This window comes from Oncorhynchus tshawytscha, linkage group LG06, assembly GCF_018296145.1.
Source record: "Oncorhynchus tshawytscha isolate Ot180627B linkage group LG06, Otsh_v2.0, whole genome shotgun sequence".
Taxonomy (NCBI): Eukaryota; Metazoa; Chordata; class Actinopteri; order Salmoniformes; family Salmonidae; genus Oncorhynchus; species Oncorhynchus tshawytscha.
In genome coordinates, this window is record NC_056434.1 from 23,616,933 (window position 1) to 23,688,674 (window position 71,742).

The following is a 71,742-nucleotide window of genomic DNA, read 5'->3' on the forward strand; positions in this document are numbered from 1 at the left end:
CAGTGTTTGACATGACAACGAATGGAAATGCCATGGACGAGTAATTGTGGCAGGGTAGGAACCAAAGTGATGCTCAGTGTTTCCTAGGGGACCCTATAATCTTTGGCTACATTCAATCTTTATTCATGTAGCCAACATATTCATTCTTTGATTTAGAAGATACTTTTGCATAAACAACATGCTGGTTTAGGCCTCCACCTTGACTGGTATCAGGCTGTATTAGCTGGCTACGTTAGCACTGACGTAGTACTTTTATAAACTAGCGAATAGCATTAGTGGCTAACACAATTTAGCTTAACCTGCTCAGAAAATACAAACTAGCTGTTTGCAGATGTAAGAAACACAAACTAATATTGTAATCATAGAACGCTTGTGGATTTATATTAAGATCAAAGTGTAAACAACATCGTTGTCATCAACATTGTTGCATGAGCTGCATTGACCATGCAGACTGAACAAAAGTGTCTCGTGGTAAAGCAAGAACACATTGAGTGACGGGGTGGGACTAGGTCTGTGTATAAAGTGACATGGAGTTACACACGGCGTAACACATTTAACAAACCAAACATTAAAATACCAGTATAGAAGGTAAAGTAAAAACCCAAACCGGTCCGTGCATCAATACCGGTATATAGTAAAATACAGTATACTGCCCAGCCCTAATTCTCAGCCCTCACTAGCATAAAAACTAAATACAGGCACAGACTGTGTGTGGAAAATGATGGCAGACTCTCCAATACAACCCAACATTGCAGAGTTATGTGCATCCTTTCAAGCACACCCTTCTAATTAACCTGTGGTGAGTTATTCACAATTTTTGATTAAAAAAATCAAGTTTATATGTAAGATGGCTAAATAAAGAGCTAAATTATTGGTGAGTGTTGCAACCGAGGACAGACGATTGTATGCACTCGGCGGTCCCGTTCTTCGAGCTTGTGTGGTCTACCACTTCGTGGCTGAGCCGTTGTTGCTCCTAGATATTTCCACTTCACAATAACACTTACAGTTGACCGGGGCAGCTCTAGCAGGGCAGACATTTGACGAACTGACTTGTTGGCGAACTGACATCCTATGAGGGTGCAACATTGAAAGTTACTGAGTTCTTCAGTAAGGCCATTCTGCTGCCAATATGTGTCCACATATTTTTGTATATCTAGTGTAGTCCGCTACCATCCTCAGTTGCTTTAAGTTGTGTTATGGGATTTTTATGAATAATTACTAAATTATGTATACATTTAACTTAGAACTATAACTAAACAGAATACTACTATGTTACTGTATGAATGTATGAATCTTATTATAATCATAATACTGAATATAATATGTGTAGTTTTAGTCAAGAATTAGAACAAGGACTTTTTGTTCCTTGTTAGAAATTAATGGAGCTATCGTCAGACCGGCTGGAATACTGTGTTCCTTACAGGACATTCTGTCCCTACCCAGGGAGGGGAGAGACCTTGGGCTTGTAGTAGATTGTTTAACAGGTGGCAGACAATGTGAGAAGGCTTGTGAACTATATTGCCATTGTATCTGAGAGGAGGAGGGACATTTATGATGAAATGTGAGGTATATAAAACAATGTACATGGTATTATGACCAGAGCTTATGACCAATTTGCATATATCAAGTCACAGGTGAAGGATCCAGCTTTCTGTGATGGGTTTCACAGCCATGGATGCTATCAATAAATTAGATTACCAAATGAACAGACAATTAGACAGAATAAACAAATAGGAAGAGGTCATACCTGCAACTCCTGCAGACACTCTTTGCGAATGTGTTCCGTGCAGTCACCAACACACCAGGTCAGACTTACATGGAAGGAAGGATTCTAGAAGAAAAGTTAAAGTTCAGTATTCACTCTTCATCTCATACAACAGTGTAACGGTTTATTAACCATTCTTTGCTAAACAGTAGTGTTGTCACGATACCAGAAGTTTTACTTTGACACCAGGTTTAGTATCACGATACTGAATACTATCACAATACTCGATACCAACGATACCACAGCAAAAAACATAGACATAATAGCCAAAGTCATAGAATGGCATTTGATCCAGACAGAAAAACTCAGCTATCACTCTGTTCAATCGTTTGGGCATCTTTTGATTTCATTATCATTACATTTTACATGTTTTACGTCAGAATTTTCCTGAGACAGCCATGTATGCATTAATGAACCAATTATACAATCGACCAACATAATGGTAATCATTTATTTGAATAGTAAATCTCTATTGATAAACTGGGTAAATCAAGATGTACCCTAGGTCTATTCACAATACAAGTTAATGCATATTTAATAGGAGTGTGTGCATGCATTGACATATTGAGCTTCTTTTGGCTAATTTCATGGGGCTACAGATGACAATCTGTTTCCCTTCCATGTGAAACTTATTTTATTGTACTGATCAATAACATTTGTATAGAAGTTGCTTATTTTATTAAAGTGGGCTGTCGCTTTAACCAGTAATGACGTCATTCACAGAGGGGTTCGGCATGTCGGAGCCAATGATGTATATAAACCCTCAATTGCTGATGCTACTATGTATTGGTCATTGAGGTGCTTTGACGCCACCGGTTGGCAATATTGGCAGTCCTCCATAGGAATGAATGGCATTCTACAGTACTTCAATAAAATGTTTCAAGGAAAAAATGACATGTATTTAAGTATCGTGTTGTCGTGGGGACAGTAACATTAGTAATATAAAACAAATACACTAAGAAATGTTTTTATATAATTTTTATTTGTATAGTACGCATAATAATTTAAAAGTATGCATTAAGGTGTCTGTAATAGAATAAACATCGCAGAAACAAATGAATAAATGCATTTCTATAGCTTTTACAATGGTGAGAGAGTGCCAGGATGAAGGAACGGTGGCTCCAACATCTAGTGTATATATAAATTATTGGTCGGAGCTGATGGGGTCACCTTAGGGTCATGATAGGGGCTGCACCAAATGATTGACGTATTATAATAATTGATTATGCTTATGTTGTATTAATAGAAGGGGAAGGGCTATAAGACCCCCCCATCCCCCCACTACATTTTATAGGGTCCTGGACCACAGATTAGCAATATGCATTATAAGCTTTAATACTGTTCCAGTTCTTTTCTAGTCTCTGCCTCTTTTAAGAAACGGTCTGAGAGATGTGTGAGTTATTGCAGTCAAAACAGGGTGTCTGTGAGAAAGCACCTCAAGGCTAAAAGAGATTCATAGACACAGAACCCAGCAGGGGAGTGGAATAGATAAGAGTCAAGTCAGAAATACCACTGTAAGCCACACGGGAGTGGAAAATTACTGCTGAGCCCTTAGAACACAATATACTATTGTTCTCTCCTGCACGTTTGTATAACTGTATATACATGGGCTTCGTCTCATGAGTAGAAGGTGTTGACGTAGGCAGTTACATCACTAGGGGTTGACTGCAAGCATATTAAAGCAACTTGGACTTTTTTTATTTTGAAGAACTTACTCGGAAACATGCGTGCTATGTTTCCGTTGTCAACTTCTGTCTGCAATTGCATTAATAAAGGTTTGATTGATTTACTTAAAGATATTGTCTGATTGCTGATTTCACCAATAAGCCAATGATTGACAAAGAACAAGGAACCTACCGCAACAGAGCCCTCAGTTCGCTGAGGTAATAGAAACTTTGGCTGAGGGAAAGATCAATTAAGTGAATGAATAGCGTTTTTGGTGGCAACAAGCTTTGATATTAGCATGCTTTGCATCACAAACAAAGTACTTGGGTTGTGCATTGATGTTAGTTGCAGCTGAAAACTAGCAAGGAAGTTAGCCTACAAACCTGGAAGCTACCGGTAACTTATTGCATTGTAAAGTTATTGTAGCCTGTATGGACATTGTTTTGCGAACATTAAGTTACAGTTTCAACATTTCTACATGCCGTGTCGCATTATTCAAGTGTGTTAACTTCTTCGCAGCATGATGGGGAGATAAACATGATCCATCCCAGACTCCCAGTGCAGGTTAGCAATGAGTATGTGGAGCAGGCACGGTGCACTCAGTGGGGGACATCGGCTGTGCTGATGGACAGACTTGTTCTGTGAGACACAATTGACATAAGTACCGAAAGTAACAAATTCTAGGACAGAACCGTTTTCATGCGCTACTAGCGTCTGAAACATGCTCCTGCAGCGACATAAAACCAGTGCACCTAACAAAAGAGAGGGCTATAAGATAAGAACAAAGATGTTTGGGAGATGTCATTTATATTTATTATTACCTTTATTTAACTAGGTAAGTCAGTTAAGAACAAATTTGTATTTACAATGACAGCCTACATGAGGTGTCAGAAGAAATTGGTGAAAGAGAACAGTGATGGGTTGAAATTGAATAGTGTATTTGTAATACGCTATATGGTTTTGTGTTCAGACCTTGTAAAAAGTGTCAAGGGTGAACTCCTCCATGGTGCCGTCCACTGCTTTCATAAGCTCTAGTAGCTGAGCCTGTCCTGTGGCGACTTCCATAGCCAGTACATGTCCTGTAGGAGAGAGCAGAATACTAGATCGTAAGACTATGATCTTGTACATGATCATGCTGTCAAATCAAGAAAATAAAAATAGGTGTTGACTACCGTGAAATGCTTACTGACAAGCCCCTTCCCAACAATGCAGAGTTAAAGTAACCTAAATTTGCTAAGTATAAAAGGAAATAGTGACAAAATAACAAGGCTGTATACAAGGAGTACCAGTACTGAGTCAATGTGCAGGGGTATGAGGTAGTTGAGGTAATATTTACATGTAGGTAGGGGTAAAAGTGACTGGGCAATCAGGATAGATAATAAACAGAGTACCAACTGCGTATGTGAAGATTGTGAAAGTGTGTCTGTGTGAGTGGCGTCAATATGCATGTCTGTGTGAGTGTATGTAGTGTGTGTTGGAATGTCAGTGTAGTATGTGTGAGTAGAGTCCAGTGAGTATGCATAGAGCCAGTGAAATGCAAATAGTCCAGGTAGCCATTTGATGAACTGTTCAGCAGTCTTATGGCTTTGGGCTAGAAACTGATCAGGAGCCTCTTGGACCCAGATTTGGCGCTCCGGTACTGCTTGCCGAGAGGTAGCAGAGAAAACAGTCTATGACGGGTGGCTGGAGTCTGACAATGTTTAGGGCCTTCCTCTGACACAGCCTGGTATAGAGGTCCTGTATGGTAGGGAGCACAGCCCCAGTGATGTACTAGACCATACGCGCTTCGGATGCCAAGCAGTTGCCATAACAAGTGGTGGTGCAGCCAGTCATGATGCTCTCAATGGTGCAGCTGTAGAACTTTATGAGGATCTGAGAGCCCATGCTAAATTTTTCCAGCTTCCTGAGGAGAAAGAGAAGTTGTCATGCCCTCTTCACGACTGTGTTGGTGTGTTTGGCCCATGATAGATCCTTAATGATGTGGACACTGAGGAACTTGAAGCTCTTGAACCGCTCCACTACAGCCGCGTCGATGTGAATGGGAGCATGCTCGGAACAGGCTTGGCACATGGCAGGAGGCCTGTCTCACTCATCGTGATAAGAGATCCTACTATACCTGGTTGTATCATCATTAGAGTAGACCTTCAGCTTCTCAGCCAAAGAAATTAACCTATAAAAAAGATTGCAATCACTTTACCTCATTCAGACTATTTAGCAGAGTATTTGTTTCCTGCCAGTATACCTCTGGTGACATGCATCCTCTTACCAAAATATAACAGAGAATAGTAACACCAATTCCACAAACAAAAGGGACAAAACATAAATGTTGGTTGTACTATAGCAGACATCCTGCCATGTGCCAAGTCTGTTCTGAGGGACTGTATGAAAGGCTGGATCCAGTGATGCCTCAGAACCACTGTCTTAGACTGAGGTGAAACTCGTCTGTATGAGTGAGGGAGATGTCATGGGATCCTGCTACTTTAGTCATCTCATCAAGCAGCTCCAAGAACCCTTCCTCTGGGATGTCTAAGGAGGGACATAAGAAGTAGTGGGATGTTAAGACAGAGAGCAAACAACTCTTCAAGACAAAAACATTGTGCATGTGATGTGAGTGTATGCAGCTCTGAAGATAAGGCATTTATGTGGAAAGTACACATAAGTGGTCCAGTTTCCCCTCTCCTCTCATGTTTGAAAGAGCAAATCCGTCCACCATGTTGTATGTTGTCCAGTCTGTGGGTCATCATCTTCCTCTGTAAACATGTCCAGCACACTGCCAGGAAGAGGCAGTCTGGACTTGGAGTCATCTTCCCCCCTATGCACACAGACACTTGCTGAGATGGGATTGTGATCACAGATACACATGTATGAAATAATTTAGGACAATGCAAGTTAAATCAATGAGACAGCCTACTATGAAATTGCTCAAACTAGTATATCTAATTGATAACAAAGAATAGTTTAAACAATGTTCGGGAAAGGATGCTACCTTGTTTTGGTGGTGTGTTCCTCTGATTTGTGCTTCTTCCTTAATGAGTTGTCATCTCTGTGCCAGTATCGTAGCCTTTTTGTTACATCCTCTAATAGCACATTTTCTATTTCCTCTTCAGAGCTGTTACTGTAACTGACTAACATTCTAATATGTAAACCTTTCAATTACAAATTCATAAATAAACTTTCTTGATTTCTGTCATAAAAATAAGAAATGGGAACATTTACATTTTTATTTTTTTGAGAGAACACAAATATACATAGATTATATACAATGGACAATCGAGCTTGGGTGTACAATATCACATTACAATTACACAAGGACCTTAAGGGACATACATACACTTACAATTCTAACGGCTTTTTTGTTAGTAGAACATTGAAGTTATAGAAGCACGGACCAATGAACGGATTGCGCAGGCTTGCGATATACTTCCGATAAAAACAAAACGTTGCTGTGGTCATTTATGTCCCCCTGAAACAAAGTACCGTTCAAATTGGTTCCATATTCAGTGACGTTCTGAAAACATTTTCACAGTAGACTATATTTAATCATAATTTACATAATGGTAGTATACTTTAAGTAGCTGCTTGTGTGGTATATTTTTATTTAAACGTGATTATCAGAACACAAGTGATTATCTGAAACAACCTCTTCATATCAGCATCTTCATGGGTTACAAAACATAGCAAGGCACCACACATTTATATCGCTTTCCCTTACTTACAATCAATAACATTATTTGCGAAAATACACAACAATATAACTGTAATGCATAGCTAGAAAAAGATATTCATTGATGAAAGATAAAAGCTATTCGTTGCAGGTTCCGGGTGTATGTGAGCGTGCCAATTAAACCTTGATTATTCATGTTCCCGTGCCTGGGAAGGAACTCTGAGGCTAGTCAGTTAGCTAGCTAGCGTTTTATTTAAAAACATAAATCTCATTTTTAAGCGGGAGGAGTATGGCCTAGTGATCACATTCTCTGGGCGTTGACAAAGTTAACCATTCTGGGCAAAATAGAACATTACACATTTAGTTGGGTCATTTAGAACGACACAAAAGCTCTGAATTTTTCGGCCCTGGTGCCAAACCCGCTTGACAAGAGAGCGGACAGATATTCGACTGACCGAGGCTGAATGCGGATATGAAAGGAGGTATTATTGGGCCTACGAATACTTTTTCTGTCAAAATCGTCAGACGCTACAAAAAACTCCGCAAAACGTTAAAGGTATGTTACCAGCAATAATGTCCCTAATATGTTACTCATTTATTTACTGCATCAATAGATCAGTTTAATACAATAGCTGAATATTTTCCAATCGCAACATTACAAGCAAACGCAACGTTAGCTAGCTCGCCATACAGATGTATGCAGCTATGCTTCTGCAAAATGAGACAGCGACTGCCGCCCGGCTCCGTTAACAAATTATGGGCCGTTTGCTTTTCTCTCTCGTGTGGAAAATGCAATGGCGTAACTAGCTAGGTAAATCGAGTTGTTTTTCTTCGGTTTACATTCGTGCGCAAACACCGACCAAATGGATGCTTATTGATTGCGCACGCTGTGGATGATTTGAATATGCATGTCACCAATAGTGTAATCTTGGGGAACACCGATCGTAAATCAACCCAAACCAATATGATTGACATATTCTGAAAGGAGTAACGTTAAGAGCATTACTTGACATTAGTGCTCATCCGATAGAATGTTTTGAAAAATAGCCTGATGTACTCGGACGCACCAGTTTAAATATTGTCTGTCTCCCTATAATACATATAAATAACAACCTGGACTCAGTGGAAGACGGAATATAGTACATTTAACGTGTTTGCCTCCATTTAGTATGATATGTTTCGTATGGTATGTATTAATTTGTGGATGTCCAAGTATGATGTTACAAAATAACAATTCATATGTTACGAATTCCAATTTGTAAAATATGTTACGAATTTGTAAATAGGTATGATACGTTAGCTAGGTGGCTAATTTTAGCTAGGCTAGGGGTTAGGTTTTTTATTTTTTTACATTTATTTAACTATGCAATGCAAGTCGGTGAAGAACTTAAGAACAAGTTCTTATTTACAATGATGGCATACCGGGTAACAGTGGGTAAACTGTCTTGTTAAGGGGCAGAACATCAGCTCGGGGTTTCAATCCTGCAACCTTTCAGTTACTGGCCCAACGCTCTAACCACTAGGCTACCTGCCGGGTTAAGGTTAGATGAAGGGTTAACAAACATGCTAAGTAGTTGCAAAATAGCAACCCAGCTAGCAATGAGGAATCAGCCCAGAAGCGCCCTCTTCCGGGGAGCTGGAACTGATTGCATCGACCCGGAATTGGGTGTCGGACTCTGTCCAGAATCAAAATGAATGACTGCCCAGAATCGGATCAAGTACATTGAGCCATTTCCGTCTACCAACTTTGCCGGCATCTTACCAGAATCGCCCCAATGCAAATTTAAATTAATGTATACAAAATTACCCAATTTAGTAATTTTAAATATTACTATTATATATTTTATACATACAAATTATACCCATCCACAAAAAAAAAACAATTTTGTCTCGGTGGAAACACCACACACCTGGTGACGCTGCCACAGGAGTCGCTACAGCACAATGGGACAAGGCCATCCCTCCCCTACCTCGTGCCGACGCTGGGACAATTGTGCGCCCCCTCATGGGTCTAATGGTCACGGCCGGGAAGGGTCTCGAACCAGCGTCTGTAGAAACGCAGTTTGCACTATGATGCAGTGTCTTAGACCGCTGCGCCACTCGGGAAGTTCCAGCCACAAAGTTTTTAATGCTTATCAATTGCCTTGCAAAAAGTATCAAAATGCTACACAGGACTCCTAAAGAATTTAATTTAAATGTTAATTGTATTTTTTAAATCACAGAAACAATGAGGGGGGAAATTAAATAAATAATGAAATGTTAATTATGTATAGCAGCCTGTGTAATCATCTGCCAGGGAGCAGCCCCGATCGGCCGAGCCCCAAGTAAAACATTTGGGCCAGATAACTCACACCGGAATCAGCCCAAGCTCAATGCCCGCATCCTAGCCATAAGTAATACTGCTGAAGGCGGCCCAGACTCTGACTCTCAGCTGAGTGCCCCGACTCTCATCTGGAATTGGCCCATATCCACTGTGCTAGCTGAGTACAAAGTAGTAAGTAAAGTTGTCCGAGATGAGATTCGAACATGCCGCCTTTGGGTTGCCAGACGTTTGCATTTTATATGCCCACCCATCCTCCCAGACCAATCATCCTCCTTTTAGTTTTTGCCTGAAGTAACCTAACATATCATAGTAATTTGAGTGTAGCGGATTTACATTTTACTATGTTATGTCTAGTCTATGAGACCAGGTTGAAAATAAGGGGTTTTGATTGTTTGGATATGGCTTGTTTGGATATGGCTATCTTGTTGTGTGTTTGTGATGATGGATCATTAGACAAGTAAGCAGGAATGAAGTAGCCCTCTACAGCTGCTTTTAATCTGATGGAAGGATATAGTAGTAGCAGTGTTTTCTGACCTGCTTCCTCTGAAGTCTGGGGCGGCAGCTAGGCTAGTGGTTAGAGTGTTGGACTAGTAAACTGAAAGGTTGCTCGATCGAATCATCGAGCTGACAAGGTAAAAGTCTGTCATTCTGCCCCTGAACAAGGCAGTTAACCCACTTTTCCTAGGCCGTCATTGTAAAAAATAATTTGTTCTTAACTGACTTGCCTAGTTAAATACAATTTTTTTAATTTAAAGTCTATCCTTTTGGGCTCTGATAATTATTCTGTTGTCTCAGGGAAAGTCTCTGAAACTGAGATATTGCACTTCTTTTAGGATGCCATACCGCACACAGTACTAGTGAATAGTTTAATAATAATTGTTCCCTTTTTCTGCAGTCATCAGAAGAGGACTGAAGACTCATGGAGACAGTGGGTTAAATTTTTCTACATTTAAATGTCTTTGCAGCAGGTGTTCTTCCTCTGCATATAATTTTCAGACACCCAATCTATGGCATCCTAAAAACAAGCCCTTTTTTTTTATATGTATATATTTTTATATTTAGTGATGTTCTCCACCGAAATGGCAGACTAAATTACTGACTTTCCACCCTACCCACCCGTCCACCAATCAATGTACCTTTGATTTTTCTTCATAAAAGCCCCCACTACGATACAAAACTGAATCCCTACACAAGAGCCAGGATGAGTGAGGCGTGGCAGCAGCATGCTGTTGCTCCCCCTCCAGTGGTGCACACCATACCACCGGGGGCGGAGAATGCGTTGGGCTGCGCCGTCTATGGTATTGTCCTGCAGCCTGACCCCGCTCTGCAGCAGTCGCAGCAGCAGCACCAGCATGGCCAGCAGCACAGCCAGCAGCACAGCCAGCAGCAACACCCTACCCAGGTACAGCAGCCCTCTCTGCAGGTAGGGGGCGAGGGCGGTCACAAGTGTGGAGCATGCGGCCACGACATCTCCCACCTGGCCAACCCACATGAGCACCAGTGTATGGTGAGCCAGGACCGCTCCTTCCAATGCACCCAGTGCATGAAGATCTTCCACCAGGCCACTGATCTGCTGGAGCACCAGTGTGTGCAGGTGGAGCAGAAGCCCTTTGTGTGTGGTGTGTGTAAGATGGGCTTCTCCCTGCTCACCTCGCTGGCACAGCACCACACCTCGCACAACAGCACCAACCCCATGAAATGCTCCATCTGTGAGAAGACCTACCGACCGGGTTCCTCTGGGAACACCACACCTTCCTCCTCTGCCACCAACCCTCAGCAGCCGTCTGCTGATGGAGCCTCTTCCAGTGGGAGTGTGGCAGTGGGATCCTCTTCCTCAATTACATTTCCATCGGCCCGTGACAGGCCCTACAAGTGTTCCGTCTGTCAGAAGGGTTTCAGGCACCTGTCAGAGCTGGCCCGCCACGAGCGTGTGCACACTGGAGAGAAGCCCTTCAAGTGTGACACGTGTGACAAGAGCTTCAGCCAGTCCTCTCACCTGGCCCATCACCAGCGCACCCACAGCTCTGAGCGCCCATACAAATGTGCTGTGTGTGACAAGAGCTTCAAGCACCGCTCCCACCTGGTGCGCCACATGTACGCCCATTCCGGAGAGCACCTGTTTAAGTGCAACCTGTGTGAACTGCACTTCAAGGAGTCTTCGGAGCTGCTGCATCATCCATGCCACCCACAAGGGGCACGCCCCTTCCGCTGTGCAACCTGTGGAAAGGGCTTCAAGCGTCCATCAGACCTGCGGCAGCATGAGCGCACTCACTCTGAGGAGCGTCCCTTCCACTGTGAGGAGTGCCAGATGAGTTTCAAACAGCAGTATGCGCTGGTGCGCCACAGGCGCACGCACAAAAACCCATCTGACCGCCCCTTCAAGTGCAACCTTTGTGACAAAGGCTTCTTGCAGCCATCCCATCTGCTGTACCACCAGCACGTCCACGGCATGGAGAACCTGTTCAAGTGTGCTTCCTGCCAGAAGGAATTCAGTCAGTCAGGAGAGCTGCTGCGCCACAAATGCGGTGAGTCGTCCTCTTCATCTAGGGAGACAGACAAGCCTTACAAATGTGACGTGTGCGGCAAGGGATACAAGAAGAGTTCGACACTGCAGCGACATCAGAACTCGCACTGTCAAGAGAAGCCCCTAAAGTGCTCCCTATGTGACCGCCGCTTCCTGTCATCCTCAGAGTTTGTGCAGCACCGCTGCGACCCGTCCCGAGAGAAGCCCTTAAAGTGTCCCGATTGTGAGAAGCGCTTCAAGTACTCGTCTGACCTGAATAGGCACAAGCGTGTCCACACCGGGGAGAAGCCCTATAAGTGTGCTAGCTGTGATAAAGGCTTCAAGCAACGGGAGCACCTGGCCAAGCATCAGAGTGTGCATTCCAGAGATGCCCAGTTCAAGTGTGTTTGGTGTGGAGAGCGCTTTGGAGACCTGGGAGCTTTGCAGGAGCACACAGTCCAGCACACAGCTGAAGGAGGGGGTTACCCTGTGCCACCTTGCATATAGTCACGCCCCTCCGCTCTGTACAAGTTCATAGCAAACGTCCCTGTCTACCATTAATTTGCAGCACCCAGCTTAACACACTTGAACTGGGCATCTCTGGAGTGCACACTCTGGTGCTTTCCAGAGATACCCAGTTCAAATGCTTTGGAGACCTGGGAGCCTTGCAGGAGCACACAGTCCAGCACAAATCTAAAGGGAGTGTTACCCGATGGTAGGTTACTCTGTGCCACTTCTTATCGAGTCCATAGCAACTCCCTGCCTACTCTTAATTTGCCCCCAGCATATACAATCCATACCCTCACTTCCCATCTGAAAACTGATACCAGTCCACTTCCCCATCCTAAGAAACCCATACAATTTATAATTGTTCAAAACAAAAAATAGAAGTCACTGCCAAGTGTCACTGCTTTAGGGCTACTGTCTGAAGGACAGAGGAGACACCAACAAGGATATGTCTTTCACTTCAAACACTAGGGTGGATGTTCTAGCCCAGGTCATTTACTATTATCTATCCTTACCTTCTTGAATCAACTTCCTTGCAAGTGGGGGAAAAAATAAATGTAAATCACCATATTCGCCTACATTTCTGTCTATGAAAAGCTTTGCATTTGTACATAAATTACCTTGTAGATTAAAAAGAAAAAAAGGCGATGTGGACCAGTTCCCCTTGTGATGACCTGCTTGACTGGTGTGTTGCACCATGACCCAGAACTATTCTCTTGCCAACAGTGGTTGTCACTCTAGAATGCATCTACAGAGATCCTGCATGCATTAATGTTCCATTCTCTTACCCAGGATACTCAAGACTTTTATGATTGCTAAGTTTCAGCAGCTGCTACAGTCTACTGATGGCCTCTTGCTTTTTTTTTATTTTGGAATCAATGACGCTGTATCAACTCTGATATAAAATGTTTTGTTTGGTGGGTGGAGGGTTGAAATGATTGTGTATTGGTTACTTTTCCACAACCTAATCACTGTAGTAGCAGTGTATGCATATCAGGAAATGGAACCGGTTCAGGGAACAGAACCAGAAATATCACTAAAACAAAAATGATCAGAACCAGGAACGGAAGTGATCTATACTGTTCTGGAACAGAACCGTTATTTTAAAAGCACGGGAACCGGGTAATAATGTTATTTTACATTCCAGGTATTTTTTTTACAGTCCGACAAACGCAACAATGCGCCTATGCAAAGCCCTCACTCTGTCACTCAGAAAATCTTTGTGTGTGTGTGTGTAGTTTACCTGTCCCTCCCCCTCCGAAGCACTGTAGCCTACTGATGTTACATGCGTGATTCAGAAATGTAGAGATTTTTTATTAGAGAAGAATGGATTAACTTTATCAATGCTGGTTAACTATGGTATCCTTATCACGTTTCTCATTGGATTTATTAACTACAAAAAGGTAAGATGTGTTTTTTATTTTAATTGTGATGCCGCTCTGCACAAACAAGTTTGTTAGCTAGCTCTCGTCCAACTTTAAGCCAACTCTTTTCAAGTTCAAAGACATTCAAAGTTCCTTCATATAAGCCGCTCCTCCGTAGGTATAATTCTGTGGGCCTAGTTCAGATAATGCATGTCATCACAAGATGCCCAGCACTTCAAGCCTCCTCCTCCAACCTCTCTCGATCTTTCCCCACCTGGAAAATTTCAATCGCATCTCGCGCCCTACACTTGTTTACACATGCAGTAGATGTCAGACAACTATTGCTTGCCCGTGCCATAGCAAGCTGCTCTATCCTCACTGATTGGTGAAGTAATTTGAGCTAAATGTAGCGGTTTAAAAAGGACTGATATAAATCATTACTTTCTTGGGTCGAACCGGTTCAGAACATTAATTTGGCTGGTGGGAACAGTGCAACATAATGTCAAAAATAATGGTTCTGTTCTTCAGAATGAAACAATTGGAAAATAATTTTGGTTCCAACCTCTGACGCATATACAATAAAATCATACACCTCTACTCTTTGCTTAAGTATTTTTATGATTTTTTTTGTATGTACACGAATCAACTCCAACTAAAAGTGGTTTATTTTTAAAATTGTTTTTGTGCTATTGTGAAATATTACAAAAGTTTGACTGTATGTGGATGTATATGTGGCCATCATTGTGGCAACTATAGTTTGTACCAAAACACCATTGTACTGCAGCAAATCCCAAAGGTGTGGAGATTAAAGAGCTGAAGTATCAAGACATCTCACTGGTATATAGAAATATATATTTCACACATACAGTTCATATTCCTACAGAGATCAGTGAAGAGTATCTGTGCTGAAAATATCTAAAACTTGATCAAGCTTCCTCTTACAGTACAATATGTATGTGAGTATGTTTACCAGTTTGGTTACAGAAGTTGCATAACTATTGCTTCTAAAACTGCATTGGCTGTTTTGTATGTTACAACTTTTTATCATATGAGGACTTTAATTGTTTTTCATATTTTCAAGTCATAGTTATGATAGTGGTATATGTTGCAAGTTTCCAAGGAGAACATTCTGTCTCTAAGCCCTACAAGGATTCTGACCCCTGGTGCTCCTTTGTGTTTATTTGATGAATGATTGTTGAATCATGTCTGTGAAAATGGAATCCTGGCTGTGAAGTGGATTGTATAAAACATACATCTGGTGTAGAATTTTGTCAGGTCTGTATAGTTTAACCCCAGTTATGTCAAACTTATCTGCAGTAGATTTGTGCAGATCATTTTAACTTCTGGATTTTATAGCATTGTTTTTTTTATAGCATCCTTACCAAAATGGGCTGCTTAAGCTTGATTGCAAAAGTTATGGATTGACTCTTTATAGTCTGTAAGTTGTAAGACAACTAATAAGGCAAAAATCTGTCAACTTTGAGGGCAAATCAATGTGGCTCAAAGTGTTTTTTTTGTGTGTGGGGGGGGGGTCTTTTTTTCAAAGGAACTATTTCAAGGGGATGTGTTTGGTTGTGGTTTGAGTGCAGTATTGAAAAACTATTTTATGATAAGGTAATGCTAACTTTGAGGAAGGTTATTTTTTTATAATCAGTTTCAGTAGACTGTTAAACTGGGGTCAGGGTTATTTAGAAACCCATTCTACTCCAGAACTGACTGCCTCAATGTTGTTGCTCTGTTTCTTGTACTGTGCTGTGTTTTTTGTTTCCTCCATCGTCACCTGAGGTGGGCTAACCGTTTGTCATTCGTCTTTCATCTGGCATTAAGACCACATCAAAAAGCAGTTGTGACTTGAATTAAAAAGAAAAGTACTGTATATGTTTAGTTTATATACATTTTTAAAAATTATTTTAATCTATATGAATATTTCCATTCTTGGGAGAAGGTAACAGGGCCTTTTAGGATGTAATGGGAGGAGATGTTTGATTGATGGAAGGGTCATTAGGACTGTGATTGACATGACTTTTCATCTGGTGTAGTGTATAACAGTTAGCCCCAATTGACCCTGCTTTCTCTGTTCTGTGCATGCCTGCTGTGTTAGTTCCTGTAATCTTTCCTAGGTATTAGTGCTTCAGATGGCACTTATTCCACATAGCTTTTTTCAAATTGTTATGTGAAAAAATATTTGTGACAATGTACAGTGTGTACATTCATGCTAAAATATCTGTATGTAGCATTCATTACACACAGCACTAACAAATAAACTTTTTATAAAGGGGGGGGGTGTCATGTATGTTTTAATTGCAGAGGGGACTGGCATGTATTCTTTCAGGGTTTTTAAGTTTGTAGATTAGGTAGTTAAACAATATGACAAGATGTGTACATTCACTAAAATCAAATTTTCTAATTTGTAATAGGGTGTGTAATGCTTGCTTAAATATAGACTGTAACATGTCCTTTATGCCGCCCAGAAGAAATACACTGCACTTACCATTGATGTAATGTACAAATATAACACTCATGTAGTTAATTGTAATCTCTGTTAACCCAGAACCAAAATCTTGCATAATTTGGTCAGATGCTATTTGTTTATATAGTCTGTCAACAGTAGAGTGGTTATGCTGCAAAATGTTACTCAAGCGTTCACTAAAAGCAACAAGTTTGGTACAGCTGTATATTTTTCAAAGTGGCCTCTGACTGTAATACTTAATATACAATTTATATAGAGGACTGCTTTGTGGTAAAGGAACCAAATTAGTCAGAGCTGAAAAGATTTAGATATTAAGTCACCCCAGATTTGGGCCATCTCACAACATGGCTGCCGACTAACTATTTTACAGTTCAGAAGGACTATTTGAGAACTGCATTTGGTAGAGAAGTAGATTTACGTAGCCTGAAAATATTTTGATGCGGAGCCACCACAGATTTGGCCCCTGGGGGCTGTGGCAGCCAGCTTTGAAAATTACTGCCTAACAGTACCAATATTTTACAATGACTATTTCAAGAGAAAGGCTCCAAATTTAAGACTTCGGCTTAGATATGGAGCCACTACAGATTTGGCCCCTGGGGCTGTGATGGCATCTCACAAAATGGCCACTATCGGTAATACTTTACAGTTTTGATGGCTTTTTTGTTAAACACAACAAATTTAGTACAGAGATGAATGTATGTACAATGAAAAGATCTGGCAGCATTCTTAAATTCATTTTACCCCAATTAGGCAAGATGTACTGTATGTTTTAGTTTAGAGATTCTTGTGTACATCTCCCAATGTTTTGGTAACATACCTGCTATTGGTTTATACATGGCATTGGTTGATGTACATTGTACAGCATACAATTGAATACAAGCTGTCTGGTCGGGTCCAAAGCCACAAGATTTTGTTTAGTAGACAATAGTAAGTTAGCTGCTTAGTTACAGTGCTTTTGATTCTGTGCTGATCTCTTTTGATATTCTGTTTTGCTCCACTGATCCAATAATACAGTGTATTCAGGAAAGTATTCAGACCCCTTGACTTTTTCCACATTTTGTTACTTTACAGCCTTTTTCTAAAATTGATTAAATAGTTTTTTCCCCTCGTCAATACCACACAATACCCCATAATGACAAAGCAAAAACAGGTTTTTAGAAACTTTGGTTGTCCTTCTGGAAGGTTCTCCCATCTCCACAGAGGAACTCTGGAGCTCTATCAGAGTAACCATTGGGTTCTTGGTCACCTGCCTGACCAAGGCCCTTCTCCCCCGATTGCTCAGCTCTAGGAAGAGTCTTGGTGGTTCCAAACTTCCATTCAAGAATGATGAAGGCCACTATTTTCTTTGACTTTCAATTCTGCATAAATGTTTTGGTGTCCTTCCCCAGATCTGTGCCTCAACACAATCCTGTCTCTGAGCTCTATGGACAATTTCTTCGACCTCGTGGCTTGGTTTTTGCTCTGATGTGCACTGTCAACTGTGGAACCTTATATAGTCCAGGTTGTAATTTTTATTAGGATCCCCATTAGCTAACGCCGTGACGCTAGCTAATCTTCCTGGGGTCCAACACCAATTAACAAGACATTACAAACAACCACAAATCAAGACTTCACAAACATTCAACAAGTAGACAATACAATTAAAATACCTGACATTTAACATTCAGTTGGATGTTTTCTATTGCTGTGTGCCTTTTCAAAACATGTCCAATCAATTGAATTTACTAAAGGAGTCCAATCAAGTTGTAAAAACATCTTAAGGATGCGACTGAGCTCAATTTCAAGTCTCATAGGAAAGGGTCTGAATACTTATGTAAATATAAGGTATTAATGTTGTTTTTAATTTTTTAAATATAAATTGGCAATCATTTCTACAAACCTGTTTTCACTTTGTCATTATGGGGTATTGTGTGTAGATTGAGGAGGGAAAATAATTTAATATATTTTAGAATAAGGCGGTAACGTAACAAAATATGGAAAAAGTCAAGGGGTCTGAATACTTTCCGAATGCACTGTAATTATCTTAAAATATAGCGGCAAGCAGAAATGAATGGGGTTCCCAGGATAACAAAGCAAGCACTATCATGTAGGAACTATCTTCCTTTATGTGCATTCACGAGTCTAAATAAAAAATGTGCTAATATTCATCTACATGTATAGTTTCGCTGTCTTTGAATGCATCAACATTATTTTTTCAAACTCTTCAGGAACCATTGTGATGAGACCAAATTTGGAGTGAATCAGACTTATTCCATGACAAGATTATTTTAAGCAATAGTGTTACATTTTAAAAAAACAACTGAATTACTGAACAAAAATATAAATGCAACATGTAAAGTGTTGGTCCCATGTTTCATGAGATGAAATAAAAGATCCCTGAATTTTTCCATACTCACAAAAAGCTTATTTTTGTGCACAAATTTGTTTACATCCCTGTTAGTGAGCATTTTGCCTTTGCCAAGATAATCCATCCACCTGACAGGTGTGGCATATCAAGAAGCTGATTAAGTAGCATGATCATTACACAGGTGCACCTTGTGCATGGGGCATTAGAAGGCCACTCTAAAATGTGTAGTTTTGTCACACAGCACAATGCTAGCAGCATACCACTGCTGGCTTGCTTCTGAAGCTAAGCAGGGTTGGTCCTGTTCAGTCCCTGGATGGGAGACCAGATGCTGCTGGAAGTGGTGTTGGAGGGCCAGTAGGATGCACTCTTTTCAAAAAAATGTTTTTTTTAAATCCCATTGCCCGAGGGCAGTGAATGGGAACACTGCCCTGTGTAGGGTGCCGTCTTTTGGATGGGACATTAAACGGGTGTCCTGACTCTGCGGTCATTAAAGATCCCATGGCACTTATCGTAAGAGTAGGGGTGTTAACCCTGGTGTCCTGGCTAAATTCCCAATCTGGCCATCAAAGCATCACGGTCACCTAATAATCCCCCTCCTCTCCCCTGTAACTATTCCCCAGGTCGTTGCTGCAAATGAGAATGTGTTCTCAGTCAATTTACCTGGTAAAATAACAGATAAAATGCCACAGATGTCTCAGGTTTTGAGGGAGCATGCAATTTACATGCTGACTGCAGGAATGTCCACCAGAGCTGTTGCCAGAGAATTTAATGTTAAATTCTCTACCATAAGCTACCTCCAACATCGTTTTAGAGAAGTTGAAAGTAAGTCCAACCGGCCCCACAACCGCAGACCAATTGAAACCACGCCAGCCAAGGACCTCCACATCCGGCTTCTTCACGTGTGGGATTGTCTTAAGGCTAGCCACCTGGACAGCTGATGAAACTGAGGAGCATTTCTATCTGTAGTAAAGCCCTTTTGTGTGGAAAAACTCATTCTGATTGTCAGGGCCTGGCTCCCCATTAGGTGGGCCTATGCCCTCCAAGGCCCACCCATGCCCCTGCCCGGTCATGTGAAGTCCATAGATTAGGGCCTAATGAATTGATTTCAATTGATTGATTTTCTTATGTGAACTGTAACTCAGTAAAATGTTACATGTTGCGTTTTTATATTTTTGTTCAGGATAGTTTCCTTATTTTTTAAGATATCAATGCCAAAAGTAACATGGTTCATCATGGTAATGTCTCTGATGACCCTAAAATAAAGGTTCAAGTTAATAGGCCATTGTGAAGTGGATATACAAAGGATTGAAAAGAACACATAAAATCGGATTTCTGGATTTATCAATAACTCCGCCATATCTTATTAACCAATCCCATAGCTTTTCTCAAATAAAGTAAAGAGATGTACCATGGGCCTACGAATTTGGTGTTATTTGGACATAGTTCATGAGAAGAAGATTTCAAAGATGGAGGAAAATCTATCCTGATGGGTTCTTGAGCCAAATTTGTTCAGCATGAGGAAAGATGCCCACATCCAAAGTTTAGGCCAATCGGTGCCATTCATTTTGACCAAGTTACATATTGCCTCTAGTTTCTGTGTGTCAAATTAGAAAAAAAGTTGCCAATCTATGTATAAGTTATTTGACCAAGTCAAGGAATGTTTTAAAATCTAAGAATAACAATAGGTTTCACAACTTTGCTATGAACCCCTAATGATGGTTTTGGAGGTCTCTCGGATCAACAATCACCACCAAAATAGTGGTACAGTCTGGGGACATTTAGTAAGATGGCTGCCAGGGCCAAATCTGCAGTGGCGCCACATCTAAATATTTTAAGGGTATCTAAGGCTACCATAGTGTTACCATTGGCAACCATTTTGTAAGATGGCCTCCACAGCCCCCAGGGGCCAAATCTGTGGTGGCTCCATATCTAGATCTTTTCAGGGACCATAAATCTAGGGTCTATGACAAATTTGGTGCCTTTTCCTCAAAGCAGTCCTTCTGAATTGTAAAATGTTGTTAGTTGTGGGCCATTTAAAAAAATGGCTGCCACACCCCACAGAGGTCAAATCTGGTGTGGCTCCATATTGAAATCTTTTCAGGGTACATATTTTGTGTTTTTATCAAAAAATGAACAATTTATCAGCTTAACCACCCTACTACAAGCGATAAGTTCAATTGTGACTTAAAACATGATTGTTCAACCATTCTACAAATGTTCCATATACTGAAAGTTAAAAACAGCTAAAACACATAAGTTACTTTATAAGGGCATATCTCTGCTAGTTTACAAAAGAGACTGATGGACTGCTTTGGATGATTGAATATTTGCAGAGAATATATTTATTAGGAAGCATGTGCGGATTCACCGGGCTGTGACTGGTCCTGCTCCTGCAGCTTCCTTCAGCTTGTTCCAGGTCTTGGTGTGTGTCTTCAGAGCCATCTGTATGGATGGCATGGAAATCAGGAACTTTCTGGTTCAATAATGATAATTTCAGAACGGCATGTCCCTTACCCAACATGATAACATTACTTAAAAAGGGTACCTATGTAAGGACTTCGTAACATTTACGAATTCATAAGCAGAACAGAAGCCAATTGCAAAACAACATGAAAATATTATTATCAATGTGTTATGAAGTATGTACTTACCTTCTGTAGGTACCCTTTGTAAGTAAAGTTATATCTAACCTACAACTTTGACTCTCACCTCAGATATCTCAACTTTTCGCTCCCAGGCTCGGACACTCTGCTCGAGCTGGCTATGGGAGGCCTTAGCTGTGATGTATTGCAGCACGTGGGGAACACGGAAATCTGCCAGCTGGCCTCGCAGCTTTCTGTTAAGAGTCTCTGCCTTGGCTCGCTCCTGCCCAAGAAGGACACAAAGAGGGGGATATTTATTAGCCTACCCACCAGCAGTGTTGCAAACATAGCTGAATAGTTGGCTACAAAAATCGTATGATTTTGGTTAAAAACTAAACAGGTGAATGTTAAATTGACCTCTTCTGCCTGCAGTGTCTCCTCCTCGATCTTCACCAGCATCTCCTTACGGGATGTGATGTCACTACTAAGCAGCTTTGACTCACATGTCATGCTCTGCAGCTTCTTCTACAATGGGAAAAACAACACATTTCCTTATCAAAGTCCCAAACACCCACGTACGTACTAACACAACAAAGGTCAAGTACCTTAGTTGGGCCTGGGTGATGAAAATAAGCCTAGAGTTTTATCAGTTTATCTCTCAAGTTCAGATTCCCCAACCAGGAATATATAATTCCGCTCTCCTGAACCTGATCACACCCCTGCACAAGAAAAGAGATGTACAGTGGGGCAAAAAAGTATTTGTGGTGTGTTTGGGATCATTGTCATGCTGAAAGACCCAGCCACGTTTCATCTTCAATGCCCTTGCTGATGGAAGGAGGTTTTCACTCAAAACCTCATGATACATGGCCCCATTCATTCTTTCCTTTACACAGATCAGTCGTCCTGGCCCCTTTGCAGAAAAACAGCCCCAAAGCATGATGTTTCCACCCCCATGCTTCACAGTAGGTATGGTGTTCTTTGGATGCAACTCAGTATTCTTTGTCCTCCAAACACAACGAGTTGAGTTTTTACCAAAAAGTTATATTTTGGTTTCATCTGACCATATGACATTCTCCCAATCTTCTTCTGGATCATCCAAATGCTCTCTAGCAAACTTCAGACGGGCCTGGACATGTACTGGCTTAAGCAGGGGGACACGTCTGGCACTGCAGGATTTGAGTCCCTGGCGGCGTAGTGTGTTACTGATGGTAGGCTTTGTTACTTTGGTCCCAGCTCTCTGCAGGTCATTCACTAGGTCCCCCCGTGTGGTTCTGGGATTTTTGCTCACCGTTCTTGTGATCATTTTGCGAGGAGCCCCAGATCGAGGGAGATTATCAGTGGTCTTGTATGTCTTCCATTTCCTAATAATTGCTCCCACAGTTTATTTATTCAAACCAAGCTGCTTACCTATTGCAGATTCAGTCTTCCCAGCCTGGTGCAGGTCTACAATTTTGTTTCTGGTGTCCTTTGACAGCTCTTTGGTCTTGGCCATAGTGGAGTTTGGAGTGTGACTGTTTGAGGTTGTGGACAGGTGTCTTTTATACTGATAACAAGTTCAAACAGATGCCATTAATACAGGTAACGAGTGGAGGACAGAGGAGCCTCTTAAAGAAGTTACAGGTCTGTGAGAGCCAGAAATCTTGCTTGTTTGTAGGTGACCAAATACTTATTTTCCACCATAATTTGCAAATAAATTCATTAAAAATCCTACAATGTGATTTTCTGGATTATTTTCTTCTCATTTCGTCTGTCATAGTTGAAGTGTACCTATGATGAAAATTACAGGCCTCTCATCTTTTTAAGTGGGAGAACTTGCACAATTGGTGGCTGACTAAATACTTTTTTGCCCCACTGTACATACAATAGTGTTTGAATAGGAATCAAACCTTGTAGGAGTTGAGAACCTGTAGGGTGTTTCCTGCCAGGAGTTTTAGGCGCAGAAGGTCCTGGTTTCTTTCATCAATGCGTTCGAGATACTGGCTGTTCTCGATCTTCAGCTGCTGGAAATCCACCTCGTGCAGGGCTTCACCCATTTCCTCTTTCTGCCGTAGCTGTAACTGCAACTTCCTCTTCTGCACATGAAGAGCTGCATTCTTCAACCGCAACTTCTCAACCAGTGTGTCCTGTAGGATGATGTAAAGGTAGCAGCAGGATGAGACAAATAGGTGATGAGGTCAGAGAAACAGGGCAGCAGTCGGTAACAGTGAATGCTGATATTGAAGCTTGCATTACTTCCAAGATTTGTAATTCAAGTCAGGAACCAAATGTGATTTAAGATCTCTGACCTGACCACCCTGCCTGACATGTAGCTTGCTTACCTTTGCTCTCATCCTGTCATCAAAATAACGAATGACCTTCTCTGCACCCATCATGACACCTCTCTTCTCCCTCAACACCTTAGCGACATCACGGTCAAACTCATAACTTGCTTTCTTGACCTCCACAAGTCGAATATCTGCTTCCTCCAGAGTTGCCTAATATGGGGAAGGGCCCAGAAATGATTGGTTATCAAGCTTTTGATACAATGTACAGTACCAGTCAAAGGTTTGGACACACCTACTCATTCTGCTCTTTTGCACACCAATATCTCTACCTGTACATGACCATCTGATCATTTATCACTCCAGTGTTAATCTGCAAAATTGTAATTATTCGCCTACCTCCTCATGCCTTTTGCACACAATGTATATAGACTCCCCTTTTTTTCCTACTGTGTTATTGACTTGTTAATTGTTTACTCCATGTGTAACTCTGTGTTGTCTGTTCACACTGCTATGCTTTATCTTGGCCAGGTCGCAGTTGCAAATGAGAACTTGTTCTCAACTAGCCTACCTGGTTAAATAAAGGTGAAATACTAAAAAATTCAAGGGTTTTTCTTTATTTTTTACTATTTTCTACATTGTAGAATAATAGTGAAGACATCAAAACTATGAAATAAAACATATGGAATCATGTAGTAAACAAAAAAGTGTTAAGCAAACCAAAATATAATTTATGTTGAAGATTCTTCAAAGTAGCCACCTATTGCCTTGAGGACAGCTTTGCACACTCTTGGCATTCTCTCAACCAGCTTCACTGGGAATGCTTTTCCAACCGTCTTGAAGGAGTTCCCACATATGCTGAGCATTTGTTGGCAGCTTTTCACTCTACAGTCCAACTCATCCCAAACCATCTCAATTCGGTTGAGGTCGGGTGATTGTGGATGCCAGGTCATCTTATGCAGCACTCCATCACTCTCCTTGGTCAAATAGCCCTTACACATCCTGGAGGTGTGCTGGGTCATTGTTCTGTTGAAAAATAAATTATAGTCATACTTAGCACAAACCAGATGGGATGGTGTATCGATGCAGAATGCTGTGGTAAGCATGCTGGTTAAATGTGCCTTGAATTCTAAATAAATCACTGACAGTGTCACCAGCAAAGCACCATCACACCACCTCCTCCATGCTTCACGGTGGGAACCACACATGCAGAGATCATGCGTTCACTTACTCTGCGTTTCACAAAGTCACACCGGTTGAAACCAAAATCCTCAAATTAGGACTCATCAGACCAAAGGACAGATTTCCACCAGTCTAATGTCCATTGCTCGTGTTTCTTGGCCCAAGCATGTCTCTTTGCTGCTATTTCTGAGGCTGGTAACTCAAAGAAACTTCTGCAGCAGAGGTAACTCTTGAGTATTCCTTTCCTGTGGCGGTCCTCATGAGAGCCAGTTTCATCATAGTGCTTGATGGTTTTTGAGACTGCACTTGAAGAAACTGTGATGGAAATGTTATACATGTGCTTTTCTAATAACCAATTTCTGTGTTCATGCAAGTGAGTGATTGAACGAATCCTCATTTATCAGTATCTGCAATTTTGCAGTATGCCCAGACCTTGTTTTGAGAACGAAAGATATCTCAGTTTCAAGGTCTCGGCTTAGAGAGAAGAAGCCTCGTGAAGTATTGGTCTGTCACATGTTATGAACCAGTATTGGTAGGTCACATGAATGAAAAACGGTAATGCTGAATGGATTATGCAAATAAATTATGAAAATAAATAAATCATGCAAATATAACTTGTCTGTATATAGCTGTATATAAGACAACTGCTGGGACTGCTGCAGCAGAGCTCCTAACAGACATTCACTATGGCGCATCGGGTTTGTTGGAACCTCTCCAGCACTCTGATAATAAACAATGATTCATTTATGATTGACTTTGAGTATCCCTGTGTAAGAATTTCCACAACAAAACTTTCAAAGTTCTTGAAATTTTCCGGTTTGACTGACCTTCATGTCTTAAAGTAATGATGGACTGTCGTTTCTCTTTGCTTATTTGAGCTGTTCTTGCCATAATATAGACTAGGTATCCTACCAAATTAGGCTATCTTCTGTATACCACCCCTACCTTGTCACAACACAACTGATTGGCTCAAATGCAGGAAGGAAGGAAAGAAATTCCACAAATTAACTTTTAACAAGGCACACCTGTTAATTGAAATGCATTCCAGGTGACTACCTCACAAAGCTGGTTGAGAGAATGCCAAGAGTGTGCAAAACTGTCATCAAGGCAAAAGGTGGCTACTTTGAAGAATCTCAAATATTAAATATTTTTGGATTTGTTTTAAAAAAATGGGTTACTACATGATTCCATGTGTTATTGTATAGTTTGATGTCTTCACTGTTATTCTACAATGTAGAAAATAGTAAAAAATAAAGACAAATCCTGGAATGAGTAGGTGTGTCTAAACTTTTGACTGGTACTGTAATAATGCCAGAAATCTGAATGGGTTTCAGTGCATCTTAACTACATAGACCACAACTAAACCAAATCACAGATTCCTCTGCAGGTTACACAGATCCAGAAGAGTCTTTCTCTATCCATTCTCTCTCTGTTTGTATATTGTGTTTACCTTATAGTTGTTGAGCACTCTTTCTGAGCTCTCTTTCAGTTTCTCCAGGTCCTCCTTGGTTTCATCTAACTCTCTCTGTGCCACGTCACACTTTTGCTCCAATGTCAGACGTTGTAACTGCTCCAGAGCCATTGTCCGTGTTTTCATCTTTCTCCCACGGCCCTAAAGCCACAGAAATACAAGCATTCAAACATGCAGTAAAAACCCTTGTTTTTCTATGGTAATAACACACACACTTTGTATTTCCCACCCAAGCCTTAGCCAACCATCTCCTCATTGGTTTATAGAAGCAGGTACCCACGTGCCATCTCCTCATTGGTTATACTCACGTGGGTGATTGAAAGACAAACTTTGTTGCTGGTTGTCATGGTAATACAATAGAAGTTTAGATGCGATCACCATATAAGTTCAAAGATGAAAAAGCCTGGAAGGAGGAGAGATGACTAGAAACGATTCGGTTGGCCGTTTATGTGTGGATTAATTTGTCGGAGTAGAGGACCTTGTGCTGTTTAGGTAAAATAACAACTCAGTGTTTATATCCCAGGACAAATTAGCTAGCAACAGCAAGCTAGCTAAATAGGACAAATTTGCTAGCAAGTGCAAGCTAACTAGCTAAATTGCCATACATGTTTAATGCTTTTCGACCTGTCCCCAAATTAATATCATTGGTTCAGAATTTGTTTTGATATTTTAACCTGCATGTCCTGATCGCGTTTGGTGTAGGGGACAAAATACATTTATGCACGATAGTGCACGCGTGTAGCCGGTTTGGGATCCGCGTTAGCCCTTGGCGACGCAGACGCTCGTTGGTGCGCGCAAGCAGTGCGGGTGGAATATTTGAATAACATGGATTTCTAAATTTATTTTTGCGACGCTCGCGCACGCGACGTGTCCGGTCTGGTCAGCATGTTAAACCTACGAGGTTATAGTGGACGACGAGACTATGGTGCATGAGTCAATCACGAGAGGTCAAAGAACATATATGGTAGGGAAATCCATTTCATTCAACACATTAAGTTTGTGGAAGTTGTGCAAGATGCTTTCTCATACCCCTCCAATCTCCAACTGTGATGCTGCAGCTGCCCCCAGAGAATCTGATAAAGGCTGAGGAACCAAGTCCCTGGGGTCCAAGCGGCTTATATACCGCTCATACATATCAGTTTCTGCCCGTAGCACCGCATTGGAGCGTCTGGAAAAAGAGGCAGTGAGGGACAAGGCCTTTTGTTTTTTTGCGGCCACAAATTGCTACTCTATGTAGCAAATCTATGAGTTAAGACAAGAGTTAAGAAGTTTTGAAACTGAAAAATATCTTTATACCTGAGTTCTTTGACGAGTTCAACGAGATGTCGCTTATCTGCTTCAGAAACATCTTGAACCGTCTCTGCCATGGTTGCTAAGGTAAACAAACAGGTGGGAAGGCGGTTGCTGCGTCTGCTCAGACCAGCCATTGACGGATAGAGTTCTAAATTACGTGACTAGCACACGTAAAATCTGATCATTTATAAAAGGAAATTGTTGCAGATTTGAGAAAATCTGTGCCAATTGGATGGAAACCAATTATATAAATATATATATATAGTAGATGTGTTTCCATCCAATCAGCGATCGATTTTCATGCAAATATTCTCAAATCTGCATTAAGAAAACACACGTATTTTCCCACCAGTGGTGTTTCCACCAAACAGATTTGTTGCAGATTAAAGTAAGTGCATGATGAGGTAGTGCACATAAAACAATTTCGCTAAAGTTCAATGTCTTCCCATCATAGTAATGAAACAGGCAGGGAGCAGGTCTCGAACCCTCGACCTTCGAGCCCGAGGTCCGGCGCGCTAGTGACTGTGCCGCAAAAGCGTGCACGTGCGGCAGAGTCGATTTCCGCGCATATAAACCCAGGGTCGTTACAATATGTTCAACTCTACGGCTAGTTTTGTCACAAAAACTGTTGCGTTAAATAGTATACTGCCTACTCGGGTTTCGGCAGATGGCTCAAACCTACAGTTTGCAGATACAGTGCGGGTTGGCTAGTCTGCATGATAAGATTATTATGGATAACAGCGATAATATTTGAGTTTGTCAAACGGCAGTCAAGCAACTATCATCACGTCACAAGTATAAGACTTTCGATATTTTTTGGAAAGGAGCATCAAGATAACCGTGCACTTTCACCACCCCGTGAAGTGAATCATAATTGTATTTAATCTGTAGACTAATAACTGCATGGTCATAGTGGGAGGACCACACACCAATCGCGTGACTCCAAATGTACTTTGATATGATGGCTATTATATTAATATTTGCGCATAAAGGCGTTTCCATCACATAATTAATTTTACCGACACAAATAGACCCCACCATGTCAAATGAACAAATGATCTGTTGCCATTTATACAATTTTACAGAAACAACCTGTGTATGATTTTCATCGCATAAAAACTGGATGTGAACGTGGTGAGTGATGGAACAATTGTTTCCAATGCATTTGTATACCCTACACACTAGAAGGCGCTGCAGCCTTGGCTGAACCTGGAGCCATGTGGCCACAGAGTTTCTAAACGTAGAAGTCCAACATCGCGAGACTTCCGGGAACGTTTGCGAAACAGAACAAACAGGCCAGGGTCTGGGATTTGAGAAGTCAATGAGAGAAGTGAAAATGTCTTCCTTTGTTTTTTTTAATCGAATTCTAAATGCACAACCTAGATTCGAGTCAATGTCTAAAGTAGATGAACATGTTACCACTCCAACCTCGTGAAAGTGACAAACAAACGTTTTCATTTTTGTCTTTATATCAAAGAGTGTCTTTGATACGACTGTGTGCACACGCGCAGTTTGGCGCGAGACGACCATTAGACCCTATAACGTGTCTCTACGCATGAGCTTTGCTAGCCAACGTCGCCTACAAACGTGATCGGGGATTTAAATTCGAGAAGCAGTTTTAGCCTATCTTCATACTGTACTGTCTTTGATATGGCCATTCCACAAGCGTATCTAGATGATGTTCGTTTCCGGGTGCGCCTTATATCGCAATCCGGTTCCCTGCGGTTCGGAATAAGGACCGGGGCGTTTCTAAAAGAAAGCCTCAAAACCCGACCTCCAACGGGCTTTTCAAGGGATTTTGAAGCGGCGTTCCCTCCGCTTTCACATGCTACGCGCCCCGGCGAGGGTGCACTGCACCGGCGCTCAATGGTGGTGCAATTCTCTCTGCGTTAGCATACTAGCTAACAACATCGATTTCTACTCCACCCCCTCTCTAACCGGCTGTAGCTACTAGGCAATACCCAGTAGCTAGGGGTGAGCTGTAAAACCCAATTTGCCCATTCAATTCCTCCTCATCACATCCATCCACAGCGCTAGAAGATTGTTGACTTGGGAGGGCCATCGCAAGACTATTCTTGAAGGATTCCTGCATCGGATTCGGGATTTAAGGCCCTCGGGGGTTTAACCCGCAATCATTTCATTCATAAACTCCCCAAAGCCTGGCATCTCGGTCAATGTTTTGGTCAGTTTTAATACAATGTTTAAACTTATTTTACGTAAATAGTACCAGTTCGTGATTTTTCCTTTCTACCTCAACACTTCATTTTAATTCTCCTCCCAGCCGTCTTAGTTAACACTAGCTATATCTGACGGCCCCTTTCCTCCCCATCAACCTTGGAGCCCAATTAGGTTTAGCTGCTTCTGGCAATCTGTGCAACCATCGTTGCTCAGTGGTAACTGCTCGCAGCACACTGTGGTCATCTCTCGTGGGGAAGATCTCAGATAATAGGACGCCTCCTACTCGGACAGTGCGAGACCTCGGGCTCCGACACGAATACGGTGGCCTGTGTTGCCAGCAATAGAGCTCTGTGGAAATCGAATCCTCCACACAGACGGTGCTCAGGTGCTCGCAATGCCCGGCCCGGCGGCCGGCAGTAAATCTCGGGTGTACGCCGATGTCAACACTTTGAAGAGCAGGGAATATTGGGACTATGAAGCCCACGTGCCTAGCTGGAGGTGAGATATTTATATATTCAAGACTAAGATATTAAAACATCATAATGCACTATTTAGTATTTTATTGGCAAATGCTTTATCAACCGTATGATAACACTGTTGATGTCGATACGTCTATTCTATTTGTCTTTTGTTTTATTGTATGTCTAAATACTCAGCGATTTCCAGCTACTACAACAACGACACATAATCTTTTACTACTTACTGGATTATGTTCCAATGGCCATAATATTTGTTCGATTGCTTTTGGATCTTTGTGGGCGGATGCTATATTGATATATTATATATCATAATAATAAATTAGTATCAATAAGGCGTATTTTGAAAACGACCTAATTTGGAGAATAATATGAATTTTTGGAGACCCAAAGTTTTTTCGGGAACGTGCATGGTTATGTCACTCTTGATTGGGATGGGAAAGTCATCAATCTGCGAGATCGAGCAGGCCTAGCTGGCAGTTGACGCTGACAAGGCAGTACCGAATGACGCTTGTGAATTTTACTACTGTAGCTACTTCCTATGTTCCACTTTTCGATATTTCCACATAAGCAACATGTGAACTTCGTAGGGGCATATCAAATTGGTTGTCAAATGAAAGCTAAATATGTTTTGTAGAAATTAAAGGCATAGATAGATACACTTGTCTGGATAAACAGATGGAAAATGGGTCATAGAATTCATCTACCAGAAAAAGTCTTAAAAGGTATCAGAAATGCATCAAAACACAATGTTGTCATAAACACCCCTGCCAACTAATATCAACACTTTAGTTTTAGAGAAATTGTTTACCTTCTGTAAGTTTATGAAATATTGCCTTGTGCCTTGAAATTCCGTTACCAAAAACCCACATATCTTTAAGATATTTCCTAATAGGAGGATAATGAAGGTTAAAATCAAATTGTATTTGTCACGTGCTGAATACAACGGATGTAGAGTAGACCTTACCAAGAAAATATTTACAAAATGAACTATGGTAAAAAATAAAATAAATACCACAAAATAACAATTATGGCATACTGGTACCGAGTCAATGTGTGGAGGTACAGGTTAGTTGAGGTCATTTGTCCATGTAGGTAGGGGTTCAGCAACCTTATGGCTTGGGAGTAGAAGCTGTTAAAGAGCCAAATTTGACCTAGACTTGGCACTCTGGTACCGCTTACCATGCGGTTGCATAGAGAGCAGTTTATGACTTGGGTGACTTGAGGCATTGTCGTGCCCTCTTCACAACTTTCTTGGTGTGTTTGGACCAGGATAGTTTGTTGGTGATGTGGACACCAAGGAAGTGAAACTCCCGACCCGCTCCACTACAGCCCCGTCATTGTGAATGGGGACGTGTTCGGCCCTCCTTTTCCTGTAGTGCTCGTTCATTTCCTTTGTCTTGCTCACGTTGAGGGACAGGTTGTTGTCCTGGCACCATACTGTCAGGCCTCTGACCTCCTCCCTATAGGCTCTCCCATCGTTGACAGTGAGAAATTGCGTAGCGCGATTTCTTGTAAGTATCTGGATTAGTGTCCCGCTCCTTGAAAGCGACAGCTCTAGCCTTTAACTCGGTGCGGATGTTGCCTGTAATCCATGGCTTCTGGTTGGGATATGTACGTCGGTCACTGTGAGGACGACATCGTCAATGCACTTATTGATGAAGCCGGTGACTGAGCTGATATACTCCTTAATGCATTGGATGAATCCTGGACTATATTCCAGTCTGTGCTAGGAAAACAGTCCCGTAGCATAGCATCCGCGTCATCTGACCACTTCCGTATTGAGCGAGTCACTGGTACTTCCTGATTTCGTTTTAGCTTGTAAGCAGGAATCAGGAGGACAAAATTATGGGCAGATTTGCCAAATAGGTCGGGCAGGTAGCCTAGTGGTTAGAGCGTTGGACTACTAACCGAAAGGTTGCAAGAACAAATCCCCGAGCTGACAAGGTAAAAATCTGTCATTCTGCCCCTGAACAAGGCAGTTAACCCACGGTTCCTAAGGCGTCATTGAAAATAAGAATTTGTTCTTAACTGACATGCCTAGTTAAATAAAGGTTTCAAAAATTGTGTGTGGAGTAAAGATGGTCTAGAGTTTTTATTTTATTTTTTATATTCTCTGCTTGCCCATGTGACATGCTGGTAGAAATGAGGTAAAACAGATTTAAATTTGCCTGCATTAAAGTCCTTGGCCACTAGAAGCGCCGCTTCTCGATGAGCGTTTTCTTATGGCCTCATACAGCTCGTTGAGTGTGGTCTTAGTGCCAGCGTCGGTTTGTGGTGGTAAATAGATGGCTACAAAAAAATATAGATAGCTTATCATGAGGTATTCTACCTCCGGCTAGCAATACCTCGAGACTACCTTAATATTAGACATTGTGCACCAGCTGTTATTGACAAATAGACACACACCCTTACCCCTTGTCTTATCAGACATACAGTGGGGAGAACAAGTATTTGATACACTACCGATTTTGCAGGTTTTCCTACTTACAAAGCATGTAGAGGTCTGTAATTTTTTTTATCATAGGTACACTTCAATTTAAGTGGACCTTAAACAAAAATCCAGAAAATCACATTGTTGTATGATTTTTAAGTAATTCATTTGCATTTTATTGCATGACATAAGTATTTGATACATCAGAAAAGCAGACCTTAATATTTGGTACAGAAACCTTTGTTTGCAATTACAGAGATCATACGTTTCCTGTAGTTCTTGACCAGGTTTGCACACACTGCAGCAGGGATTTTGGCCCACTCCTCCATACAGACCTCTACAGTTGAAGTGTACCTTTGATAAAAATTACAGACCTCTACATGCTTTGTAAGTTGGAAAACCTGCAAAATCGGAAAACCTGCAAATCAAATACTTGTTCTCCCCACTGTAGTTGTTCTGTCCTGCTGATGTACGGAAACCCAAGCCAACTGTATATTATCCTTGTCATCGTTCAGCCACGACTCTGTAAATCATAAGATATTACAGTTTTTAATGTCCCGTTGGTAGGATAATCTCAAACGGGAGCTCATCCAGTTTATTCTTCAGTGATTGCAAGTTGTCTAATAGAAAGGATGGTAGAGGCGGATTACCCACTCGCCGACAAATTCTCACAAGGCACCCTGATCTCCGCCCCCTGTATTTCCTTATTTTTCTTCATGCGAATTACAGGATTTGGGACTTGTCTGGGAGCAACATTATGTCCTTCGCGTCCGACTCATTAATGAAAATCTTTGTCCAGTTCTAGGTGAGTAATCGCTGTTCTGATATCCAGAAGCTCTTTTCGGTCATAAGAGATGGTAGCATCAACATTATGTACAAAATAAGTTACAAACAACTTGGTTAGGGTCCCGTAAAATGGCAGCCATCCCCTCCGGCGCCATTCCGTAACAAGTAATAGTAGACCTACCAATTAGTTATATTGATTTTTACTGATATATATTTTGTTTATGAATTATTAAGTGATTAACTCAAAATTCCGTTATCAAATTGGTAACAGAATTACCAAAAAATCTGTAACAGAATTACTGCAGCTGAATTGGCAACAATGGGAAATCACAATAGTCACAAACCACAGTTGGTTCACCTGCTACTGTCCTCCCTTCCACTGGCATATTGTTAAGTTCAGCTCATAGCAGTTTTCTTTGTCTTTCTGTTGTCTTATGGTCAAACCAAGACTGTTTTAACAGTCTGGAAACCTCTCCCACGCTCTGCCTTTCTCTAATTCTCCAGTTAATGTCACATCTTCCAGCTCTTACTAACACCTACCCATGAGTAGGGTTGTTGCAGTGACCGTATTATCACCACTCCAGCAGTCACGAGTCATGAAAGCAGCCAAATTTCACATGACTGTTCTGTCACGGTAATTAGGCTTCTCCAAGCTCTGATGGTGCTGATGGTCATTAGTAGCCTACCAAACTTGCTAACTGCCTGTTACTCAACACTCTATTGTCACTCTAATCACCCTGACATCCATGCAAATGTTTTTTTTGAAAATCTAATCAAATACTTAATCAGAGCCCATGAGCTCATGTTGCGCAACATTTCAATAGGCTATGCAATTGCGCAAGAAAACCGAGTGATGGCCTCTACTACAAAGAGGAGGATTCGCTTTCTACAGGCTAGGCCTACTCTGTTTATTTCTTAACTTTCCTAACATTAAGCACATTGCTTATATTTACAGCAGGAGTATAACCTACCTGGTTGGCATGAAAATGAGCCACGGGGAAAAGCGTCCTCCATTCGCTATTTAAGTGCATAGATTACTTATTTTTCCCCGTTGCCCCTGTTTCGATACAGGTGCATGATAATGTTCCATTCTTAATCAAAACAAATTTCACACATATATTATTTAGTATATGTAAATGCTAAATTTAATCAAGAATATGGGTGACATTATTGCTTATCACTTGTGAATGATGCCCAGCATAAGAAACAAAGCCTTTTCTTACTACTTTTTTGAATCATAGCCGCACACCTCATGTATCCTAGCCCATAGGCCTATATGTTTTAATAAGCTTTGTATCACATCTAAAGTGGCCAAATAACTTCTTAAAATTAAGCACGTTGGGCTCAACACGCCTTGTAAAGCAGATTAACTGGAATACATAAGCAGCATGTGAGTTTCAAATTTGGGGAAGATAATTTTCACCATAAAAATGCACCTTTATAATAAAAGCATTACATGCATAATTACATTTGCAGTCACTTTTGATAATGTTTTTTTCCGCTAAAACCATTAAATAGTACAACCGGTCCTATTTTTTTTTTTTGTAACGAAATTCTGTATGTCAATCCAAAACATTCTACGATAAATACAGGCAAAAAAACAAATGCAAAATGGTCTCCTTCTCCATTCCACAGAAATCACAGTTATATTCAATATTCAGCTTGAATCTTTCCAAAACATGTTTCACAGGATAAATTCTATGTAACATTTTAAATGAAACTTCCCTGACTTTGTTGCTGATACAATATTTGTTAGCAATTTTCCATGCTTTCCCCTATTGTATATCACCATAGATATTTGACCAAAATAATCTTGCTGAGGGAATTGTAGTAGCACAAAAAATATTCCTAATCTGTTTATAGCTACATTTATCATTGATGTTAATATTGCCAATGAATATATTTTAATGTAAATCTATGTTACTTACATCAACCACAGAGGAATTTAAAAGACATACTACCCCCCTTGGAATCGCATCAAAAACAATTGCCTATTCTTTCTGGGTTTTGGAATTTTAAATGTATCAAGAAATTCCCCATATGAGAGTAGATACCCATCCTTATTCAGTAACTGACCAACCAAAATAATTTTATTCTCAAACCAGTTATGAAAAAAAGAGATTTATACGATTTAAAAATATCTTTGTTGTTCCATAAAAAGTATCTGTGAGGGGAAAAATTGTGTTTATACGCTAACATCTAAGCTAGAATTGCCTGTTTATGGAATTTGGTCAACTTTACTGGGGTTTTATCAAAATTACACCGAAGCAAAAATTCTAAACCACCAACAGTCAAATAATTATATACTTAGGGAAGATATTCTAAATACTGTTCTGGTTCTTAATATCAGAATCCAATTTATTTTAAAAGCATTATTTAGAGTATTGAAATCTAAAACCTCAAGACCTCCTTGTTCATGGATGCAAACAATGTTCTTCCCCAAAAACATAGCAAACCGTCATAATCTAGGTGTCGTCATCCCTAATTTATAAAACTGTTCTTATTTGATTAATGGTGGTCGAACCATCTATGTGTAGCTATAAGGATTAGCCACAATAGTGGAATTTGCGGTTAGCCTTCAAAATAAAAGTATGGCATAATTGTACTATTTGTATCACTGTCAATTACATACTTTTATTTTGAAGGCAAACCGCAAATTCCTCTTGTGCCTAATCCTTATTGTGGCTAGCTTCACAACACATAACCCGGTCTGGTCGCGCCTCACGAGCCAGATGAGGCTAGCTGGCTGCTTATGACGTTAGTTTTGGGCAACAAGGTTAAATTGCTGGCTAGCTATTTATTTCCATTTACTGAAGTTCAATTTCAATAGGTAAACAACAAGTGGCAACTTAGCTAATACTTTTATAAAAAATGTATTTTACCTTCATTTAACAAAGTCAGTTAAGAATAAATAGTGGGAATTGATCTTGCAACCTTTCGGTTACTAGCCCAACGCTCTAACCACTAGGCTGCCTGCCACCACAAGGATTCCTAAATTATTGCTAAGAACAATGAAAATGACTGCAGTTTCTACTGGTCATTGTTTACAGGCTGGTTGTAATGGTGCTAGCTAGGTACCAAGCTAAAGCTAGTTACCCCAGAAGTTGCGGTCAAACATGTGATGCTTTATTACCAACGCGGTATTTTAAACACATCGTTAGTGGCCGGTGTTTGCTCATTTGCAGACTTATTTTGTACAGCTTTGACAGTGCTACTGTATCTTTTTTGACATGCAAAGACCCTAAACGGCGTTCCATAATATGTATGTCGTGAAGCTAATAGCAGAGACGCTATTACAATGTAACAGAGAACGGTTGATTTTCAAGGGCAATGAATTCCATTATCTTGGCTTTAATGGATTTCTCCTTTGCGTTGTCTCGCTGAAATGTTCTGACTCTTTCAAATGACTACTCGACTTGTTGACTGCTCAACCCTCTCAGGTTAGGAATTCTGCGTTGACGTGTAGCGCAACATTTTAAGTGGCGTCATTACATCATGTACCTACGTTATATAGGTATGCAGTCAGGTTTGACATCGGTTTTGCACATATCGGCCGATACCGATGTTGGTATTTTTATTAGAATATGTTCACTGATATATCGTGCATCCCTAATAGGAATACCTATTTCTTTGTTAACAGCTGAACACAGAATGTGTGCGCACTCCCTCAAATCATTTGGAGGAAATATCCTTTTTTATTCAGCTTTGTTCAATTGTATTCTTCATACTATAAAATTATGCCATGGAATTCTAAGCAAATATTGTCTGCTGAATTAACTAGTGTAGCCCACAGCCATTTGGCATTGCCAGATCAGGACATCTCAGAGGATGCTTTTCTGTTCTTCTGAAATAGACTACATTTCCTCATATCATCCTTTGTGGGATGTTCCCCAATGCTGGAAGGGGGGACCTGAGTGAAAAAGTTTGGGAACCCCTGTAGTATTGTACAGTGAGTAGAGCACAGAGTACAGTACAGTAGGACAGTACAATACAGTGAAACATGAGGAGAATGACATTCATATCAATAGTTATGCATTTCTGTGTATTACTGATCGTGGACCAATGATGTAATTCCGTTTCCCGGTTGTAAATCCACTTCACTTACTGTAGTTCAATAACCAAAATAGATTTGTTCAAACTCAAGGTACCATGTCCTAGCTGACACCCCATTCTTTCTGCAGATATCTTTGAGTTAGGGTTGGGTGATATGTCAAATGAATTCAAATGTATGTTTTTGTGTGATATTCCAAATGCCTGTATCTCAAGAATCAATGTTATTAAATGTTTGGTCTTTTAAAAAAAAAAGTGTTTATACCCACTTGTTCTCATGTCTTTTTGACTTCTGTGCTGTGTGCAATGATTTTGGGCCAAGGATCATCAACTAGATTCAGCCTTGACACAATTGATTGTGTGGATGGTCAGTGGATGGTCAGGGGGCCAGAACATGATTAAAAATAATTTTTAGACTGAAAATTGACCGCAATACTTAAGTCCAAACAGATATATTTGACTAAAACATAATTTCTTACCTTGCTTGTATACGATCACATATACTGAGTTTACAAAACATTAGGAACGCCTTGCTAATATTGAGTTGCACCCCACCCTTTTCCCCCCAGAACAGCCTTATTTCGTTGCGCATGGACTCTACAAGGTTTCGAAAGCGTTCCACAAGGATGCTGTCCCATGTTGACTCCAATGCTTCCCACGGTTGTCAAGTTGGCTGGATGTCCTTTGTGTGGTGGATCATTCTTGATGCACACAGAACTTTTAGGCGTGAAAAACCTAGCAGCGTTGCAGTTCTTGACACAAACTCACACATCTAATTCGTTTGAGAATACTTTGGAACAGGTTTCCAAAATTAAAATAACTTGCAGCTGATTTACTAGTGTTTTTACAGTATTTTATGTCTAACAATAAAATATATATATTTGAATCACTACCCCATCTCTGTACCCAACACATACAATTATCTGTAAGGTCCTCAGTCAAGCAGTGAATTTCAACCACAAAGACTAGTCCCCCCAATACATCATAAAGAAGATTTTTAAAAAGCAGACATTGAATATATCCCTTTGATCATAGGGAGGTTAATGAATTACACTTTGTGTAGTGTATCAATACACCCAGTCACTACAATGATACAGGCGTCCTTCCTAACGAAGTTGCAGGAGAGGAAGGAAACCGCCCAGGAATTTCCCTGTGAGTTTAAAACAGTTAAAGTTTAATGGCTGTGATAGGAGAGAACTGAGGATGGGATCGACAACATTGTAGTTACCCTACAATACTAACCTAATTGACAGAATGAAAAGAAGGACACCTGTACAGAATACCAATATTCCAAAACATGCATCCTGTTTGGAACAAGGTACTAAAGTAATACTGCAAAAAGCAATTAACTTTGTCCTGAAGACAAATCAAATCAAATCAAATTTTATTTGTCACATACACATGGTTAGCAGATGTTAATGCGAGTGTAGCGAAATGCTTGTGCTTCTAGTTCCGACAATGCAGTAATAACGAGCAAGTAATCTAACTAACAATTCCAAAAAAAACTACTGTCATACACAGTGTAAGGGGATAAAGAATATGTACATAAGGATATATGAATGAGTGATGGTACAGAGCAGCATAGGCAAGATACAGTAGATGATATCGAGTACAGTATATACATATGAGATAAGTATGTAAACCAAGTGGCATAGTTAAAGTGGCTAGTGATACATGTATTACATAAGGATGCAGTCGATGATATAGAGTACAGTATCAACGTATGCATATGAGATGAACAATGTAGGGTAAGTAACATTATATAAGGTAGCATTGTTTAAAGTGGCTAGCGATACATTTACATCATTTCCCATCAATTCCCATGATTAAAGTGGCTGGAGTAGAGTCAGTGTCATTGACAGTGTGTTGGCAGTAGCCACTCAATGTTAGTGGTGGCTGTTTAACAGTCTGATGGCCTTGAGATAGAAGCTGTTTTTCAGTCTCTCGGTCCCAGCTTTGATGCACCTGTACTGACCTCGCCTTCTGGATGGCAGCGGGGTGAACAGGCAGTGGCTCGGGTGGTTGATGTCCTTGATGATCTTTATGGCCTTCCTGTAGCATCGGGTGGTGTAGGTGTCCTGGAGGGCAGGTAGTTTGCCCCCGGTGATGCGTTGTGCAGACCTCACTACCCTCTGGAGAGCCTTACGGTTGAGGGCGGTGCAGTTGCCATACCAGGCGGTGATACATCCCGCCAGGATGCTCTCGATTGTGCATCTGTAGAAGTTTGTGAGTGCTTTTGGTGACAAGCCGAATTTCTTCAGCCTCCTGAGGTTGAAGAGGCGCTGCTGCGCCTTCCTCACGATGCTGTCTGTGTGAGTGGACCAATTCAGTTTGTCTGTGATGTGTATGCCGAGGAACTTAAAACTTGCTACCCTCTCCACTACTGTTCCATCGATGTGGATGGGGGTGTTCCCTCTGCTGTTTCCTGAAGACCACAATCATCTCCTTAGTTTTGTTGACGTTGAGTGTGAGGTTATTTTCCTGACACCACACTCCGAGGGCCCTCACCTCCTCCCTGTAGGCCGTCTCGTCGTTGTTGGTAATCAAGCCTGTGGACCTATTTGGGCGGTAAGCAAATTGGAGTGGGTCAAGGGTGTCAGGTAGGGTGGAGGTGATATGGTCCTTGACTAGTCTCTCAAAGCACTTCATGATGACGGATGTGAGTGCTACGGGCGGTAGTCGTTTAGCTCAGTTACCTTAGCTTTCTTGGGAACAGGAACAATGGTGGCCCTCTTGAAGCATGTGGGAACAGCAGACTGGTATAGGGATTGATTGAATATGTCCGTAAACACACCGGCCAGCTGGTCTGCGCATGCACAATGTGTTATGTTTGGGGCAAATCCAATGCAACACATTACTGAGTACCACTCTCCATATTTTCAAGTATAGAGGTGGCTGCATCATGTTAAGGGTATGCTAGTAATCGTTAAAGATTCGAGATTTTCAGGATAAAAAGTAAATGGAATGGAGCTAAGCACAGGCAAAATCCTGGAGGAAAACCTGGTTTAGTTTGCCTTCCACCAGACACTGGGAGATTAATTCACCTTTCAGGAAGACAATAACCTAAAACACAACGCCAAATCTACACTGGAGTTGCTTACGTATTCTTCCACGTATTCTAAGTCAGAGCCGTCCAGAGTAGTGATGCTGGATGGGCGGGCAGGTGCGGGCAATGATCGGTTGAATAGCATGCATTTAGTTTTATTTGCGTTTAAGTGCAGTTGGAGGCCACGGAAGGAGAGTTGTATGGCATTGAAGCTCGTCTGGAGGTTAGTTAACACAGTGTCCAAAGACGGGCCAGAAGTATACAGAATGGTGAGAGCGACATCATTGATGAATACAGAGAAGAGAGTCGGCCCGAGAATTGAACCCTGTGGCACCCCCATAGAGGCCTTGGTCAAGCAACCCGATGGTCACTCTGACAGAGCTCTAGAGTTCCTCTGTGGAGATGGGAGAACCTTCCAGAAGGGAAACCATCTCTGCATTACTCCATCAATCAGGCCTTTATGGTAGAGTGGACAGACGGAAGCCACTCCTCAGTAAAAGGCACATGACAGCCCACTTGGAGTTTGCCAAAAGACACATAAACGACTCTCACACCATGAAAAACAAGATTCTCCTGTCTGATTAAACAAAGTTTGAATTCTTTGGTCTGAATGCCAAGTGTCACGTCTGGAGGAAACGGTGAAGCATGGTGGTGGCAGCATCATGCTGAGGGTATGCTCCAGAGAGCTCAAGACCTCAGACTGGGGTGACGGTTCACCTTCAAACAGGACAACGACCCTAAGCACACAGCCAAGACAACGGTCCTTCGCGGCCCAGCCAGAGCCCGGACTTTAACCCGATCTAACATATCTTGAGAGACCTGAAAATAGCTGTGCAGCTACGCTCCCCATCCAACCTGACAGAGCATGAGAGGGTCTGCAGAGAAGAATGAGAGAAACTCCCCAAATACAGGTGTGCCAAGCTTGTAGCTTCATACCTAAGAGACTCGATGCTGTAATCGCTGCCAAAGTAAAGGTTCTGAATACTTATGTAAATGTGATATTTCAGTTTTGTTTTTTAAATTAATTTGCATTTACGGGGTATTGTGTATAGATTGAGGGGGGAAAACTATTTAATACATTTTAGAATAAGTCTGTAATGTAACAAAATGTTGAATACTTTCCGAATCCACTGTCTGTATTTCATTTTCAACTATTTTGCAAAAACATTTTTAAACATGTTTTCACTTTGTCATTATGGTGTGTGTGTACATGGATGAAGGGGACACAACAAAATGTGGAATAAGTCAAGGAGTATGAATACTCTCTGTATCTGTTCCCCTATTCTCTCTCATCTAGTAACCAGGAAGACTACCAGTTGGTGCGGAAGCTCGGCAGGGGGAAGTACAGTGAGGTGTTTGAGGCCATCAACATCAACAACAATGAGAAGGTGGTGGTCAAGATCCTCAAGGTAAGTTGTTCAAGGGCTGCTTTGTTTGTCTGTATGCCCCAGTAGAGGTGGATTTGTGGTCTGTTTTCTTTAAACACCTAGTCGAAGTAAGAATCAACCAGGAAAACATCTAAGTATCTAGGTAACCTGGATGATGCTGTCACCATTAGTTAGGCTATATGTTGTTATAAATGAAGTTACATCCTGCACGGTCAAACGTTTAGGCTACATCCTGGTCTGATTGTATGTCTGTTTATTATGACCCTGATTAGCCTGTCAAGAAAAAGAAAATCAAGCGGGAAATCAAGATCCTGGAGAATCTGAGAGGGGGAACCAACATCATCCGATTGGTGGACACAGTGAAAGACCCTGTGGTATGTCTTACAGCTCTGCTTTCTTCTAGCCATGTGCTAGTTCTTAGTCACCTGATTACATGGCCACTTCCTTACCCCTTCAAAGATCAGATTTGTTTGTTTATATTGTGAATTCCTTTTGTGAATGTTCCTATACATATAATGGCTGTTGAATTAACATTCTTACACTTTATAATATCAGTACAATTAACTTTACAGATGGTGAACGTGTTTGATATTCTTTTAGTGGGGTTCACTTGACTCTTTGAAAGTTCTGCAAACTAGTCATCTACTCACATATGAAGTCTTAGACTAACTAAATTAACTGACTAATGATCTAGAAGCAGGCGAAACAGGACTCTGTCTTTCTCACATTTTTGCAGGGGTATTTTGAGAATGTTTATGGATGCAAGGGAGACACAATTACCTCATCAAATAATTTCTTCATCACATGTTCACTATGCTGCTACCTACAATAACAGAAATGGGAATTTTGATCATGGGAATTAATATGGCTAATATTAACATGGCTTTATCTTTAATTACAAAACACATGATTTCAATAGCAGCCAGGACAAATTTGGGATGTGATGCCTTGTAATTATATTATTTCATGCTTCATCTGTGCTGATGTGCTTCTGATGTGTGTTAAGGGTGTTAAGCCACTGCACAATGATGTGTGTTAAGGGTGTTAAGCCACTGCACAATGATGTGTGTTAAGGGTGTTAAGCCACTGCACAATGATGTGTGTTAAGGGTGTTAAGCCACTGCACAATGATGTGTGTTCTTCCTTTTCTTTCCAGTAAATATGGCTCATAGCCTGATGTCATTTTTAATGTTTGATTTATCAATGAGATTGGAATATTTCCACGTTTCTCTGACCCCCCTCCCCCTGTGTTCTGTCTCATCTCTCTCTCTCTCTCTCACTCTCTCTCATCTCTCTGCAGTCCCGAACGCCTGCTCTTGTCTTTGAATGCATCAATAACACAGATTTTAAGGTAGAATCAGTCCCTCTAGGCATGGGGTTTTACTGGTTTGGGATGGTGTCATGAGTGGGGAAACTTGGTCATGTTACCCAATAAGGCTTGGTACTTTCAAATACCATGTTGGTAGCCATGACTTAGCATTGCATTGTCCAGAGAATTTTGCACCCAATGTGTTTGTGTGTCTGTATGGTTGGTTGAAGGTGTTTAGCTAAACAGTGTGTGTTGCATCATGGATGCATGCATCGCATACTTGCTTTCTGCAAATTAAATCTTCAACTTTTCTTCTCTCCCCAGGAGCTCTACCAGAAGTTAACAGATTTTGATATACGTTTTTACATGTATGAACTACTAAAGGTGAGCCTTGCAGTTTTACCCCGTGTGTTTTTACATGTATGAACTACTAAAGGTGAGCCTTGCAGTTTTACCCCGTGTGTTTTTACATGTATGAACTACTAAAGGTGAGCCTTGCAGTTTTACCCCGTGTGTTTTTACATGTATGAACTACTAAAGGTGAGCCTTGCAGTTTTACCCCGTGTGCTTTTACATGTACAGTAGCTTGCGAAAGTATTCGGCCCCCTTGAACTTTGCGACCTTTTGCCACATTTCAGGCTTCAAACATAAAGATATAAAACTGTATTTTTTTTGTGAAGAATCAACAACAAGTGGGACACAATCATGAAGTGGAACGACAATTATTGGATATTTCAAACTTTTTTAACAAATCAAAAACTGAAAAATTGGGCGTGCAAAATTATTCAGCCCCTTTACTTTCAGTGCAGCAAACTCTCTCCAGAAGTTCAGTGAGGATCTCTGAATGATCCAATGTTGACCTAAATGACTAATGATGATAAACACAATCCACCTGTGTGTAATCAAGTCTCCGTATAAATGCACCTGCACTGTGATAGTCTCAGAGGTCCGTTAAAAGCGCAGAGAGCATCATGAAGAACAAGGAACACACCAGGCAGGTCCGAGATACTGTTGTGAAGAAGTTTAAAGCCGGATTTGGATACAAAAAGATTTCCCAAGCTTTAAACATCCCAAGGAGCACTGTGCAAGCGATAATATTGAAATGGAAGGAGTATCAGACCACTGCAAATCTACCAAGACCTGGCCGTCCCTCTAAACTTTCAGCTCATACAAGGAGAAGACTGATCAGAGATGCAGCCAAGAGGCCCATGATCACTCTGGATGAACTGCAGAGATCTACAGCTGAGGTGGGAGACTCTGTCCATAGGACAACAATCAGTCGTATATTGCACAAATCTGGCCTTTATGGAAGAGTGGCAAGAAGAAAGCAATTTCTTAAAGATATCCATAAAAAGTGTCGTTTAAAGTTTGCCACAAGCCACCTGGGAGACACATTCAAACATGTGGAAGAAGGTGCTCTGGTCAGATGAAACCAAAATTGAACTTTTTGGCAACAATGCAAAACGTTATGTTTGGCGTAAAAGCAACACAGCTCATCACCCTGAACACACCATCCCCACTGTCAAACATGGTGGTGGCAGCATCATGGTTTGGGCCTGCTTTTCTTCAGCAGGGACAGGGAAAATAGTTAAAATTTATGGGAAGATGGATGGAGCCAAATACAGGACCATTCTGGAAGAAAACCTGATGGAGTCTGCAAAAGACCTGAGACTGGGACGGAGATTTGTCTTCCAACAAGACAATGATCCAAAACATAAAGCAAAATCTACAATGGAATGGTTCAAAAATAAACATATCCAGGTGTTCGAATGGCCAAGTCAAAGTCCAGACCTGAATCCAATCGAGAATCTGTGGAAAGAACTGAAAACTGCTGTTCACAAATGCTCTCCATCCAACCTCACTGAGCTCGAGCTGTTTTGCAAGGAGGAATGGGAAAAAATTTCAGTCTCTCGATGTGCAAAACTGATAGAGACATACCCCAAGCGACTTACAGCTGTAATCGCAGCAAAAGGTGGCGCTACAAAGTATTAACTTAAGGGGGCTGAATAATTTTGCACGCCCAATTTTTCAGTTTTTGATTTGTTAAAAAAGTTTAAAATATCCAATAAATGTCGTTCCACTTCATGATTGTGTCCCACTTGTTGTTGATTCTTCACAAAAAAATACAGTTTTATATCTTTATGTTTGAAGCCTGAAATGTGGCAAAAGGTCGCAAAGTTCAAGGGGGCCGAATACTTTCGCAAGGCACTGTATGAACTACTAAAGGTGAGCCTTGCAGTTTTACCCCGTGTGCTTTTACATGTATGAACTACTAAAGGTGAGCCTTGCAGTTTTACCCCGTGTGCTTTTACATGTATGAACTACTAAAGGTGAGCCTTGCAGTTTTACCCCGTGTGTTTTTACATGTATGAACTACTAAAGGTGAGCCTTGCAGTTTTACCCCGTGTGCTTTTACATGTATGAACTACTAAAGGTGAGCCTTGCAGTTTTACCCCGTGTGTTTTTACATGTATGAACTACTAAAGGTGAGCCTTGCAGTTTTATCCCGTGTGTTTTCACATGCACTCCCAGTCCTACCTTTTACCTTCCGAACTGTGGGATTAGTTTAGGGTGTCTAGTCATTATTTTGCTGCCTCTTACATGATTTTGGTTTTTGTGTTTTCAGGCTCTGGACTACTGTCACAGTATGGGTATTATGCACCGGGACGTCAAGCCCCACAATGTGATGATTGACCACCAGATGAGGAAGGTAGGGGGAGCTCTTAACCTTTTTCAACCTTAGGTATGTAGAACCTTGGTAAGTTCGGAGTCAGATGATGTTATATGTGTCTTGTCCAATTTTTTAAGCTGTTTGAAAAGTCTACAAAGCTTACATAAATTGTCAGAGATTTGTCTGAAGTGACTTCAGTTATTTCTTTGCCAATATTGAATGGCAGTTTATAACTCTTTTAGCCTTTGCCAAATACAGTATTCTCATTGCCACCAGATGGCATCAGGGCACATACAAGACATCAAAACTTTTTTAGTAGTAGCAGCGATATCCCTTATGTGCCACATTGTCATTGTGGTTTCTATTCTAACACTATGTGGTTTGTGTTTTTGTGCTGCAGCTACGCCTGATAGACTGGGGACTTGCAGAATTCTACCATCCTGCACAGGAATACAATGTCCGAGTAGCATCTCGCTACTTTAAGGGACCTGAGTTACTGGTGGATTACCAGGTAAATCCCCACCACATGCAAGCAAACACACACACTGACACATGGTCATCCTGTAAATGAATAGTGCTCCAGTGTTATTGTGTACCAATTTAATTGTAATTGGTAGCTGTTTGTGTATTGATTTATAACTGTAACTGATGCGTTTTGTGGTTTCCTGTCAGATGTATGACTATAGTTTGGACATGTGGAGTCTGGGCTGCATGCTGGCCAGTATGATCTTCCAGAAAGAGCCCTTCTTCCATGGCCAGGACAATTATGATCAGGTATCCAATTCATTTACCAATGAACTGAACCTTTCTGTTGTCACTACCAAACTTCCTTTAATCTCACTTACAACCCATCTTATTCCACCCTCATCTAGACCTCTCATAATATGATAACACTGACTGGTACAATCTATTAGAGCAGATAACACATTCACTACCTGATGATAACATGTACTTACCAAATTAGATTGTACATGAACAAATATTCCCTAAGACAAACCGAAACACATATGTAAAATTGACACTGTTCTTATTTCAGCTGGTCCGAATTGCCAAAGTCCTGGGGACAGATGAGCTTTTTGGTTACTTGCGCAAATACCACATTGAACTGGACCCACGCTTCAAGGACCTTCTTGGCCAGTGAGTACCAACAGGGAGTGCCATTGAGACATGTACAGTACCTTCAGAAAGTATTCATACCCCTTGACCTATTCCACATTTTGTTATATTACAGCCTGAATTCAAAATGGACTAAATATTATTATTTTTCACCCATCTTCACACAATACCACATAATGACAAAGTGAAAACAAGTTTTTATAAATGTTAGTACATTTATTGAAAATTAAAAACATAAATATCGAATTAACATAAGTATTCACACCCCTACGTCAATACATGTTAGAATCACCTTTTGCAGTGTATACAAAGCAAAGCAGTGAGTCTTTTGGGGTTTTGCATACCTGTATTGTACAATATTTGCACATTTTTAAAATTGTTTTATTCTTCAAGCTGGCAAATTGGTTGTTGATCATTGACATTCAATGTCATCTTGGTAAGCAACTCCAATGTATATTTGGCCTTGTATTTTAGGTTATTACCTGTTGAAAGGCAATAACCTACAATTATAATTACCTGTTTATTTGTCTCCCAGTGTCTGTTGGAAAGCAGACTGAACCAGATTTTCCTTTAGGGGTTTGCCAGTGCTTAGCTCTATTCCATTTAATAAACAAATATTTTTACTTCCTAGTCTTTGCTGATGATAAACATACCCATAACATGATGCAGACACCACCATGCTTGAAAATATGAAAAGTGTTACTTAGTGATGTGTTAGATTTTCCCCAAACATAATGCTTAATATTCAGGACATAAAGTACATTTTTTTGCCACGTTTTTTGCAGTTTTACTTTACTCCCTTATTGCAAACAGGAAGCATGTTTTAGAATATTTGTTTTATGAACAGTCTTCCTTTCACTCTGTTATTTAGGTTAGTATTGTGGAGTAACTACATTGTTGTCGATCCATCCTCAGTTTTCTCCTATCACAGCCATTAAACTCTGTAACTGTTTTAAAGTTACCATTGGCTTCATGGTGAAATCCCTGAGCGGTTTCCTTCCTCTCTGGCAACTGAGTTAGGAAGGACACCTGTATCTTTGTAGCGGCTGGGTGTATTGATACACCATACAAAGTGTTATTAGTAACTTCACCAGGCTCAAAGGGATATTCAATGTGTGCTTTTTTTTACCCATCTACCAAAAGATGCTATTTTTTGCAAGACATTGGAAAAACCTCCCTGGCCTTTGTGGTTGAATCTGTGTTTGAAATTCACTGCTTGACTGAGGGCCCTAACAGCTAAGAGTATGTGTGGGGTACAGAGATGAGGTAGTCATTCAAAAATCATGTTAAACACTTATTGCACAGAGTGAGTCTATGCGACTTATTATGTGACTTTTTAAGCAGATTTTTACTCCTAAAGTTTAGGCTTGCCATAACAAAGGGGTGGAATATTTATTAAATCAAGACATTTCAAGTTTTCATCTTTAAGTAATTTGTACAAATGTCTTAAAACATAATTCATTTTTTTTATTTTTAGTTCAGGCTATAACACAACAAAATATGCAAATAGTCAAGTTGTGTGAATACTTTCTGAAGGCACTGTATTTAACTTAACTGAGTGTAAACCCTAGAGATGGGTCAGTTCCACAGATGGGTCAAGTACCAATTCTACGCTAGATGAATCACTATAGACTTAGACCATCTTTATCAGACAGTGGCCTTATAGATCCAGAAAATGAAACATTCTTTCCCAGGTGATAATACTGTTGTATTGAAGTGACAGCCTAGAGTAAGTTAGCTCTCTGTCTCCCCCCCTCAGGCAGACACGGAAACGCTGGGAGCAGTTTGTCCAGACAGACAACCAGCACCTGGTGAGCCCTGAAGCTCTGGACCTGCTGGATAAGCTGCTGCGCTACGACCACCAGCAGAGACTGACGGCCACAGAGGCCATGGAGCACCCCTACTTCTGTGAGTAATACAACCTGAACGATTCCTGTTGACCACCTCTGTTGTGAATTGCCAGTTAATGGCATTGAGGATATGATCTTTAACATGATGATTCTTCTACTAAGATCCTGTGCTGAAGGAACAGTCTCTCTCTAATGCGGATGGCAATATGGTGTCCAGTGGATCCACTACAGCTCGATGAAAGCAGGTGAGTGAGAGAAACACCAACACTGGTCTTATTGTAAATGTTGACATTCTTTTGGTCTGAGAGAAAATTAGCTCCATGTCAGGTGTCCAAGCAGGTTCACTGAAATTGTTCCATTGTTCTCAATTATTCTATTGCTCTGGGTTAACGCTGCTATTTAAATATTTTTTATAAAATCACTTTTAGATCTCTTAAGATAAATAAGCATCAACAGTATCATTTCTCTTCCCTTTTTGTCTTTCAGAAGAACATTTGTTACCTCAAATTTGGACCCCTTTGTGGCAGAAACCTCTTCAAGTGTACAGTGACAATGGATCAAAGCACCGCCGACCAGTAATACCCTCAGATGTTCATACGGGCACACACACACACACACACATACATGAACACACTCACACCCTCCTCTGTGTCAGTCCATGGTTGGCTTGCCCCAGTTACATGTGAAGCAGCCAGACCAATGAGCTTGATGTCTCACCTCTGCCTCTGCCCCCCTTCCTCTTATCATTAGGTAAACAGAAAGTTTCAAAGACTAGAAAAAAAGGATACTTTCCTGTCATTATCCCCCTCGATAAACTAAGCATGAAGAATGAAAAAGGAGCGTGAGCCTGCCCCCGCCTTCCCTCGGTCTGTCTGTCTGTCCGTCTGTGTTCAGTATTCAGCCCCTCGGCAGACTTGAGCTCAGCCTCCACACACTGTAGTACTGAAGTGGCATGGTGGACCTTTTCTCTGCTCTAGGTAGAATGATGATAATAATATTAATGAAAATAAATGATTTTTATTTAGATTGATGTGTTTGTGTGATTTTTGGAAAATGTATTTGCCATGAGCAGTATGGCCTGCTGGGTGTTGGGTGTTTGACGAACGGTGGTTTAACAACATGTCAAAGAAAATGACTGCAACAGTTCTGTGGTCAGAGGCGATAGGACAGCTGCACACGGCCAACCTTTGTTTTTTATGTAACCTTTGTTTAACAAGGAAAGTCAGTTAAGAACAAATTCTTATTTACAATGACGGCCTAGGAACAGTGGGTTAACTGCCTTGTTCAGGGGCATAACGACAGCTTTGGGTTTCGATCTAGCAACCTTTCCGTTACTTTCCGTTACTGGCCCAACGCTCTAACCACTAGGCTACCTGCCGCCCCACTAGGCTACCTGTTATGGTGTGTTCCATTTTTAGCTTACTTATTGTTGTTCAGACAGTCTTACAGTAATTATTCAGAGAGACAACCACAAACAATCCCAGTATCTGGTGGTCAATTAACAGTGGGTCATCTATGCCATTAATTGCTGAGGTATGTGACAAAGTCTTGTCTTGACGCCAAGTTGCTACCACAACCCTTAATGGGCTTGGCTCCAAAACACACTCACCCTAGATACAGAGAAAATGTTTTGACAGACTATCCAATGTGAACCATCAGTGCTCATTCACTGAGTGAGTAATCTGTTCAGCTTCGTGAAATTTACTCAAGTGTTTCCTTCATTTGGGCAGTTACCGTTTGCTTACAGTCAAAAAGGCTGCAATTTGGGCAGCATGCTCACCAAAAATACAGCTTGTTGTGTTGTGGCCATAAACACAGTGGTGGAAAAAGTACCCAATTGTCATACTTGAGTAAAAGTAAAGATACCTTAAAAGAAAATGACACAAGTAAAAGTGAAAGTCACCAGGTAAAATACTACTAGATTAAAAGTATCTGGTTTCAAATATACTTAAGTATCAAAAGTAAATGTTATTTCAACATATTTAAGCCAGGGACACACTCCAACACTCAGACAATTTACAAACTAAGCAATTGTGTTTAGGGAGTCCACCAGATCAGATGCAGTAGGGATGTTCTCTTGGTAAGTGTTTGAATTGGACCATTTTCTGTCCTGCTAAGAATTTGACATTTTTGGGTGTCAGGGGAAAATGCAAGGAGTAAAAAGTATATTATTTTCTTTAGGAATGTAGTAGAGTAAATGTAGTCAAAAAAAAAAATAGTAAGTATAGGTACCCCAAAAACTACTTCAGTAAAACTACTTTAAAGTACTATTTAAGTACATTACACCACTGCATAGACATCATCCATAGAAGTGATTGACTATTGCCAAGAGTAGCGCACCGGCCATCTCCGTGAGTAGTAGCCTATGGCTTCATCTTCGTCATTAGGTGAGTCCGTGTGCCACTGGAAACTATTTAGTAGCCTACTGTAGCCTATAATAAAAACATATATTTATAATGGCCTGGACTATTGTTTGAATTCGAGCCCAGATTGATCTCAGTTTGTCAGAGTAGCCTATAAAAAAAGAACTTCCCGGGCCTATGATCTCTTAATCCTGCCCTGGTGAATACTTATGTAAATTTGATATTTTTGTATTTCATTTTCAATACATTTGCCAACATTTCTAAAAACATGTTTTCACTTCCATGTGCTATTGAGCGTACAGGTGTGAGAAGTTTGTATTTTTTATCCATTTTGAATTCAGCCTGTAACACAGCAAAATGTGGAATAAGTCAAGGGGATGAATACTTTATGGAGGTACTGTAGATGCATTCATGCTGTGACCCTTACTGTAAGTAGAGCAGTGCTACTGGAAAGCTTTGTCATCGGACACTTGCTGCGCCTGAGTGCATAAGGCGCAGCCCCATCCCTGTTCCACAGGAGGAGCTCTCGTGAATGGGATTACTGGGAGGGCAGGTGACCTAATGCAGTGTCCTTCACTTTTGCTCACAAGTGTCTGTGATCAACTCAGGAACTGATGCAGTTTCTCCACAACACTTATCCTCTGCCAAAATGTCCACCTATCTGAATCAGAGCCCCTGATTCTTTGTACATCTGTAATAATGAGGCAAGCTTAGCTGATACATGTAGGCTAATGGTATTCTTGTGTAACCTTGGTAAGTGTTATGGACACCATGCAGTACACTTTGTGGTGAGACTGTACCAGGTCACACTAATTGGCTCCTTAATTTGTTTGACCTCAATGTCAGAATACAGGAGGAAGAACATTTGGTGAGATGGAGAAGATGTGCGTGTATAGTACAGTACAGATCTGGTGTCCTTCTCAGACCACATACATCAACTTGTTCCCACTGGGCATACGCTGGTTGAATTAACTTTGTTTCCACATCATTTCAATTAAATTATGTTGAACCAACGTGGAATAGACGTTGAATTGATGTCTGTGCCTAGTGGGTTGTCTCTCACACCCCGAGTTGCAGAGCAAGGCTTATGTGGTGGCAGGTACCCTAGCATTTAAGGGGTTGGGCCAGTAATCAAAAGGTTGCTGGTTCAAATTCCTGAGCTGTCTAGGTGATACATCTGTCGATGTGCCTTAGAGCAAGGCACTTAACCCTAATTGCTCCTGTAAGTCTCTCTGGATAAGAGGGTCTGCTAAATAACTCAAATGTAGCAAACTACATTGACTTGTATAGGGGGTCCATTGACCATTTAATTAGTATGTCTCCACCAAAGGAACCGGAGACCAGTTAACATGATGTAAATAAGTACTGTAACTGGTGCTGGAGCCAAACAGCCACTTAGCTAAATGTGTGTTTCTATCAGTAACAACACGGAGCCCTCCTGCGTAGACCTAACTTTAGAAGAACCTTTTGTTGAGCGTTGTTATTGATTGTCTATCCAGTGTCTGCACCATAGGGGTTTGCTTTGGACTCTACAGATGAAGGATCGTGATCACCCTGTTGCAGGAGAACTTGTCCATTAATTATATTCCACATAATAATTCACATTTCCTGTTGCTGCATGATTATTTTCCTACTGTAGCAAACTGGTTCAAATTAAGATCCTACATCTGTGTATGCCATTGGGACCTATTTTTGATTTTGCATGTGCAGCTGCATCACGTCTTGTTTTTGGTTATGAGTGTGTAGCCCAACCTCAGAGCCCTGTTCACCATTCTGTGCAAGGCGGTGGTGGCTGGACTATGGAGTTGTGTTTTAGTGTAAAATCCTACTGTTCCATGTTTCTGAATGAGTTAGCTATGATCACCATTTCTATGAGAATTGACGCTGAGTTAAGGACAAGGTGTTTGCTCCATGCACCTGCACGCACAGTAGCAGCTTAAAGGAGATGCACGTGCATAATCCCAGGGTAGCATGACTGAAATATCCACTTCCTCCTCAAGATGAAACCTGAGAGCGAGTTTCCTGTCCTACAACCTGACTCCTCTGCTCCTCACGTTCAGACAACATCTCTCCCCATCAATGTTTCAGCAGGGGCCTTGTCAGATCACCTGGGGCCCGGGTCTGGTCAGTTGTGGACCGGTCAGCATGGCAGTAGTCAAGAGAGGGAACAGGAATCTGTGTTTACAGCAGGGGCTGTGAGCGGGGTTTTCTATGTCATTTGACAACCATATTAATCATTTGGAATTGATAGGAGGGCTTATTTTAGGTGTTTAGTGTTGTTTTTAAGGGCCCAGTGTCTTTTTATTGTTGTAAGTGTCTAGCATAGTGTTGTAGCCTATTTTAAAGTGTCCAGTCTATTCTATTATTTTAAGTGCCTACTGTCTGGTGTGTCTAATTGTTACCTATTCTTCCCCTTTCTTTCTGTCTCTCTGCCTCTGTGCGAAAGAGGATAATTCATGTGAGTCTTCTGGATTCATGTTCTCAATTAAACAATGAAACCTCAACAGCATAACAATTCATCATGTTTTTCTCATGATTGTGTCTGAACTTCCCTCCAGCTCTATCCTGGAACCTGCAAGGAAAATGAAAAACAGTGCACCGAAAAAACACCTGGAGGCAGGAACTAGAAGCAGATACTAAAAGATCTGACATGGAGTGGAACAAGATTGAAAAGTAAGTCAGTAAAACCTCCCCCCAGCCAATAATTACTGTATTATGGTAATTACTTACCTCCATTTGGAATGAATGGCAAATGCTTTAAATGATGTATGACACAAGTATACAGGTGATAGTACTATGTGTGTTACTTTGTAAATACAGTGTCTATGTAACCCAGAGCATACACTTCGATGGACAGTAATCTATTTGATAAAATGTACACAGAAACACAAACCTGTAACATCACAACAGCAAAATACAACAGACAAGGAGTTAAGTTGATCTAAAGAGTCAAAGCTTTATTAAATCTTCACAGTGCAAATGTAAGTCAATTACACCTTTCATTTAGCAATGTACACCCAGATTTCAACACACCTAAAAAAGACAACAACCCAACACCTAACCCCCCAGCCCACACCAGAGGAACATGAAAAAGTTAAGTCCCCTTTCCTGACCGGTGGTAACTTTCCACAGGTTTATTTACTGTTGGACCTTCCAGTGAGCATAGTCTCACCTGCTGAAATTACATATATAAGACAAAATAAAATCCCTGTGGTTGCCATACAGAAAGGAAAAAATAGTAGATTTTCTGTATCAATGGTGAATCATTGCCCACTGGGCTCTAACATGAAGCTAAATCTATCTGTCACTACTCCACTTCTGACCACTCCAGATGGAAAAAATACAGGTGTGCTGTCTCTCAGGAGTGTCCTCCCTCCCATCAACAAAGGAAGCATGGGGGAGACATGGTGTCTGTGCCACTATGTACTGGTTTGTGTGGAGACGTAAAGGGGGCTCATTCCCAAATGAATCGTAGCTCCCAATGGGGGGGACTCTTAAGGTGCTATTATCATCCAAATCTTTTAATGTTAGGAGTAATACGTCTGCGACGAAAGCAGGAAGGCAGACATCTCCTGTCTGACTTGGTCGGAGAACCAGGTGGTGGAGGAGAAGATGCTTGCTTCCTGAAACACAAAGAGTTTGACCATGAGTCAGAGATCTATAAATTGAGGTAATAATTTAACATCTACATCCTCTAAAATATTCAGAAGGTGATTGTTTTATCATTCAATTGACAAAACAACTTACAAAACAACCACACTCTTATAAAAAAGGGTTCCAAAAGGGTTCCAAAAGGGTTCCAAAAGTTCTCTGGCTGTCCCCATAGTAGAACCCTTTTTGGTTCCAGGTAGAACCTTTTTTTCTGAGAGTGTATCACCTACCCCGAATATAGCACATTTTGACAGTGCTAGATGATACAGTGCATTCGGAAAGTATTCAGACTATTTTAATCCACATTTTGTTACGTTACAGCTTATTTACATAAGTATTCAGACCTTTGCTAAGAGACTCGAAATTGAGCTCAGGTACATCCTGTTTCCATTGATCATCCTTGAAATGTTTCTACAACTTGATTGGAGTCCACCTGTGGTAAATTCAATTGATTGGACATGATCTGGAAAGTCACACAACTACTATATAAGGTCCCACAGTTTACAGTGCATGTCAGAGCAAAAACCAAGCCATACGGTCGAAGGAATTGTCCGTAGAGCTCCGAGACAGAATTGTGTCGAGGCACAGATCTGGGGAAGGGTACCAAAACATTTCTGCAGCATTAAAAGTCTCCAAGAACACAGTGGCCTCCATCATTCTTAAATGGAAGAAGCCTGGAAACACCAAGACTCTTCCTAGAGTGGCCCGCCAGGCCAAACTGAGCAATCGGGGGAGAAAGGCCTTGGTCAGGCAGGTGACCAAGAACCCGATGGTTACTCTGAAGGAGCTCCAGAGATCCTCTGTGGAGATGGGAGAACCTTCCAGAAGGACAACCATCTCTGCAGCACTCCACCAATCAGGCCTTTATGGTAGAGTGGCCAGACGGAATCCACTCCTCTGTAAAAGGCACATGACTGCCTGCTTGGAGTTTGCCAAAAGGCACCGAAAGACTCTCAGACCATGAGAAACAAGATTTTCTGGTTTTAGGAAACCAAGATTGAACTCTTTGGCCTGAATGCCAAGCGTCGTGCATGACACCTCCCCATCTCAATCACCTCTGGAGAGACCAGAAAATAGCTGTGCAGTGACCCTCCCCATCCAACTTGACATTGCTTGAGAGGATCTGCAGAGAAGAATGGGAGAAACTCCCCAAATACAGGTGTGCCAAGCTTGTAGCGTCATACCCAAGAAGACCTGAGGCTTTTAGAATAAGGTTGTAACGTAACAAAATGTGGAGAAAGTCAAGGGATCTGAATACTTTCCGAATGCACTGTATATGCTACCTACACACACAGGACTTGAAGAGAAATAAGACTGATAACAGTGCATCCAGAGAGATGTTGCACTGTAGTACAGCAGTGGGATTTGGCCTCACCTCTTGTTGGCTGCAGCAGCAGCCTCATAACGCATCACACACAGCATTCTGTAGATCTGACGTAGGGTCAACTTAGGGGTATTGCATGCCAGACGCGGGTGGGGGTCATTACGAGGGCCGCGGTAGGCGATGAGGGACATGTAACCACACTTGGGGCCCTTCCCAAAGAGTTGGAGAGGCTGATGGAGAGTGCTGTTTCCATAACAGGAAGCAAACTGGAGGAGACATGGGGACAGAAGAATACAGGTTTTTGCTCAGCATTCTGAAGCAACACAATATCAAGTCTATTTTGTGGATTTAAGTGCCAAAATAAAAACAAATTAGGACCCTAATCATTCAAAACTTGTTTTCAAAAGCACAAAAATAAAAAAAGTTCTGTTCATTTTAGTTTTACACAGTGAACATTGTTTCATTCATTTCCTCATTTTCACACAATGCAAACTGTTTTGTCTCTGTCCAGATTTTCAGTAAACAGTTTGAGAAGTTGAGAAAAAATCCCCCTCTCCATCAGAAACCCAAGACCAGCACTCACACAAAGACTGGATCCTTCTTTCTACCTCACAGTGAGACTCCAGACAAACAGATTATTTTACTTGACACCTGATCTTCATGGAGAACATTGGCTGAACATCCTCACCCTGACTACCAGACAACCTTGTCTGCTACAGACACACAGCTGAACTGAAGCCCCTCCATGGGTACAGTGACACATAGGAGTTTATCAACTGAGGCTCCTGTCCAACATTTCCTTTTTTCCCCCTTTGTCTATTTAACATAATAACCATCATTTCATAAAAACTTTTCTGCTGATCCAGTTCTGTTGAGGATAGTTAATACATTTCCCACATTTTCACAAACCACTATTATGACCCAAACACATAAATAAATACTCACAGGCACTACAGTTGCCATGGACTGAGATGGAGAGACTGCTTGATCTGTTCAAAGTGCTGTAGTTCAGCTGAGAAGGTAATGTTGAGCCACTCTGCGGACATGCCACCTTCTTATAGCTTTCTGAGACAGTGATGCTGAATAGGGCAGGGCCAGTTACATTCCAGTCAATAGAAAACAGACCTGCCCACTTCTGACATCACCCAGTGAGCTCACTGCTCTTTATGCACCCAAACTCCACACACAGAACACAGCAAAGAGGATGTCTCATGTTTCAGAAAATCAGCACCACAAAGCTTTTAATTATTAAGAAGGCTTTTGTCCCTGGGGGTAAATTTAGAAGCAGAGGGGTGTGAATTGAAGTGTAATTCTGGGAATGATGAGGGAGAAGCTTAGTAGCAGGTGCACTTTGTGTCATACTTTAATGGTTTGAATGGGCCCCTGGCACTCATTCTTGACTTAGACCACATTAGAGGACTCTGTCATTACTCTGTGACCAGGGGTACGATTCCACTGAGCCTCTGTATATACACTGCTCAAAAAAATAAAGGGAACACTAAAATAACACATCCTAGATCTGAATGAATGAAATATTCTTATTAAATACTTTTTTCTTTACATAGTTGAATGTGCTGACAACAAAATCACACAACAATTATCAATGGAAATCAAATTTATCAACTCATGGAGGTCTGGATTTGGAGTCACACTCAAAATTAAAGTGGAAAACCACACTACAGGCTGATCCAACTTTGATGTAATGTCCTTAAAACAAGTCAAAATGAGGCTCAGTAGTGTGTGTGGCCTCCACGTGCCTGTATGACCTCCCTACAACGCCTGGGCATGCTCCTGATGAGGTGGCGGATGGTCTCCTGAGGGATCTCCTCCCAGACCTGGACTAAAGCATCCGCCAACTCCTGGACAGTCTGTGGTGCAACGTGGCGTTGGTGGATGGTGCGAGACATGATGTGCCAGATGTGCTCAATTGGATTCAGGTCTGGGGAATGGGCTGTAAGCACAACCCCCCACCTGTGGACGTCAGGGCCCTCATACCAACCCCATGGAGTCTGTTTCTGACCGTTTGAGCAGACACATGCACATTTGTGGCCTGCTGGAGGTAATTTTTCAGAGCTCTGGCAGTGCTCCTCCTGCTCCTCAATGCACAAAGGCGGAGAGGGCGGGCCTGCTGCTGGGTTGTTGCCCTCCTACGGCCTCCTCCACTACCTGCACTACCTGCACTACCTGAGCCACTTGTGTGGATTGTAGACTCCGTCTCATGCTACCACTAGAGTCTGTGGTCACCACCTGCAGAACCACTCCTTTATTGGGGGTGTCTTGTTAATTGCCTATAATTTCCACCTGTTGTCTATTCCATTTGCACAACAGTATGTGACATTTATTGTCATTCAGTGTTGCTTCCTAAGTGGACAGTTTGATTTCACAGAAGTGTGATTGACTTGGAGTTACATTGTGTTGTTTAAGTGTTCCCTTTATTTTTTAGAGCAGTGTACAATGCTTCTTCATTCACAGTCTTTTCAGCCCAGCAAGTGAGTTTATGAGCTGTAGTAACAAGTGACTCTGGCATTGGCTTACATTACATAGGCACTGCACTGAAGGCTGGAAAGTCCCACCTATTTCATTGGCTGAGAGACCTGTCAATTTAACTAGGCTAGTCAGTTAAGAACTAATTCTTATTTCACAATGACTGCCTACCCCAACCAAACTGGACCAACTGTGCGCCGCACTATGGGACTCCCAATCACGGCCAGATGTGATACTGTCTGGATTCAAACCAGGGACTGTAGTAACACGCCTTGCACTGAGATGCAGTGCATTAGACCACTGCGCCACTTGGGAGCTCAGGAGTAAAAGGTTAATGATGCGGAATTAAAATCACTGGCAAACAGAATAAGTATGTCTTCCTGTTTGTTTATAGCCTTGTATAGTTCATTAAGTGGCAGCTTGTTATTTTTCTTGTCCTGAGGTGGAATGTATACGACAGTCACAATAACAGCTGAAAACGCCCTCTGGAGGTAGATGGGTCGTGCTTCAACCGTGCTCGAGTCAAGAGGCAATCCCCTCCCCCTCTTGATTTCCCTGGATCCACTGTCAGGTCCGCATTGGGACTGGAGAATCCATCAAATTGGATAGCCATGGGGGGTATCAAATCCGAGAGCATTTTTTCAGAAAAGCAGAGAATATTGCTGTTTCGAGAGTCCCATTGATAGCAAATCCACGATCGGAGGGCATTCATCTTATTATAAAGTGATGAGGGAAGAGGTGGCCAGTTTTCCCTTTGCCTTAATCTCACCAGGATCCCCCCTTTCTTGCCTTTGTAACACCAGCGTTTCCTCTTGGGTAGCCCGAAAATTGGATTGGAATTAAAGAAAGAATCCAGGGCAGATGAGTCAACGTCGAAGTTGAACCCGGAATTGAAGTAAGTAACTGCCTATCTGATGTTCAAAAGTTCTTGTCGGTTGTAAGAAATGATAGCGGATACATTTAGTGAAAATAAGTCAAAATAATTGATGAAAGAATCACAGAATAGCTAAATTGGGTTGGAGCTTGCAAAACGGCGGCCATCCAGTATGGGGCCATCAAGGGCCATCTATTAGGCGTTTATTCACTAATCTTTCTTCTTTATCTAATAATTGTGTTTATTCATTCACAACTAGGATGCTGCTGGGCCCAGCACAGGCAGTGTGGTCCCCTGCTCTTCTGGTACCAGTGATGTGGGAAAGCATGCTGGGCTTAGCAGAGACAGCTCAGAGGTGGACGCACACACACACGTTACATTGACAAATGGGACACCTGCTCTTTCCAATGTATCATATGTATCTACAGATGTAGGATCTTAATTTGATCGCCATGTTGCGGGAGAGCTTTCCTGAAATGCAGGAAATGTAAAACTTGTAGTGTATTTGAGGTTTAAAAAGACTTCTGAAGTTTGTAATTTCCACTTTGAAATTTCAGACTTGGTTTTCCCATACAAACAAATCTATCAACCCTTACAAATATGTCCAATAATTATAATCCACATAATAATTCACATTTCCTGTTGCTGCAGGATATTTTAATCCTTCTGTAGGAAACTGGCTTAAATTAATTAAGGCCAATAATATTAAAGGCTGTACTGAAATCTAACAGTATAGCTCCTACACCCTTTTTATTATCAATTTATTTGAACCAATCATCAGTCATTTGTGTCTGTGCAGTACATGTTGAGTGCCCTTCTCTATAAGCATGCTGAAAGTCTGTTGCCAATTTGTTTACAGAAAAATAGCATTGTATTTGGTCAAACACAATTTTTTCCAACAGTGTGCTTAGAACCAGTAAAGGCCGCTTTACCACTCTTGGGTAGCGGAATGACTGACTTCCCTCCATGCCTGAGGACAAACTCCTTCCTCTAGACTCAGATTAAAGATGTGACAGATAGGAGTGGTCATATCATCCTCAGTAGCTTTCCATCTAAATGATCAATGCCAAGAGGTTTGTCATTATAGATTGATAACAATATTTTTTCCACTTCTCCCACACTAACTTTACAAAATTCAAACTTACAATGTTTTTCTTTCATTATTTGATATTTTTTGCATGAATATGATGGCTCACTGTTCGTTGTTGACATTTCCTGGCTAAGTTTGCCCACTTACATCACGTACACTTACACCACATACACACATACACATACATTTCACACACTTTATTTAGATACTGACTGTGGCCTATAGCAACACCCCAAAATAATAGGCTTAGATGAGGCATGTGAACCTGCAACCACAACACTTCAATAACTCTTGACATGAGATCTTCTCTGAGCATTACAAACATGTCACGGTATCCAAACTCAAAAGGTAGCTAGCTAGTAACAAAGCATGTTCAAAATAATACTTTTTCAGAGACTTTAAAATACTTTCCAATACAACTAAACAAGTTCTCCCTCGTTCCACATTCAGCAGGAAGTACACTACTTTGATACGCGTCATGGGGATTAAGAACTGAGTACACAGTGCACACTGAAAAATATACTGGACAAAATATACATTTAAATTATTTTACTAAGTTACAGTTCATATAAGGAAATCAGTCAATTGAAATAAATGAATTAGGCCCTAATCTATGGATTTCACACGACTGGAAATGGGGGCAGCCATGGGTGGGCCTGGGAGGGCACTTGAGAGCCAGGCCCAGCCAATCAGAATGAGTTTTTCCCAACAAAAGGGCTTTATTACAGACAGAAATACTCCTCAGTTTCAACAGCTGTCCGGGTGGCTGGTCTCAGACGATCCCCCAGGTGAAGAAGTCGGGAGTGAAGGTCCGGGGCTGGCTTATGGTATAGAAATTAACATTAAATTCTCTGGCAACAGCTCTGGTTGACATTCCTTCAATCAACATGCCAATTATACAATCCCTCAAAACCTGAGACATCTGTGGCTTTGTGTTTTGTGAAAAAAAAATGCACATTTCAGAGTGGCCTTTTATTGTCCCCAGCACAAGGTGCACCTGTGCAATGATCATGCTGTTTAATCAGCTTCTTGATGTGCCACACCTGTCAGGTGGATGGATTATCTTGGTAAATGAGAAATGTTCATGAACAGGGATTTAAACAAATTTGTGCACAACATTTGAGAGAAATAAGCTTTTTGTGTGAATGGAACATTTTTGGGATCTTTTATTTCAGCTCATGAAACATGGGACCAACACTTTACATGTTGTATTTGTATTTGTTCAGTATAAGTGGGTATAAGGGCCACATGCCTGCACATACTCTCCACTACACCACTGCCCTCCAAGAATGACCCTCCAAGAATGACGAATTGTCAGGCCCAAACCTACTCAACTTCAATTGTTCACATGGGCCATAACGTTAAATATATCAACTTAATTTACAATGCAGTTAAAGATCTTGCAATTTATACTGTACTACAAGTTTTTGAGAGATCGGTTTAGTGGTTTCTGAGAAGATGTTGTTTAAAAATGTAGAAAAATGTACACCATTTACCATAACTCAAACATACTGGCCGCTATGAGCCAATGTGCTTAATGTTTTTCCTGCCCAACAGTGCCACCATGCGGCCAAACTTAAGCATACGTTTACAGCTTTACTGAACTCATATCTCTGAGCATGTGTGACAAATTCCAGCATTCTGAGTCAAACCGATCAAGATATATAAATATGTCTAATTTATAGCGCCACCGTGTGGCTGATCTGAATGTGCTTGCATTTGTTGAGTCTTGACAGCATTTCGATATAAGCATAGCATATTATGTAGTTTTCACAAAATAAAAAATCGTGGAAAATCCATCATGGCAGACCTTATAGGTCCTTGAGGCAAATTCTTTCCTTGTGGAGGAGAAGGGCCGAATTTCTGGACTATATGTCACACCGGGTGGGGCGTGACCTTTCAAAGTTTGCATTTTCAATTGCTTGTTATAGCACCACTATACAGCCAATTGGCATGGCATTTGCATGAGAGGATAAGGCCTCTGCATCATCATAGAAATGATTTTACAGGAATGTTCATGTCAGTTTTCCTTGGCAGAAGATGTATAATAATGAACGCCAACAAATGCAATATGGTTTCACCAGATATTCTGCTTGAACCCCAACAAATACAATAGCGTTTCACCCAGCTACGCTGTCTTCAACCCCTGATTAACGTTGGAATAATTATATTAGAGCTGTAAACATTGGAGGTAAAAAGCTAGCGCCCAACAGGTAGAGCAAATGCTGAGCTTAGAGCAGTCTTGAGCAGTGAATAATTCATGATATGTAAATTAGTTGGTCGGGTAAAATCAGTCAGTGCTGAGATGAGCTAGAAGTCAGTACGCGGTCAGTCGGCATGCCAAGGGGGCTTGACCCATTCCTTTAGTTATTTTTTTGTGCATACTTCAACATCGAAATGTCTCCATCAGAATCACCTCGGTTTTTCTCTGAGAAGGAGGTAGCCAATCATTCCACCAAAAACTCTTGTTGGGTATTAACGGGGACGAGAATTTATGATGTGACGGGATTCCTTCGTATTCACCCGGGTGGAGAGGCTCTAATATTAAGCCGGTCAGGGAATGATATCAGGATGGAGATGGCGGGACCCCCACACCGGCACTCGGAGAACGCAAGGCGGTGGATGGAACAGTACTACATCGGAGAGCTGGACACAGACGGTAGTGCCGATGAAATACAGGTGCAGCCTATATGCCAATAAAGAGCCTTCAAAGATAATAAGTATATCTCAGATACTTTTAACTCAAGCATAGTTTATTGTCTGTGACTGAAAGTAGACAGTAAAGTAGGATATGCTTCATTTTCTCATGGTAAAACGGAACTTGCTGCACATGTAGGTGTGATTTTCACATCTGCTTTGAGACGCATTTCCTATTTGCATCATTCTCTCATTTCCCCTATTTGTAAACATGAATGTTGATCGAACAGCCGCAAGCCGCAATTGCTTTCTTTTGGCTGCCCGTTGAACCTGAATAGAGGAGAGGCTAAGTTTGACATTCATCATACTCTCTAATGTGGAGGCATTAGGACATGATGGCACAACAATATTTTTGTGTTAAGAATGTGAAGGAATATACTATGCCCATATACAGTGGGCATAGAAAGTCACCAACCCCATTCAAAATGTTCACATTTTGTTGCCTTACAGCCTCAAATGAAAACACAAAATGTGACTTTTCCCCCCCCAGCTTTATTTACAAAACAGTAAGCCACAATATCCAAGTGAGAAAAAACCCCTCAAATGATTTACAATTCAAATATTAAAATACCCTACTTGGATAAGTGAACACCCCCCTGAGTTAAACCTTGGTGGAACCACCTTTTGCTTGAATTACAGCCATGAGTCTCTTTGAATACATCTCTACTAACTTTGCACACCCAGACTGTGCAATATGTGCCCATTCTTCCTTGCAGAATTGTTCAAGCTCAGTCAAATTGCACAGTGACAGCTCATGGACTGCACTCTCCAAGTCATTCCACAGATTCTCAATTAGTTCGGGCTCTGACTAGGCCACTCAAGGACATTCACCTTCTTGTCCTTCAGCCACTGTACAGTTGCTTTGGGTCATTATCATGCTGAAACGTGAACTATCTTCCCATTTTCAACTTCCTGGAATATGGCTGCAGGTTCTCCTCAACAATCTGTCTGCATTTTGCACTGTCCATTTCCCCTTCTATCCTGACAAGTGCTCCAGTCCCTGCTGAAGAGAAACACCACCACAACAGGATGCCGCCACCACTGTGCTTTACTGTAGGCACGGTGTTCTTTACTGTAGGCACGGTGTTCTTTACTGTAGGCACGGTGTTCTTTACTGTAGGCACGGTGTTCTTTACTGTAGGCACGGTGTTCTTTACTGTAGGCACGGTGTTCTTTACTGTAGGCACGGTGTTCTTTACTGTAGGCACGGTGTTCTTTACTGTAGGCACGGTGTTCTAGGCACGGTGTTCTTTACTGTAGGCACGGTGTTCTTTACTGTAGGCACGGTGTTCTTTACTGTAGGCACGGTGTTCTTTACTGTAGGCACGGTGTTCTTTACTGTAGGCACGGTGTTCTTTACTGTAGGCACGGTGTTCTTTACTGTAGGCACGGTGTTCTTTACTGTAGGCACGGTGTTCTTTACTGTAGGCACGGTGTTCTAGGCATGGTGTTCTTTACTGTAGGCACGGTGTTCTTTACTGTAGGCACGGTGTTCTTTACTGTAGGCACGGTGTTCTTTACTGTTGGCACGGTGTTCTTTACTGTAGGCACGGTGTTCTAGGCACGGTGTTCTTTACTGTAGGCACGGTGTGCTTTACTGTAGGCACGGAGTGTTCTTTACTGTAGGCACGGTGTGTTCTTTACTGTAGGCACGGTGTGTTCTTTACTGTAGGCACGGTGTGTGCCTTTACTGTAGGCACGGTGTGTTCTTTACTGTAGGCACGGTGTGTGCTTTACTGTAGGCACGGTGTGTTCTTTACTGTAGGCACGGTGTGTGCTTTACTGTAGGCACGGTGTGTTCTTTACTGTAGGCACGGTGTGTGCTTTACTGTAGGCACGGTGTGTTCTTTACTGTAGGCACGGTGTGTTCTTTACTGTAGGCACGGTGTGTTCTTTACTGTAGGCACGGTGTGTTCTTTACTGTAGGCACGGTGTGCGCTTTACTGTAGGCACGGTGTGCGCTTTACTGTAGGCACGGTGTTCTTTACTGGAGGCACGGTGTTCTTTACTGGAGGCACGGTGTTCTTTACTGGAGGCACAGTGTGCGCTTTACTGGAGGCACGGTGTTCTTTACTGGAGGCACAGTGTTCTTTACTGGAGGCACGGTGTGCGCTTTACTGTAGGCACGGTGTGCGCTTTACTGTAGGCACGGTGTGCGCTTTACTGTAGGCACGGTGTTCTTTGGGTGGAAAGATTTATTGGGTTTTCGCCAGACATATAGTTTTCGTTCAGGCCAAAAAGTTCAATTTTGGTTGGTTATACCTCAGCAAGTTTGTAATTGCAATTGTAAGGTGAGGTGTTCACTTATCCAAATACTGTGTTTTACTTTAATTCATCTTCTGAAGGTTTTTTAGGTTACATTCTTTTCACTTGGCTATTGTGGGTTAATGTGTGTAAATAAAGCCGTGAAAAAGTCTGATTTTAGTTTTCATTTCAGGCTCGAAGGCAACAAAAGGTGAACATTTTTGAAAGGGGATGGTTCCTTTCATTACCCACTGTATAACAGATATTTGTTCCTATCATAACAGACAGTCTATTAAAACATCCATTTGGAACGATCAATTCTTTCATGTCCTGGGTCTGATCTCATGGAGAAGGAGCCAAATGGCTCCCTATTCCCTATGTAATGCACTACTTTGTTGAAGGAAGTAAATGGCACCCTATTCCCTATATAATGCACTACTTTGTTGAAGGAAGTAAATGGCACCCTATTCCCTATAGAATGCACTACTTTGTTGAAGGAAGTAAATGGCACCCTATTCCCTATGTAATGCACTACTTTGTTGAAGGAAGTAAATGGCACCCTATTCCCTATATAATGCACTACTTTGTTGAAGGAAGTAAATGGCACCCTATTCCCTATATAATGCACTACTTTGTTGAAGGAAGTAAATGGCACCCTATTCCCTATATAATGCACTACTTTGTTGAAGGAAGTAAATGGCACCCTATTCCCTATATAATGCACTACTTTTAACCAGGACCCATAGGATTGACGTTGTATCTTCTGTATAGTGTTTACGTTGTATCTTAGTGTTTGTAGACTGCATAGAAGCCAGTGTTTCTTATGAGTTTACAAAAGTTGAGGCTGGTGGGCGGAGCTATAGGAGGACGGGCTGGAGGTAATGGTTGGAATGGAATTATTGGAACGGTATCAAACATATGGAAACCACACGTTTGAGTTCTTTCTTTTTATTCCATTCCAGCCATTACAATGAGCCCGTCCTCCTATAGCTCCTCCCACCGGACTCCACTGGTGTACAACACTGAACTAAACTCAGAAGAAAAAAAACGTCCTTTTTTCGGGACCCTGTCTTTCAAAGATAATTCGTAAAAATCCAAATAACTTCACAGATCTTCATTGTAAAGGGTTTAAACACTGTTTCCTATGCTTGTTCAGTGAACCATAAACAATTAATGAACATGCACCTGCGGAACGGTCATTAAGACACTAACAGCTTACAGACGGTAGGCAATTAAGTTCACAGTTATGAAAACTTAGGACACTGAGGAGGCCTTTCTACTGACTCTGAAAAACACCAAAAGAAAGATGCCCAGGGTCCCTGCTCATCTGCGTGAACATGCCTTAGGCATGCTGCAAGGAGGCATGAGGACTGCAGATGTGACCAGGGCAATACATTGCAATGTCCGTACTGTGAGACGCCTAAGACATGGAGACAGGGACACATTCAATTTCTGTTACTCACATGTCTGTTACTCAGTTGTTGAATCTTGTTATGTTCATAAATAATTACACGTTAAGTTTGCTGAAAATAAACGCAGTTGACAGTGAGAGGACGGTTATTTTTTGCTGAGTTTATTTAAGCCAACGTTATCAGTGCGGAGTTGATGACATTTTAAAGAGCATTGTCAAAGTAGAAAAAGACTCTCAGCCGAAGAATGGAACGTTTTAAAATTCAGGCATGTTACCATGACAACATAATCAAAAGAGCGAAAGATGGTGTGTTTTTTAAATTATTTTTATTTACTAAAAAAAAATGTTTTGTGTGTATTACTTGCAACAAAGGTTTTGTCAAAGGCAATTCCTTTCAGAATCTCACTGTGTTTGTATTTTAAAACTGGTCAATCCTGTCTGTCTGAGTCAGATTTGACCCACTATGCAAGCAGAGTACTGTATGACCCATAACATAGTCAGTGAATTTGAGAGAAACTTTCCATCACTGGTGGAAAGTAGGCGACATGCAGGTTTAGTTGGAGACTGAGTTGAAATCAATGTCTTCCAGAAAATGAAGATAGGATAAAACAGATTCTCTCCTTCCAGTACCTAGTGTGGGCAAAGGGGGGCAAGTGGTTTTGTCACTGTCTTGATCTCGTTTTACCACAGTTAAACACTGTGTCACTGTCTTGATCCCGTTTACCACAGTTAAACACTGTCACTGCCTTGATCCTGTTAACCACAGTTACACACCGGGCTCTATTTTCGTCTGCCTTTAAGGAGGAGCTTATTGACTACGTTTGGCATGTCTGTGTCCAGACTGCAATTTACAGTAGACCTTGATCCTGTTAACCACAGTTGAACACTGTGTCACTGTGTTGATCCTGTTAAAGGGGCAGTGCAATTGAACACTTGCTTTTCCTGTTTTTTTTTATATTTCCAAACTATGAGGTTGAAATAACACTCTGAAATGTAGATTTTTTTTGTTGTGTGTGTAAGAGCTGTTTGAAAAAAAATGCCTTGAATTTCAGCCTGTTCAAGTGGGATGGAACTTTCAGCCCACATCATGATGTCACAATGTCATCTGATTTATAATAGACCAATGACTGTTAATCTGGGTAAGGGGGTGGGCTCTCAACTATCCTATCAGGCAATCAGGGCGGTGTATGTAAATATCTTCAAATTTGTTTGCTAATGCCTACATGGTCAGATTGGCCCTTGAAATGCTCAAAGGAGGGTCAGGGAAATAAATGATAAAACAATATACTTTTTAGTTAGTTATTTTCATTAAACAAACACAGTGATTTGAGACATACAGTGATGATAAAAAAAAGAATAAATAACTGCATGGGGGTTTTAACCACAGTTAAACACTTGGAACTGTTCCCTTGTGCTCGTCATTAGTTATGCCTTAGTATGTCATTTCAACCATGTTCATCTCACTGTGAAAGTCTGATTTTCTCACTTCAATTCAAACCATCGGGTTTAGTTTCAATTGACAGGCTTCTGTTTCACATGTTAACTTTCACTTGTTAAAATCTGATATTCATTTTCAAATGAAATTCCACATGTGAATGTTTTTTTTCAAGTACACATGTGAAAATCTAATTTGCAGGTTCAGATGTAAGAACTCCAACTGTGAAAATCTCACTTACACATGTGGGATTGGAGATTCACATGTGGGGTTGAAATAATGTTTTTCTCCTCACATGTGAAAATATGGTGTTAGCATGTTGCAGTAGCAATGTTTTCTCTGATGGAATTAGGGTGACCACATCTAAAATGTACATGTGTAACTTCACAAGTGTCCAAACTACATGTCTTACTCATGAAAATAATAAATATACAGTACCATTCAAAAGTTTGGACAAACCTACTCATTCAGTGGTTTTTCTTTATTTCTTACTAATTTCTACATTGTAGAATTAGTAGTGAAGACATCAAAACTATGAAATAACACACATGGAATCATGTAGTAGCTGAAAAAGTGTTAAACAAATCACATTACATTTTTGTTGTTGGAATGACCAGTTTTTGCCCAGTGGGGGGGAGCCGCCTTCCTCAAACCTATTGTATCAGTGATTAAGAGACTAACATCTTATGCTGAGCTAAAAGCACAAAGAACATATAAAATCATCTTTCTATGCCTACTTCCTGATGTTAGTGTTATTTAGGTCTGCAAAGGCCCATGTCAGCATTGTCCTGGTCATTTATGATGTTCATGTGTGCTAAAATGTATATGCAGACTGTTTTTTTTTGTAATTAGCAACAACTTTTATTACTTTTTTGCTGCTTTGCAATTACTTTGCATATTAGCAAATCCTTCCGTTAACCCTTTAACCTAACTCCTAACTGTAACCCCTAACCCCAAGCCTAGCTAATGTTAGCCAGATAGCTAATGTTAGAAACCGAGCCACCTAGCTAACCTTGATTGTAATCTGTAACATATCATACAAATTGTAATTAGTGACATACAAATTTAATGATTGACATCCACAAATGAATACATACCATACTAAATCTAACATATCATACTAAATGGAGTGTCTCGGATTTACGTACAGAATAATATGAAATGCTGAGACCATGTTGGTATATGTGGAGATACCCTTACACCTGTCTTTCCCAATCTGTGAGCTTTGAATTTTCTACCTACTAAATATGAATCTGTATACTGAAGAGTCTTCCCAGTTTCCCCCGCAAGAGATTTTCAGTGGTTGCCTGCTGCTCAGACTGAATCTAGCACAACTCACTGGTCACCATGTCCATATCGTGTTTGAAATCTATAAGGGCTTTTCTGGGATATTGTGGGAAAATAATGTCAGTGTCTTGTCTAACTGTGCATGTAGTAACATGATACCAAGTCCCAAACGTATCCAGCTACAGTTTCTCTCTCTGCTTGTAGTACCATCCCTATCCACCCAACTGAAAGAAAGATAACTCTCATTCACAAACAACACGCACACAAATGATCTTGATTTCTTGCCAGTCAGGTTTGACTGGATTTATTAGTGAGAGGAGCTGAGTTATCCTGCTATCCTAACTTAAACCTCGGTGTGTTTGAGGAGAGGGAGAGGGCTCACACCACCATACCCTGTTACTGTTTCTCTCCACACTGTCTTCCACAAGGAAAAGTCACACTTTTATAAAGACATCTTACTCCCCTAAATGGAATCATTGTTATATGGCAGACAAATTCCTAAAATTTGAAACACCCTGCCTGGGACTGTTTTTACACTTTAATAAACAGCTGAGGTGACATTTGTGCAAGGTGACTGTTGTCACTTGAATGCATGTGCAGTAAGTTACTTTAATTGTGTAATTAAGTCAACCTTAATTACTTCATTACCCACTTGCTGCAATTAGCAATTTGCAGCCGAGATGTGACAAGGTGGTAGTTTCATACCCAATAGGCCCAGGGTTGAGAAAGCGAGAGAGCCTGCTCATATACATTTCAACAGAGCCATTTCAACTGATGTAAATGAGACTTATCTGACAATGAGGTCAGTGGCGGTTGGTGCCATTTTACAACCTAGCCTAGAAATGAAAGTTTATAACATCGGTGCACAGGTTGAGACAAATTGGAGTAATCAAGGTGACAGACAGTGAGGCATTCAATACTGCCTTGTAAACTCTTGCTTGCATCTAGCTGATCTGGGGTGTGATCATTAGTCCAAACAGTTGAAAAATGTTCTGTTTTGCAACTTAAACTAGAGTTTCCATTGGACAAGTTCAGGTTGGTCCATCCCGTTTCATTACGATTTTCATTTTGCAACAGAATCGGCTGAATGAACACACCCCTGATCACCTTCACACACAGTTGACTTTCATAGCAGGCACGTACAGCATCGTCACTTTGCTCGTTGTCTAGTTCCTTCTGACATCAACACACTCTCCTCCTCTCACCTTTTCCCTTTACTTGTGGACTTCAGTGCACTACACAACAGCTGTTTGTGAGCTGGTGGGAAAAAACTCCAAGCCAAATGTTCATACATCACCGCTACACAACCTACATCATTGTCATCATATTAGCTAACGTCATAGTCAACATAGCTACTAGAACTAATGTAAACTCACTCACTTTTGTACATCGCCTTGGTCCGTACAACTGACCTTATTTTAGCACCCCAAAAACGAAATACTTCCAGATCAAATGTAATGTCAATACCATTGTAAAGCACAATTTCTCCCCTTTCCAACAGAATCAATTAGATGACCTAAACACTGCCTTGTTGAATTATGCAGAAACGGGCAATGAGCTCCGTCAGGTCTTTTTAAAAATGCCGGGCGGGGAAGCGAAACTAATGCGTGATAGTGAGAAGGAGAGATGTTGTGTGTGGGGAAAATAGCTTTTTTTTCACTCGAGCTGTCCAACTTATCACCTTATTGCCTCTAAAATGTAAATAAAACACTATAAAGAGTTGAAGGTTTGTGCCGAATTTGAATCGGATTTTGAGGGCGGTGCTAAAGTGATCTTCAGAAGTAAACCGCGGCTTTGAGAATGATGATCACATGCAGTGATGACGCAAAAAAATTACTAGGTATCATCCCCCTTACCCCTGTCACTGTCCATTTCTTGTTTTTAAACGATGAGAGAAGGGCTACACCTGGTGGAGAGCGATTGTAAGACAGAAATAGTTGCTTTATGCGTGCTGTACGTTACGGCATGACACTTCACGATGTAACGGAGGGTCAGTTTTTATAGAGCCAATACTATAGAGCCATGTCGATCAATGCTTGAATGGAAACGTAGTTCATACCCCAGATTTTGAAGTCAACACAGTCGCTACAGTCCCATTAGTTTTCTTTGCAGCGTCGTTTGAATGTTGCGGTTGCGCACATTTGTACGGAATGGGGTGAGTTTACGTTCACGTGTTAGTAA

General features: G+C 41.2%; 4 protein-coding genes and 1 long non-coding RNA gene across 13 annotated transcripts in view; 3 read left to right on the top strand and 2 right to left on the bottom strand.

The window, feature by feature from the left end:
* Positions 1 to 2,736: 2,736 nt before the first annotated feature.
* On the bottom strand, positions 2,737 to 4,954 carry LOC121846668. Its single transcript, XR_006083587.1, has 2 exons — positions 4,403 to 4,954; positions 2,737 to 4,069 (listed from the first exon to the last, which is right to left on the bottom strand). It is a non-coding gene; the product is annotated as an uncharacterized LOC121846668 (long non-coding RNA).
* A 2,340-nt stretch (positions 4,955 to 7,294) lies between these two features.
* On the top strand, positions 7,295 to 16,069 carry LOC112252262 (zinc finger protein 319). Of its 7 annotated transcripts, XM_024423354.2 has the most exons (4): positions 7,295 to 7,650; positions 9,368 to 9,588; positions 10,313 to 10,345; positions 10,576 to 16,069. In XM_024423354.2, exon 4 carries the CDS (start codon positions 10,619 to 10,621, stop codon positions 12,425 to 12,427), a length of 1,809 nt encoding a protein of 602 aa, XP_024279122.2. In that variant the 5' UTR covers positions 7,295 to 7,650; positions 9,368 to 9,588; positions 10,313 to 10,345; positions 10,576 to 10,618; the 3' UTR covers positions 12,428 to 16,069. The 7 variants fall into 7 exon arrangements, with proteins under 7 accessions (XP_024279122.2, XP_024279119.2, XP_024279120.2 ...); XM_024423351.2 differs by having other exon boundaries at positions 10,313 to 16,069; XM_024423352.2 differs by having other exon boundaries at positions 9,371 to 9,588; positions 10,313 to 16,069.
* Positions 16,070 to 20,922: 4,853 nt separating this feature from the next.
* Positions 20,923 to 27,901, bottom strand: ccdc113 (coiled-coil domain containing 113). Of its 2 annotated transcripts, XM_042323089.1 has the most exons (8): positions 27,401 to 27,901; positions 27,134 to 27,272; positions 26,084 to 26,245; positions 23,509 to 23,664; positions 23,077 to 23,313; positions 21,608 to 21,715; positions 21,318 to 21,473; positions 20,923 to 21,050 (listed from the first exon to the last, which is right to left on the bottom strand). In XM_042323089.1, the coding sequence occupies exons 1-8, from the start codon at positions 27,529 to 27,531 to the stop codon at positions 20,973 to 20,975; spliced, it is 1,167 nt and encodes a 388-aa protein (XP_042179023.1). In that variant the 5' UTR covers positions 27,532 to 27,901; the 3' UTR covers positions 20,923 to 20,972. The 2 variants fall into 2 exon arrangements, with proteins under 2 accessions (XP_042179023.1, XP_042179024.1); XM_042323090.1 differs by lacking the exons at positions 27,134 to 27,272; positions 27,401 to 27,901 and adding an exon at positions 26,413 to 26,570.
* Positions 27,902 to 28,966: 1,065 nt separating this feature from the next.
* LOC112252265 (casein kinase II subunit alpha') lies at positions 28,967 to 49,727 on the top strand. Of its 2 annotated transcripts, XM_042323091.1 has the most exons (12): positions 28,973 to 30,073; positions 41,665 to 41,776; positions 42,028 to 42,129; positions 43,056 to 43,106; positions 43,389 to 43,448; positions 45,691 to 45,774; positions 46,136 to 46,246; positions 46,408 to 46,509; positions 46,772 to 46,872; positions 48,611 to 48,759; positions 48,864 to 48,946; positions 49,188 to 49,727. In XM_042323091.1, the coding sequence occupies exons 1-11, from the start codon at positions 29,970 to 29,972 to the stop codon at positions 48,938 to 48,940; spliced, it is 1,053 nt and encodes a 350-aa protein (XP_042179025.1). In that variant the 5' UTR covers positions 28,973 to 29,969; the 3' UTR covers positions 48,941 to 48,946; positions 49,188 to 49,727. The 2 variants fall into 2 exon arrangements, with proteins under 2 accessions (XP_042179026.1, XP_042179025.1); XM_042323092.1 differs by lacking the exon at positions 43,056 to 43,106 and having other exon boundaries at positions 28,967 to 30,073.
* Positions 49,728 to 62,764: 13,037 nt separating this feature from the next.
* Positions 62,765 to 71,742, top strand: part of LOC112252266 (fatty acid 2-hydroxylase) — a 38,572-nt gene continuing 29,594 nt past the window's right edge. The window contains exon 1 of the mRNA XM_024423358.2: positions 62,765 to 63,166. Coding sequence (XP_024279126.1) covers positions 62,885 to 63,166 — 282 coding nt within the window. The 5' untranslated portion in view covers positions 62,765 to 62,884. The remainder of the gene's footprint in view (positions 63,167 to 71,742) is intronic.

Excerpts from the sequence above, each read along its gene's own strand:
- LOC112252262 (XM_024423350.2), top strand. Across the intron at positions 10,346-10,575 it reads ACTGAAGACTCATGGAGACA|CCCCCACTACGATACAAAAC; the intron begins GTGGGTTAAATT and ends TCTTCATAAAAG.
- ccdc113 (XM_042323089.1), bottom strand. The coding sequence starts at position 27,531 with ATGGCTGGTCTGAGCAGACGCAGCAACCGCCTTCCCACCTGTTTGTTT. Across the intron at positions 27,273-27,400 it reads GAACTCGTCAAAGAACTCAG|ACGCTCCAATGCGGTGCTAC; the intron begins GTATAAAGATAT and ends CTCTTTTTCCAG. Across the intron at positions 21,051-21,317 it reads GAAAAGTTGAGATATCTGAG|ATGGCTCTGAAGACACACAC; the intron begins GTGAGAGTCAAA and ends CCATCCATACAG.
- LOC112252265 (XM_042323091.1), top strand. The coding sequence starts at position 29,970 with ATGCCCGGCCCGGCGGCCGGCAGTAAATCTCGGGTGTACGCCGATGTC. Across the intron at positions 30,074-41,664 it reads GCCCACGTGCCTAGCTGGAG|TAACCAGGAAGACTACCAGT; the intron begins GTGAGATATTTA and ends TCTCTCATCTAG. Across the intron at positions 43,107-43,388 it reads TCAATAACACAGATTTTAAG|GAGCTCTACCAGAAGTTAAC; the intron begins GTAGAATCAGTC and ends TTCTCTCCCCAG.